Source organism: Diuraphis noxia, unplaced genomic scaffold (genome assembly GCF_037042655.1).
Source record: "Diuraphis noxia isolate RWA-SAM2 unplaced genomic scaffold, SU_Dnox_SAM2 contig0002, whole genome shotgun sequence".
Classification (NCBI taxonomy): domain Eukaryota; kingdom Metazoa; phylum Arthropoda; class Insecta; order Hemiptera; family Aphididae; genus Diuraphis; species Diuraphis noxia.
The window spans coordinates 63,745,240-63,817,328 of NW_028301712.1; the positions used below are offsets into that span (position 1 = coordinate 63,745,240).

General features: G+C 30.8%; 1 protein-coding gene across 2 annotated transcripts; it reads right to left on the reverse strand.

Moving 5' to 3' along the window:
• Window positions 1-4,341: 4,341 nt before the first annotated feature.
• On the reverse strand, window positions 4,342-29,130 carry LOC107170964 (LIM/homeobox protein Lhx2-like). 2 transcript variants are annotated; one of them, XM_015521194.2, is made up of 5 exons: window positions 28,569-29,130; window positions 19,768-20,020; window positions 15,767-16,155; window positions 6,411-6,685; window positions 4,342-6,321 (listed from the first exon to the last, which is right to left on the reverse strand). In XM_015521194.2, the coding sequence occupies exons 2-5, from the start codon at window positions 19,998-20,000 to the stop codon at window positions 6,148-6,150; spliced, it is 1,071 nt and encodes a 356-aa protein (XP_015376680.1). In that variant the 5' UTR covers window positions 20,001-20,020; window positions 28,569-29,130; the 3' UTR covers window positions 4,342-6,147. The 2 variants fall into 2 exon arrangements, with proteins under 2 accessions (XP_015376680.1, XP_015376674.1); XM_015521188.2 differs by having other exon boundaries at window positions 4,343-6,321; window positions 28,566-29,130.
• Window positions 29,131-72,089: the final 42,959 nt, after the last annotated feature.

Sequence of the window (72,089 nt, forward strand, 5' to 3'; positions counted from 1 at the left end):
TATTATGAACTGTGGGCATAAAATCTTATCACACCATTTGTATTTCGTTCAAATTGGGATTCAACAATAGCACGTATGCATTGTCCCATTCTCAACTGTGGTAGATCTTATTGCGGTTTTCAACATTTACTAATTAATTGTTCACCACTTCCCCCGCAAAGATATCGATCAAAGATCAATCCTTGGTATTAACTTTTCTCTTACAACCGATCATTCAGCCAACAATATAATAATAATAACATGACAAGAGGTATCCTTAAGTTTATATAAGAATCGAGTTTAAAAATGTGCTAGTGTGAGCTTTGTATTTGTTTTATACCGTGCCAAATTGTATATATTGTTATGCCAAGATAAGGGTTGATGTTAAAATCCCAATCGAGTAAAAAAATATTATTATTATTATTATTATTGCGTACATCGACCAAACCCGAAAACGAGAATAACAAAATGTGTTCACCCTTTAGTAATAACAGTGGTACCTATATATACATACTGTGATTTCAACATAATATTACGTGCCATTTATTTGGCACGCACACACATGATGTATATAATACGCAATCTAAGGTCATAGGTACCTATAGAATCGACATAATTGTAATAAGAATATAATACCATCACCGCCGCGCCGCCGCCAAGACCGTGTGACACGAAATATTATTACATTTTTATTGTTGTTGTTATAATAATATGCAAAATGAATGGCGTAGGTTCAGACGGAACGCGCGTAGATATAAGAGCGTGGAGATAACGGGTATTATTGTGCAATGGTCGTCTGATAACGATTATTTTATATATATGTTTTTTTTTTTAAATATAACACAAGATTGTCATAGATTCGTCAATGCAAAGGTGTTCACACGGAAAATCACGTAGGTACTATTATATACGGGGGCGCGACCCGAATGCTTGGGCACGCCGCGGCACTCGAGTTTTTAACACAATAAAGAATATTAATAAGAATAATAACGTTTACTGGAGTGCTATAACATTATAATATCTGCACACATGGCGTTACAGCCATGTAGGTTCTCGCTAGCGGTGGTGTAGGCACCTCGAATGCGTATGTTACAGTCCTACACGGGTACGAGCGGTACGACAAAGGGTGGGTGTAGGTACGGTAAGTGTCTCTACGGGTAGACGGTGGTAGAGGCCAGAGGAGCAGAGAGCGCGTTGGGAATCCATAATAATCGCCGTTAAAATTTTATATTTATTATAATATTGGCATAATGACACGGACTGCGTATATCATACAGGGTGGTTTTTTCATCGATAAATATCTTATCAAACATAATGTACCTTACTTATTACTATATAAATAAGATATATTATCATCTTATTTAATAAGTATATACCTAATATTGTTAAATCCCATGGTGTTATGATCAACAGCTGTATACAATGCAGACCGCGAGTATGTAGATGATCAAAGAAAAATGTAACAAACTTTTATGTAATTATGCGTGAGCATTGCAGTTCGAATTTTCTGAGATATTGAACTGTTTATTTTTATCATAATATCATATAATCAACCGACTATAACGATTTGATTTCGAAAAATTGGAACTTCGTGTGTGATAAAAAAAAAACATTACACGCAGTTTAATTATAGGTACCTAATAAGAAGTCCAAAAGATCGGTCGAATTTAATTGATTATAAAAAATATCAATAAATTAAAACATTATGCAAATAATAATTATACGGGTTAATTTATTTCTAATTAAATTAAAAATAGTGGATGTCTTCATGTATTTTAATGATAATATTGAATGTGAAAAAAAAATATAAATGTTTATTAGGCATACTTATTGTTTTAAAATATATATCCAAGACGCCAATTATTTATATACAACGTCAAGAGTAAAAAAATATGTCAGGTCATTATTAATTGTATTTAAAAATGTGATTTAAAATAATAATTGGACAACTTTTAAGAACATTAAATAATTTAGCGTTCGATGGCCACAGTTGCTGCGGACTATTTATTATTGAAATAAAAAAAAAAATGTATACATATGATTTAATAAGAACTAAAAAATCTTAAAAATACAAATTTATTAATATGGGTAGTGACTAGTGAGGATAAAAAATCAAAACATCTGCGTTAATCATTTTTAAACTCAAAATCCAGACGTTGCACCAAACAATAATCCGTATATTATGTACATTATACAATGATAATATTGCTATACTCAAACAAAAAATAATAATTTAATATTAAATAATTCAAGTTCCTTGAAATGGTTATGAATTTAGGATATTATTGTTATACCTACATAATATAATTACCAATAACGTCCGAGATCAATATTATATATATTAATAAACCGATCCTGGTATAATAATAATATATGCTTTGACGACTTGACGTAGAATCTTACCGACGAACAGAGAGTCGTCGTTTGTGTAGTATGGTAATATTATTATGTATAGGGTATTATAATATTATATACGTAGAGGAGAATAACTATACTACACGGTTCTCACGCCCGTTTTCGTTCGAAACAATACGTTATCGATAGTCGCGTAATGACGTTTTGAACTGTTCTCAGCTGAGTCCACAAGAATCATTGATTATAAAATATTATTATGCGTACAAAATAAGTATATCAATGGTGTTGTATATAAGGTGACGTTTTAAAGGTGATCATTCATTTTATCGAAGTGAAAAAAACGTTTTCGCCATTTTCGTTGTCATTTTTTTTTTTAGGACCTTATATTATTTGAATCGCTAAGCGTACATTTTTTATGTTTCTATGCAGAATATTTTTTTGATAAATTCAATACAAAAAAATGTAGGTCAGCATTTCGGTGGTGCATGTTTGTTCATCGTATCTTCGGTCCTCGAACAGGATGGTGTAATTTTACTGTATTCAATTTTTAATGCAATGATTGCATTCGATAAAAACGATTCTGAGCGGACTAGGGAATTTTTTTTATTTAATTTTATTCATTTCTATGCTGATAAACAAAACGTTATAAGAACAGCTTAAGAGCGATTTACAAAAATATGTAATTATAAAATTATAGTTAGGAAATATCATAAAAATGAAAAATAAATATAAAATAAAAGAAAAAGCTAAAAAGTAACTCAAATGTTTTGAACATTTTACCATGTCTAGGTAAGGATAATATAAGTAAACAACCCAAATTTCAAGTTTTTACGAATATTTTTAACCGAATTACAACAAAAAAAAACTCCCAAAATTTCTAAAATAGCTCCAACATTTTCCGTGCTTAACAATAAGGAACAAAATCCAAAATATAAAAGAACTCTTGTCATTTTTCATTAGAAGCAATATTTATGGTAGAAAACGTCGTCCGTAATTATTTAATATTATAAAATCGTCAAAAAGTACTTTTTTCTCCTTTAACCCCTTTTATTTCGAGTACCGTTTCGAAAATCGAAAAATGACCTCTTTAAAGTACCAGATTAAGAACATTACCTTTCAGAAAAAATGTTATACTTGATACTTTTGAGCAACTTTAGAGGGAGAAAAAGTGTTTACAGAATAAAAAATATAAAGAAAAAGAAATAAACATCATTGTAAAACCAATACATTCCTAGCTCTGCTCAGAATCTAAAATCAAATTTCAAACGAGCACTTAATTAATTATTTATAAGTACCTACCTGTTTAAAGTTTTGATGAGCTGGTGAAGTGGCTGGCTGTTTTCCTTTCAAACAAAATTTGACTTTCAAAGTCCTAATATACTTTTAATAATAATAATAATAATATTAATAATATACTTTTAATACTTTTAGTTACGAGTATCAGTGTTACAACTTATAACTTATTAACTGCTTGTTTGAATTTGAAAATATACTTTTTTTATGTATTTTAAATTTTAATACATGTTTAAATATATTGAGATAAATATTAATATTAATAAATATATAAATATTATAAGTATATTTATTTAATATATATTTTAGTATTTTAATATATTTTTCATTTTCATACTTAGGAAAATTATTCTACTTAAAAATATGAAATTAAAATGTATGCTGCCATATTATGATAAACTTAGTAAAAAATAACTTAACATTTTTTTTTTTTGTAATATTATTATTTTAAATTATCTGAAATAAATATTTGCAAAATCCTGAAATAGTTAATTTTGAGTAAATTAGTGCTTACCAAAGAATATGACGTATATGTATACACACTTAAGCTCTTAAAATAAAACACGTTAATAAGAATAATAGGTATGTTAAAAGGAATAAGTATATAGGTAATAAACATGATATGTATACACATATATATAAAAAACATTTTTGTTTAAGTTATTGGAATATTTTTTTATTTTTTTTTATATACATATATTTTTTTCAACAAAAAAGAACATTTTTTTTATCGCCATTGTAATATATAAATACACACGTATATAATAATATAATAGTATATTATTACAATAATGTAATTTTAATCAGATCTACATACTATTAAACGCTAAAATATTCGCTAGGTAATAATATATATATATATATATATATTTAATATTTTTGTTGTTTTTAAATTTGATATAATATATAGTTAATATGCTTAATAATAAATTGACTAGAATTTAATAAGATCAATTGCTTTGGAATAGCTTATTTGCATGTGTTGTAAGCAATAATAAAGATATTGTCCAGAACAATAACAGTAATTTACTTATAACAATCGTCTTGTTCTTATAATATACATAAATAGTTTATGTTACAGTACCTTTGGCTTTGAAGCTATATTTTTCACATAACTAAATATTTCCTTTTTACGTTGTCTACATGATTACACGAAAAAATTAAAATGTTCAATTATTTTTAATGTTTTACTTTATCATAGGCATTCCCATTATTACTCTTGGTCCATACTCATACAAACAAAAATTCATGAAAACGAGGTTAATAAAAAAAAATAAATAAATTAATGGTTCTCGTAGACTGATTACGATAGTATATTATTATTATTATTTAAAACCGGAAATAATTGTTTGATAATTGAACTAAGTAATAATAATAATAATATGATACTCTAAAAATTTTTTTTTATATTTTTAATTTATCATTTTATATAACTTTTGTTTGAATTTTTTTAATTTAATTTAATTTTTTTTTTTTATGTATAAACGTTTTTATATTTATATTGAATTTGTTTGTACACGATTATAATTACTGATTTATGTTGTGACCATTTGATACACAAAATTACGAATGTAAACATTATGTTTAAATTATTAGATTTATTAAAAAAAAAAAAAAATGGATTAAACGGTGGGGCGAGAGGGGTTTTTTTAAATAACTTCTCAGCCAAGGCGTGTACGCGTACGTATTATCGTTGCCAGTGTTTGCCGTGCGGTGTATACTTAATTTTTTACAAGCCGTACATACTAATTACTAATTAGGTCATCTATTCAATTTTTATTCAAACACAAAAGAAAACATATACAATTAGTTGCGAGTGTTTAGCGACCTTTGAGTATACGCCGCACGCGAATAGGTAGCTCAAATAACATACGAGTTTAACATAATATAATAATTTATAATATGTTTTAAACTTAATTAATTAGTAATAATATGTACGGATTACATATTATACATACACACTTATAATAAATATATATAAGAGTGTAATAATAATACATTAAGTTAAGGAACAATTGTTTTCTCTTTCTTATACGAATAAGCACTTAAACAGTTAAACGTATTATATTATACTAATTAAAATTTACACGTGGTTACGTATTATAGCAACATACGTATATTAACATACCACGTCACAAATAATTTGGTAAGAATATCGTAATATAATATAATATATTGTATTGATATCATTCTCCTACATAATATTTGAATTATGCGCGTAGAGACGATCAATAACTGTATAAGTTGTAACACGAGTCCGTATAACGTATAGTAGTAGGACACGGCCATGAATATCATTGTCACCAGGATTTTATCTATTGAATTTTAAAAGAAAATGGTAAATAGGGACAGGTCAAAGAGACGAATGTGTTGATGTTGGATACTTTGGATCTGCCAAATGGCCTAATACTTGGTCGAACTTACCGACGATGACATAGAGTATACCTATAACCTATATCCTGTAACGATGATGATTGTGGTTTAATAATAGATATATAGCTACGACTTATGTATGTTAAATCAAAAGAGATCGACAAAGTTTAAACCCTGCGAGGTCTGGGTGTGTCCCCTGATGAGATCGGGGTCGGACGGCGTAGTCTGGTTCTGGTTCGACATGGAACTGGTTACCATTTGGTTGTTCTCTTGCCTCATAATGTTTCTTCTCCACTTAGCTCGAGCGTTTTGAAACCAAACCTATATTATGTACGAGAGACGCGTCGTAATGCTCACGTTATAATTGTCTAAGTGTTACTGTGATATTAACATAATCCATCTTGTCTTACCTGTAACACTCGTTTGGACAGTCCAGTCTTTTGAGCCAGCTGTTTTAAGTCCTTGGCGTCTGGGTTTTGGTTGATGTTGAAGTACGACTTCATTGTACGCAGCTGGTGGTGTTTGAACGACGTTCGCATGCGTTTCGTCCGTGTTTGCTGATGTTGCTGCTGCGTCATGCCACCGGTGGTACCCATCGTCGAAGAGTTTGTGGGTGAGGACAAGCTGGACGTTTCGTAAGTCAGCGATTCCATCGATGAAGATAGATCTGTGGCTTGCATGACTTCTGCAAAGAAAAAGTAATCATGAATTTCAATTATATATAATAATGTACGATATGTAATTATTATAGTGTCCATAACTATTTCAGATTAAGTATATTTAATAAGCTAACAAATCCATAAATTATTATTTTCTTTTTCAGAATATTGATTATACCTTCGCAATCTATCTTTATATTATTTATAATATGTTATGTTATTGATAATAACTTTAAATCACTATTCGCATAATTGTTCTACTAATACAACGCATATACTTTTAGGTGATGATTGTTTAAAACTGAAGCTAAAACTACATAATCCTGTGTAAAAAAAATGTAAAATATAATTATTACCTATTTATACATTTTTTAATTTTTTTTATGTATATGAAATACGTAATGCGCCTTGTATTATACTATTATACTTAATTATTTAGGTGAGATAATTAAGTCTAGTCGAATTTATGATTATGAGCTTATAATGTATACGATCACCCGAGTATATTAAATAATTGAATCAAGCGATGTGTGTACATCGAGATCCAAAATCTACCGTTAAAATAAACGAATTGGCACGAATGGAGTACACACACACGCATGTCTTATAGATAATACTATAATACATTATATTTTATATGTAAAGGTACGCATGTGTCCGTATTATTTCCGCTATTACATCGGCTTAAAAATATATATATAAAGAAAAAACTGACTTACGGTCAGTAATTTATTCCTTATTAGGTGGACTAGTGCACTAGGAGCTGCAGGAAACGTCATTTAACCACCGCACATGGTCGTGCAGGACTTGCTACAGGAACTTATATATCCCCTTTCTCCACAAGTATCGACATCTGGATGGCACGGGGGCGTCCATTGTTTGCAGACGTATACGTCATAAATACTTTTTTCCTTATATCTTTCTCTCACTCAATTACGCCGTCTCTTTTTTATATTATACTAACCCTTCACCACTCTCTCGGTCTCACTTGCACGCTCTCTCTATACTCTCTTGTTCTCCTTTCGTTTACATATTACTTATATATTGTTATATAACATATCATAAATGTATGGCATACGGTTGTTTTTATTTTTTTTTTGAACTATCGCGACGGAAATAAAACGTGTGTTGTCCGCGCGTATGCGTGTGTGTACACTTTAGTGACGAATGACGGACAGGTGCCCCACATCGGCGAAATAATCCAAAATAAACAATGCACATAAGAAGTGTGCTTGGGAAAGAAAACATTTGTTCGACACAAACACTGGCCGAGGTTAATGGGCACAACTATTGACGATGCGTTCCGGTCGGGAAATATACGGAATAAAAAAAAAAGGAACAGAGAGGGAGAACGGAGAGCGTAGAGCGAAAGAAAAGATACAAGGGTGGTATAGTGACGGCGAAGGGGAAAAGTGAGGGGAGAGAAATGTTTAGAAATGTTTTTTTTTTCAATGACATCTCGTTATTTCCACCAACGACGAATGGAAATCGTTTGGAGGTGGTGTCTTTATGTCAACTCGCTCGTTGACAGCCCCACATCGTACTTTCTTCGTGTATATAATTTATACACATCACCTCCATTGTTATTGTTGTCGGACTTAGCCGAAGTGTGTATACATGTATGCAAAAGTTTACATTGCTGAATCGGATCTATTCGGTTGAAAAATGGTTCAAAGGTTTTTTTTATACAAATTTGTATAGTAAAGTGGGTACATATTTCTGGTTTGTTGTAATACCTATACAAGTTGTTTCCTATATAGGTATATATTATATATATATATATGTATTGAATATCCATATAATATTAATATATGTTATTAACTTAATTATACAGCTAGCGGTGACATATATGCTAGTACAATATTACAGTGTCCAATTTTTATAATGTTACATAAAATCTACAAATTATTACCACTGTCCACACATTAATATTATTATTCATACATATAAATAGCAAATCATGGGACTAGGTACTAATGTACTATATATATATGCAGATATTACAAAGTTAATATAACCCTACACCAAATAACGTGGTAATTAAATACATATTTTACAACTTTTAATTAGTTCTGTCATAATAATCGTTTAGTAATGTCATATAATATTCAGTATTTAAATTGTTGAGACTCAATGTTCTACATAGTACTAACAAAAATAATTAGGAAAATTAGTATAAAGTATAAATGTTTTGTATGAATTTGTAGTTTTGTTTTTTATTTAACTAAAAATTAATTTACATAATTATAAATAGTACAAGACTTTTCATGTATTTTCATATTTTTTATGGTTGATCTTATTGTTTGCCAAGTATAAGTAAAAAATACGATTGTCTGTGCCGTCTGGAACGTTATTCATGAAAATATGATATCGCCAAAATTATATACGGAATATATTTGCATATTTTGAGATTTGGTGGTTCTTAGAAGTTAGAGCATACTTTTGATATACCTATTAAGAACATTCGTCTACTCGTAAAGAACATTCGTCTACTCGTACTCGTATGTTTTGGCCAGATTTTGATAAGTATTTAAAAACTCCATACATTGGTAAGTATTTTTGTGATTAAAATAAAAAAAATAAATATTTGTGAGTCTGCGTATAGATCACATCTTTCTTTTCAATAAGTAATATTTATATTGAAGCAATCTATAAGTTAATAACTCTATAGTCTATACAAATATTTTTCAATTTATATATCTACAGGTGATTTAGGTATGTGTCGTAGATATGGGTTAACTTAATGTGCCACCATAAATAATTTTAAGTGTTTGTACCAAAATAGCTTATATTATATAATAGTAGTAGATCCTACAATAAATTTTATTTTTTGTGGATATATCTTATATAATATTTAGTATTATTTAATACTTTAGTTGAATTTGTAATGCAAATATGTGCATATTTTCATATAAATATTTGACTAGTATTTTAGTGCATAACCGAGGCGTTCTCTAGATATAATTATAAGTAGGTATAATGATTAATATGTAACTCATATTTAAAAAATATACGCCATCTGTTAAGTTTATAAAGAATTATCGTATTTTTTAAATTTCAGTTTATCATATCTATATATAATAAATAATTATATAGTAAATAATGAAATACAGCTGTGTAGAATATACAATACAATATATATGTATATACTTGCCTATATAAACGAACAAACGAAACTTAATATTCTGCAGAACAGAATAATTGATTACGGGCATTACAAAAAAAAAAAATTGACTTGATATTTTAATGTTATCCTGTTACCTTTATATACAATTATATACGAGTGCCAAAAACACATCAGACGTGGTCTGTGGCAATAATTTGGATCCCACACGAAAATGTTTGATTAATGTATTATCGTTTCGATGGACAACGTTACTACAATATAATATTTTAATGTGCGCATAATATTATAAATTATATATTGTCTAAAGGCAACTGTTATACAGGAGGGCTCAGGCCATCTTATTTCGCTGCATAGCAGACTGCACGGCAAAACAAGAATGCTCGTCAACCCATCACCCTGTAAGTCTACATAACTATTTAACATTTTTTATCCGGAATTACTTTTGTGGACGTTCACCTCGATTCGATTAAGTCACTGATACTGTAAATGTGTAATATATAATATAGTGTTGTGTACATATATAAACATATATATATATATATATATATATATATATCTACTATACTATACGGAAAATACACTAATCGTAGTTTTTTTTAGTAATAAAATATGTATGTGTGTATACCACTATAGTATAAGTACCTACCTACCTAAAATATAGTACGAGTATTACTATACATTCCTGCGGAAGCCCCCGCAGTAAGACTAAATTAAATTTTAATTGGGTCCCGTGGAAAGGGTTCGTTCTTCGTTGACACCGAACGCCGAACGGTTTCCATACAGATAACATAATAATATATTGGTGTATGATAATAAACCTTCCAAATAGGAAGCGGTAGCGGCAGGGGATGAAATATATTATTATTATTACGAGGACGTGCCGATAAGACCGTATAATAATATTATATAACATGAGCGCGCACGTGTGTGTGTGTGTGTGTGTGTGTGTGTGTGTGTGTGTGTGTGTGTGTGTGTGTGTGTGTGTGTGTGTGTGTGTGTGTGTGTGTGTGTGTGTGTGTGTGTGTGTGTGTGTGTGTGTGTGTGTGTGTGTGTGTGTGTGTGTGTGTGTGTGTGTGTGTGTGTGTGTGTGTGTGTGTGTGTGTGTGTGTGTGTGTGTGTGTGTGTGTGTGTGTGTGTGTGTGTGTGTGTGTGTGTGTGTGTGTGTGTGTGTGTTAAGAATACTCGCACGCGGGGTTGTGCGTTGCTACCGGGTGCTCGTGGCGGCGGCGATCGTCCTCTGGGTGGCCTCCGGCGGCGTCCAATTAGAGGTGCGACAACACGCACTCCGTGTAAAACCGTATATTATTATAATATCGTCGTCGTCGTCGTCATCGTCGTCTCGGGTCCCCGGGAGTGTAAAGAAGAAGTTTTTGCTGCTCCTACGCGCGACGACCGAGTAACATAAAATAAAAACCGACTATCGCGCGAGGATGTGTGCGTTCATGTGTGATTGTGTGTGTGTGCGCGCGCGCTTGCATATAAATCGTCTTGGGGACGACGACACGGTTTCTATCTTAAAGCCACTGAGTATGTATGTATATACAGTGAGAGGGAGAGAAGATGAAGAGATGAAAAAGAAATAAAAAACCGTACAATCTTCGCTTCCAGTCTCTCGTCGATAATATATTATTATTATACGACACACCATCCCTCCGGTACACCATATTATATATATATAATATACATCATGGTGGCACCATATCCAATAAAATAAGAATAATATATTGCATTGCAGTGCGTGTGCGCTGCGACTGTATACATATATTGTATAATACAGTATTTCGTTTTCGGTTATTTACTATATATGTTACGGTGAATGATGTAAACGTGGTAAAAGACGTCATTCCCCGGTAAATGACATCATTTACCTAAAAATTGGTAAACGTTGTAAATGCAGACATTCTCCGGTTATTGTCGTCAATCACCAGTTTAATTGGAGAATGATGTTTAAAAAAATTTTCAAAGCTTGATGTCGGTACAATAACTGTTCGTGTCCCAATATTAGATGTTGATAGAGCACGTGGTTCTCCGCGTAATTTACTTGCTGTTATTATTTCATGCGAAGATGACATGTATAAATTATGTAAGGTAATTTTAATTTGATAATGTTTATTTAATTTGAATTAAATAAATACCCGAATGTTTGAACCAGGTACAGAATATGGGGTGTTGAAACACAAATATGCACGAGCACAAATTTCTCCGTATAAAGAAAAATTTCTAGAGCTAGATGAAGCCATGAAAAAAATTAAAGACAGGGAAATAACATTAAGAGAAGCTGCAGCAGGACATGGAATGCTGGTCATCAAGGATTTAATCGATGCAACTGCAAAACTGGTTGTGGTACTAAAAAAATTGATTGCAATGCAGCAGAAATGTTATGCAATTCAAAATGTCATGTTAACCAAAATTGTACAAATAAAAATTGTTTTAATAATAAATCATTATTATAAATAGTACCTACCTATAGTAAAAAAATCAGTGTATTATTTGAGATTTATCATCATTTACCACTAGTTTTGGTAAATTACATCAATGACCGGTGAAAGATGTACATTTGAATTTAAAATTTGGTTTTTTACATCATTTACCTACATAATCGAATCAATTTGGTAAAAGACGTCATTCACCGGAGAATGACGACATTGACCAATATTCATCTTTTACCGTAACATATATATAATATACATATTTATCACCTCCGTCGATGCCACACACAAGCACGCACTATATTATATAAACAGTAAGATATCTATGATAATATTATAGTATTATGTAGGTGCACAAAAGTCACTTTTCGTTTACCAACGAACCATAACATACATATCTTAAGTCAGTGTGGCGTTTATTTTGTTCAGCAAGCACAATTGATAATATTATAATATTAATAACTTAGTTATCGTATATTCGGTTTTCGATTTTTAAATTTAAAAAATATTTAAATGTTTTTATCGTATTTAAAGAGTGTGGTGATGCAAAAATATACATTTTCAAATGTAAACTTTTAACTTTTAGGTGGATGATTATTTTTTTGTACATTTTTAATCTGATATAAAACTTAACGAGCTGAAAATAATCGTTTCATAATAATTTGTAAAAAATGTTTGAGCAATTTTATAGTGGTTATCCTAGTAAAACTAAATATTATATACATATATTTTTTCGTATAATGCCTGTATGACGTTTTCAAAAAAATCATAGATTTAACGATTTAATGTGAAAAAGGATGCCTGTTTTAAAAGAACAGATTTCTTATCAGGACATTTATAATTCAACATATATTATTCCATAAAAATGTATAGTTCTTTGAAAACTGTAATTTAAAAATTCAAAAAATCACAATTTGAATAAGCGGTATACAGGGTGATTCTTTTATCAAACAACACTCATTATTTCAAAAACTATTGATTTTTTTCAAATTTTTTTTTTTCAAAATTTTGGAACCATCTTGTTCTGGAACTATATATTTTTTAAATATTTTCACCCTTATATTTATCAGGTTAAAACATTATCAACTTTTGATTTTCAAATGACAACCTATACTTAAAATTTGATAAACTAAAAAGGCTATTTTTTCAATGAATTTTCACGTTTAAATTTTCATTTTTCGTCAATTCGTTTACAAGATAAAGCCTCCCAAAGTTGGGTGGTTTTGGGTGGTGTTTGTGTGTTATAGGTGTATGTTAGGTGGTATTTACACACAAACACCATATAAGTGTTGTTTGATAAAAGAATCACCCTGTATAATTAAATAAAAAAGTCAATACCGTGCTCAGTGAATCGATCTGTATAAATAGGCGGTAGGTAAGTACTGGTTCGAACAGAGGAGCGCAAACTATAGTGAGCTCGCAAGCGCTCTTCGCAGAAGGCCAATACGTCTTTGCCACCGGACGCGAGTTAAATTTATTTCCGAACGTTACGTGATTTATATCGCCGCACGTAGTTATATGTGTTTTATATTATGTATATGCACTCGCCGATGTAGGTAAAAAGTAAAAGAAAAAATTCTTCTTCCTTTCCCCGCCCCAGTCACCATTTTGTTCGTCACCTTGTCTGTAGCGTGTTTCACGAACTCTAATATTATACCGTGGTTATGTACTCCACGTCGCATCAATTTTCAATTAGCTACTAACAAATTATCCTTTTTTTCCCGTTCCATACTATTAATTTATTGCTGTTCAGAATGTTCAGATGTTTGATATTTTGTACAATGTACATTATACCTATAGTTTATAATATAAAATTAAATTGGCAATATAATACTAATCACGCAGAGTTAATTACTTAACGCTATCCAATTCCAATATAATATAATATATGTATAATAAACTACAATCTCACATCCTTATGGCGATTTCGATTTAATTATTTTGCCGCAACTTTCTCAACGGCTGTTATTTTTACGTAAGTTACAAATTAATTTTTTGAATATTAAAATGAACACTATTAACATACGAGGGTTATTTGAAACTAAAAACTGTTTTTTTTTTTTTTTTTAATCGAGTTTTTATATTTGTGTAGTACAAAATCTGTTATTTATTCTAAAATAATTCTAAAAATAATTGTTAAATTAATCATCTGATCATTTGATACAATTTTGATACCTAGGGAGATCAGCTTTTGTACACCCTTCTCGAACGCCTTTTCGTTCTAATATGTTACGGGGAAAAGTCGAAATCAGAATGACCTCTAAAATGCTCACGGCTAATTGGGAAAAATGTCGTATTTGGACAATTTATAATTAAAATAACATACGTGAAAATAACTTATGTGATGACTTACTTATATGTTATAATATATGAGGTATTGAATAAAAAAAAGTTAATATAGTGTACTCTGCAGGTGTTCAGACTTCAAATAGGTACTTACGTGCAATAATTTGAAATTTGTTTGTACCCATCTATTCACGTTATATTTTGTAACATCGCACAATAAATATAACGTTTTAAATTAATTAAATTAATATTTTTTTTTTTAAATTAAACGATTGCAGTAAAATATCATTAATCATAATTCATAACTATAATTTAAATAAATATAAAAATAACCTCAACACAAAAATGTGGGGTTTTCATTGTTTTTACTGTTTTATATTATATACCGAGATAGTAAAAAAAAGAATACTAATTGGACCGAAAAATTGAAAGTTGGAGACTCCATAATATTTAAATTATTTATGCTACGACTGTTCCGAGCCAGACAGAGATTAGTGATATAGATGGATTTACAGTAAACAAGATATAAAATCAGTAAATTCTATAAAAACGTGTTTGGCATTGAACATTTTACATATTAAATAAAACCTCTATTAAAATTATGTTTTTTTGCCTAATGTATGCTTCATCTGTTAGTCTGCCCACCAAAGTAGAATTTATTCAACGTGTTTAAAAAGTAATTTTTAAATTAATACGTTCAACACGGTCGTATTTAATAATTTGTCTCGTTTTATGTCATCAATATTTATATTCTAGTTGTATATTGAGTATATATTATTCGTAATGAACTTATAATTATGTGCTTGAATTTTGATATTTAATCTTAAACATATTTTTAATGTACAGTGTGATAAATGATGATTATAAATAGTTTTACCCACTGAGTAACGATATCTTTGTTTTGCTGTTCTACCTGCAATTTATATGAAGAAGGTAGTTTGTCAACAAATATTTTGTCTAAAAATAATGACATATCTAATTGATCTCAAATATTAAATCTGGTCCTAGAAATTTATTCACAACATAATAATATATAAAAACCATACCTAACTATAAGGCGGGTTCTATCACTCACCAACTGAGCCGTTAACGCGTTAAAAGAGGATTGCAAACGGTCTGGTTGTTTAGGAAACAAGGAAATAAGGAAAAATAAGCATTTTTCAAGTTGTATTCATCCGGACTTTGTATGGTAAAATGCGTGTGCGTCATATAAGCGATCGCGATGTGTAAATAAAATTGCGGATATAATAGAGGTATATACTCACCCAATGTCGATTGCGGTATCCTGAGCACGTTGAGCTCGGTGAGCCCGTTGCAGTCGGCCGTCGTCATGGGCGTCGACAGCAGTTGTACGTTCCTCTTCTTCCGGGGCCGGCCCTTGTGCGCCGACGGCCAGTGGTGGCCGGCCGCCCGGGGAGGGCTGCACATCGGCTCCAGATCGCACGCCATGTCTCTGTGCTTGAGTCGCTCGAAGTCCGGCCGGCAGAAAACGGCGCCGTCACGCACACCGTAATAATCTCCCTTGCACAGGACCGCGCCACAGGCGTAACACGCGAAACACTCGACGTGGTATACGAGGTCCTTGGCCCTCATCACCAGGTCGCAAGCGCCGATACCGCCCTGACACCGGGCGCACCGTTTTATCGAGAACAGCCTGTGGAAGAGAACACGTGACGTGGATGTTTAGAATGTCGTCGTACAATCTACTATCATATAATAATATATTATAATACTGCAGAGTTTCCTGAACTGCAGCTGTGGTCCTCATAATAATAATATATTATAAAATAATAATATTATTATTATATACCTGCAATCATTTTTACTATAGATATGCTCTTAGAGGTTCGGTGGAGCTAAAGTGTAGAAAACGATGATTTAATTTTATACTGCTTCGACATCCATATAGCAGCAGTTATAGTTACGAATTTTGGTATATTTTATTTTTATATAAAATTCTGATCTAAATCTAATTACAATTATATTATAATTTACAATAAGCCACAAACTATTTACAATCGATACAGATAAATATTACTCTATATATATAAACATACCTATAAATAAATGATCACTAAACATTTAACTTAAGACTATTTTTAAATATGTTAACTTACTGTTAACAAAAGTTTCTATCTTACATTTATTTTATCTTGTGGTGCGTATTCCAAAATAATATATCACGTGATGTGGATGGTCTGCAAGCACATCACCATCACAAAACATCATACCGATGTTCCGAGTTCGATTCTATGATATATTCATATTGGTTTAGGATAAATTGTCTTTATCATTATAATTTCTATAGAAGTTGAACTGTTTTTTAAAAATATATTGCATTCTCGTATTATACAGTTTTTTAGATATGTGATCCCCAAAAAATATATAAATTCGTGCTTTACTACAGAAGTTTAAACGCCAAAGAATAATAATATTATAAGGAATATATTAAAAATGAAAACACAACGAGACGAAACGTTTTTCTCGAATATCCGGAATATCCCGCTGTATGAGGAATGCGATCTTGGGGGGCTGTAGGTTTCTCCCCATCCCATTATAAAATGTCATAGTTGACCAATTCTCATATAACTATATGTATATATATATATATATATATACTGTATATCATTACATCGTTATATTTTGTTCCATACAGAGTACCTAGGGATACTTGGTTATTGGTCAGTTAATTTGGTTCACTAAGTACATAATTGGTGTGATATCACTATTATAATATAACAATAAGTGTATTTTGTCTTTAGTAGTAGAACTAAATTCCGGTCAAAAGTAAGGAAAATTTAATAATAATAAAAAATAATTTTTTTCTTTCATTAGTTATACGAGTAGGCTTATAGTTGATATTATCATATAATTAGATAATTATAATCTGAGATGTTAAAAAATAGTTGTGGGTATCATTCCAAATCAGCGTCAATGGGCGAATATCGATGGTTAAAGACATGTCCACACATATTAGGATATATCTATCGCTTAAAAATTTTATATTTTTTTATTTACATACAAAATAACTCAAATTCAAAGAAGTTTTGAACGGAGCAAAAAGTAAAACAAAATCCTAATGCATATTTTAGCAATAAACTTCATGACGTGGTAATACTCCGTCGTAATAGGTTCGCATTATTCATAATATGTACTAACGTATTCAGTAGGTTTACATGTTGTCAATTTTACACCGTATAACACGAATATTCCCGCACCACAGAGTCATAATCATAAATATTACAATATTAAGCTGGCGGCTGCATGCACCTAGTATACGTCATTATACCTAGGTATAATATAACCTTAAGATCTACCGCAAATGCGGCGAACAGCACACTCTGTTAAACACATTGTTGATCGGAGGCTGCAGGACACGTGTAAAAAAAAAATGGGGAATTTAACAGCATTCGCCTTGTGTCACGGTATCACAGGGAAGATTATCTAGCCAAAAATCAGCGATCGGATTTTGATTAGGAGACGCGTGGCCGACCATCGACGACCACGATAATATATAATTATATATTATACATAAAGGTACAGGAGGAGTACACGACACCACGGCGACAACGGGCACCTGGAAAACCGGCGGGGGATGACGTCCGAAAACACCAGCTACTGCAGATAACGTCCGATCATTATATTTAATTTAAAGCCGTAAAGAGTAGGTAGGCAATGTATTAAAATATAATATTAATTCGGGATCGTCGTCGCGGAAACAATGATTATAATATCAAAAACGACAAGAGACTTGCACGTGCACGTCTGTCCGGGTGCCCCGCGGTATAATAATATATTTGGTGCGTAACCTATATATAAAAGCGACTCTTCAAAGGGATTAAGCACGCGGCAGGTAGACTCGATCCACCGCCACCGCACACGTCCGCGTATACATCGCCACAATATTATCGTATCGGTACAGATGTTTAGTGTCCGCCCGAACGGCGGCGGCGTGCGGTTCACGAGTGAACAACCCTCAAGTCGGTCTCGTTATTACCACGTGCACACACATCATCATAATATTATATATTGTATTAAATCCTGCCTGCCAGTCGACCGTTATTGAGGGGCAGAACGTGACCAACAGTCGGCAGACGTAGCCGATCTCGAAACGCAGTTCAAACTCGACGTCATCAGTAGGTGCGCTTGCGTGTTAATATTGTAATATTATTAATATCGGTGGTGTATATTGTAACGATGATGATTATTGATTATAAATATTGATGTGTTTAAACATCTCAGAAACCGATTTTTCTAGTCCCACAATACGTACCTAAGTAGCATCTGTGCATCACTAGATTCGAATTTTATAAAATAAATAATTAATATTTATAAAATAAGGTATGATAAATATAAAATAAAATCCTGTAATATTTTATTGTAGCGGAGGCGCGACGCCTTCTATACACACATTCAAATCACTTCAAAAGGCTTTGCATTACCTACCTATTCTCTCTCCCTTCATCGTATTATTATTTAATCCTTGCACTTCATCAACTCAAAAGTGATACGCACGTGCGTACAGTCATTGAAAACATATTGACAGAAAATCCGATTCCATCATATTGGCTTAAAATAAATCCGTAGCGAATTAGTTTGGCCTGAAATAATGTTCATTTTATACTCGTACCAATACGATTAATATGGTGTTAAGTTTTATAATTCGAAAAATCTAGAAAACAAAATGCTTATTTCGAACACTGTTTTTGAGATTTCAAAAACGTATAATAAACGAGAAAATTAAATTTATTACTTTATAATATTAGGGTTTTGTTTTTGTCACTAAACTTTGGTGTATACGTCGCGATGTTTTTGTACCACTACGAAAAGCAACAACTATTCTTTTGTCTTAAATTAGATCTGTTTGGTTACTTTTGTTTACCATATTTTTATAAACAAATAATTACTAGGCTATTTGTTCCCCCTGCATGCAGTATAAGTCAGAATTCAACCGGAACCGGCCGCCGTCATCATGCAAGTAAATTAGGGTGTTCGCGTTTAACTATAAGTTTCCCTACACGTAATTATATTCAGAAGTAGTGTATAGTTATGAGTGAAAATCATTTTAATCATAATGACTACACTTTAGGCATTTATTTCCGGACTCTTATTCTGTCTCACTACAATGTATACTATATTGTTTCTAACAAATAAGTTTATTTTAAACTGGTAGGCAATTATGTTATTTTTTTTTCATAGTCTGCAAGTCTATAATCTATGTAGTTTGTTTAGGAAAAAAAAAATTATAAATAATTCAAAATAGTACCTGTAATAGTCTTGTTTGCAATAGATGTTTCCATGCCTAGAATAACACGTAAGTTCCGTGTCCAATGGCAGTTTACATTCGGCACATTGCAAACAACCAATGTGCCAACACATGTCCACCGCGGACAGGTAGAAACGGTCGTCTATCGATCTACCGCAACCGGCGCAACAAGATCCGTTGCTGCCGTCCTCCAGATCGGCTGCCAATCCTGGACTGTGAATATCCTTCAGCATATCCACCTACAGAACATGACCTGTGAAAATAACATACGTAACGGGTCAATAATAATTTACAATAATTTAAATCACCATACGCTTTTTAATATGAAATGACGTCTCGATTTTAGTTTGATATTTTTTATACCTCGGAACGGATTCCGAACGTACCGCCGGAACTAATTGTATCCGACCCACAGTACTCGACGTGTAAGCAACTATTTATCACTAGCGTTACTATCTATATAAATAATGATCATGAGAAAATAATTTATGTACCGAGTACCTATGTAGAACTAAAAACATCCCAAATTAAATTTATTGTGGGTACATATTACTATATTTACTATAGTCTACGTATAAGTATTGTAATTATAGTCTATGAACGAAATATGTTCTATTGAAAAACAATAATATTTTCTTGCTTTTTTCCGTATGTGCCATATATGATGGAAGATGCAGCTCATAACAACTTTTCTTTGCCTTGTGTGTCCCAGGAATCCCAAAAAGTTGAACACCCCTGGTTCAGACGATTTGGCTCAAAACACATGGTATAATTTTTTGACGGATAAAATGTTTTGTTCGAAATGTTAGGTGGACTAGTGACAATTAAAAGGGACAATCTTGTTGTGATTGCCAATTTTCGTAATGAGTACGAACACTTGTCACGACGTTGAAGTTGATTAAACATAAGTGTTTAATGCTTATATTTAAACTAGAAGAGTGCATTCTATAATCACGATTTACTCATCAATTTGTTTAAGTAGTTAGTACCTATTTAATCAAGTAAAACGGATTAGTTGGAATGGCTTGATTCCAACATTTTAATCGCTTAGTACAAAAAAAGCTATATCAAAAACAAAAATGTATTCAACTTTATACGGAAAGCGTTGGAAAATTATTGGTGTCGATTAAATTTGAGAAAACGACCATGTAAATTGTTAATTATATTCAAACATGGTTTCCATTTTTCGAAACCTACGTAAAAAATACTAAACAAAATGCGTATTATAGCATTATAAGTAGGTATTTATAATGATATGTAATACAAAAAATAATGAACAATAATAATATTATAATCGTGTGCAAACAATTGTCGAATTTTGTAGTTCATGATATATACATAATTTATTGACAGAATTCACTAATATTTAATAATGTTTTCTCTTTTTTCAGTTTGAATAAATTATTTTCTTTTTAGAGTACCTACACACATCACTTGCAGAGCAGTAAAAGTTATATGTATGAATAACAAAACATATTTTTTTACGTCTCTTTTAATTAGAGCTCTGACAGTGACGGGTTATTTAATCTAGATCTTCAAATGTTTTTTTTGTCCCTGCCATACTCCTCTTCTTCTCTCGACACCCACCAATTTTTGCTCTTTTCTGGCCACGATTCAAAAAAACTGTAACACCAATTGCTAGACCTTCCTCTAATTACACGTATCATTTCGTTAGAAGTGTTTAAAAAAATTATAACTGCAACTTATAAAAAAAATTAATTATCGTCCTTCCATCGTGTGTCGGGTGTTATAGTAATTTGACATTACGGTATAGTGTTGCTTGTCCCCCCTCCCCAATAAGCAAGAACCTGTTAGTTTTAAAAACCACTGAGACTGGCTATAAATAACACCGTTAATGGCCCCGCAAAAACACTATGAATGGAATAGAGATGATGATTTTTTTTATTTCTATATATGAGAATATATTTTCTATTTGATGATTCACTGATTTGCGGGGATTGAAATCAATTTCAAAAACGATGAAAATCTTTCAAGAAAAGATTTTTTTTTAAATTATATTATATTCATGACTTAGATTAAAATCGAAAATAATCAAAACCGATCATTTTTGTCACAAATACTCAAAATAGTAATAATATTATAATCTTTAAATAGATACACAAATCGATTTAAAATCGTAAACTAAAAGTAATTAAAATTTAACATTCAATAATAACTTACTATTTAACTGTTACATCTCATGATATTGTTCATCGCCGCATCGATAGACCCATATTTTATTTATGTATGAATAGCAGGTGACTATTTATTATTATTATTCATTTTGATACCCCATTTCACAGACGTGCATAATGAAGCACGTGGAACGCGGTAACGACGATAAGTATTAGTTTATCGTTAGATAGAAATCAAAATTAAAACCTTAAAAATTTAGTTGAGCGTGATATTTCAGATCGAAAATTAGTGAAACAATTTTTAAAATATTATATTATTAAAAATCGGAAAACAAGTAAATCGATGTTGTACAACAATAAACTATCATAAAATTGCAAAAACAATATACTTTTTAAATTAGTAAAACATCATTTCAAAAAGCGAAATTGAAAAATTTAATTTCGATATCTGAAAGCTTTGCAAGTTTATGCGACTTAAAAATAACTTTTAGTGATTCTTGCACATAATAAGGTTCATAATAATATGAATTTTGATTTAAAACTTAAATATATCATTATAATATAGTTAAAATACAATATAATTATATTTATATTGTTATATATTTATATTGTTGCAATTTGTCGCTTCTATTACGATTTATTTATTATTGTAGAGTACAGATTGTGCCTCTGACATAGACACGACGTTATAGGTACAAATAATACATAATCTATATTCGTAAACAGAATATAGAACGACAATCAATTTACATAAAAATATTGTCTAACGATGACCGTTAACGTAATATAGAATTATTATCCCGAGCTTTATAATTTAACTGTATATCGCCTGATCGATGAGGACTATCAAATTAGTGATGAAATAATATACTATATTTGCTTATACATTTATCACAATCGCAACTGTTTATTTGACAGGTAATAACTAATTAACAAATTAAACCTACTATTTTAGCCATATGCAATAAACAGAAAATAATTTTTAACAGAAGAATTTCGCGATTCTGTTCTTCAATACACAACATACACTACGCAAGATTATTCATATTATATTATAAGACGCGCGCGTGTTTGAGCACTCTTATTTGTATAGGTCCGTTCGTTATTTTGTATATCAAGTACCGTTGTCATCGTCGATGCAATCGCATCGTACGCGCATAATAATAATACTTTTGCGGTGGTAAATCGCCATAATTTATAATCGATTGCTGCTGCAGTTGTTTATTTTTCTCTCGGCAAGCGCTATTTATTTTTTTATTTTTATTTTTTTATGATTCCCATTTATACATATAAAAATATATCCGTCTTCGGCGAGGCGGCGGCGCGTTTTGTTGTAGCGGGGTATTATAAAAAAATAAAAACGCACGCGCGCTCACGCTCACACGCACACGCTCATAATATACACTCACACACATAATATAATAAAAATACTTCGCAAGTGAAATGACCGCTCGGTATATATACCAAGCACAGAGAGAACCTGTCTTAGCCAATAAAAGCCATTGTTGCAATACGGTCGGGATTCCATGCGGGACGACCGGTTTCGACTTATTTGGAAAATTCGTCGCACAGTAAAAATCTATCTGTAGCATGTACGTTTTATGTGGAAAAAATTCTACGAGGATGGTCGGAAGAGGCGGACAGACAAAAAAAAAGTAAATTCGATGACGCACGCTGCCTTCCCCTCTTCATCCATCATAACCGGATTTTTGGGTCACAAAATGACAAAGTCACCCGAAAAGCGGTGGCCATATTATTATTATTCAGACTACTCGGATAGGCACTCGCGACAAAAATCTCAAACAGAAGTCTGCGAAACGTTTTGCATTGGGATTAGTTCAGCACTGTTTAAATCATTGAAATCGAATTCCTTTTATTCGGACAATCGTCAAGTGCATAACCTAACCCAACCATCTAGGGTAATAATAACAAAATATACTTCCAATATAAATTATATAATAATTATGGAAATCGAATCGAAAATTCACAAACATAATAATATCATTGGATTTTTTAATTACTGCATTAACTTGCGGTTAATCGTTATATGAAAAACGTAATATATTTTTATAAGATTATTTATGAGCAAAATAATCTTTGGTTTCGATTCACAAATTATATATATATACTTTTGTATGAATAAGCTGATGGTTTATAAAGATAATTTATAATATTAATATATTTTTGATCATGACCATAAAACAATCAAAATAATTATAATTTATAATTTAAATACTTCACCAAAAATAAAACTAGTTTCATTCAACATTGTAACGTAAACAATTTTATTAGTATCTATATTATATATGTATATATAAATAAATAGCTTCACCGTACATCGAGATATTTTTTTATTATACTAGTTATATCAAAATGTTCTAACTACTATAGAGGTAATTGATATCCACCATTCGTATAGTAAGTATGTATATTTTTTTATGCAATCTTAAACGATTAGCCACACATTAACTTGTATAATTTGTACATCCTTTTTTTATACAATATTCCATAATACGACGACTAATTTACCAATTTAACCCTAATATGGGTTATTCTTATTTGAACCAAGTATTATAGCGGACATGTATCACTGGTATTGATGTACGTGATCTACTATGATCACATTGCAACACGTAGCCTTAATTGTATGGAAAAGTAATCAATACTTTCAACTTAATCAATAGATACCAATAGAGTATAGGTTGGGTTAAAATCAAATTAATATGTATTCAAAATTTTTCTAATTTAGCTCTATGTGTTAAATTCTTATACTCGTTTGTACAAATCATCACGCAACGCATAAATATAGTGAGCCAATGATCCCTTAATTAATATGATTTAGTTGCCTACTATCGGTCCATCAAATTTTTTAATGAACGACTACTAATCATAATTAATGCAGAATTTTAAATCGAATAGAAAGAAACATTATTAAACATTCTAAAAATTAATATTTACTTAATCGTTAATAAAAAAAATATTAATTTGTTGGAAATATAGATATTTAAAAACTATCTGTACAAAATTATTAATATGTTGTCATTATTTTAAAATAATATTTTTATATTTATAATGTTTATAATATATACACATATATAGGCGTTATAGACGTGTGCGTGTGTCTGTGGGTGTGTGTGTGTGTACAACATTATTTTCCAAAAAGAACTTGACATTTATCTAATAAAAAGATTTGTTTGGGTAAAATATTTCAAATGGTTTAATCTCAGCATCTGATGATTTATAATCTCGATAAAATAGTTATTTTTGTGTTTAAAATGTAGACTATAATAAACATAAACATCTGCATAGATATTTTTACATGTGGTTAAAATTAAGAAAATATAAAGAATTTTATTATAATCGTTTTAAATTCATTACAATATTTTTAAATCTTGTATGCTCTCACTAAAGTTTAATCAGTTTAAGTAGTTAATAATTATTTTAATATAACAGACCGTATATGTATATAGTTAACTTTGAAATCCAAATATATAATTAATTTAGATGTACCCACCTATTTTTATTTATAATAAATATATTATATTATATTATATATGTGTATAATTTCTTAAACATATCAGTATTACCACTTATTAGTATCACAAACAAAGTTTTTACCTACTACTTACATTTTATAATTGTTGTAATAAACTTAAATATAAATAAACCATAAATTAAAGATATTTTGTAATATTTTATGCAAATTTACAAATTAATCTACTAAACCATCATTATGTTTAATTATTTTAGTAAAAAATCATTGTATGTTTTTTATAAACTTATGCTAGTATAGGTTTTAATAAAAGTTACATCTCTTTTCCCATTTTTATTCTATTTAAATTTTAAACTTAATGATTTCAATAAATATTCTTCTTTTAAAACTCAGTTAGAAGAAATACATTTTTCTAAACGGATAAAGTGTAAAATATAGTATAAAAAGGGCGTGGTGAATCCGCCCTGTTAAAATCACGTCAAGTATTATATAGTATAGTATTTTTTCAAAAATAAAATGTATATAATCTGGTTAGGGTGAGGGACAATTATATTTACAGAGGGAATACTGTCGTAACTCTATATTATTCGTAATACAGATTTGTTCTTTGTACGCTGTCTAGTGTCTAATCATCCATAAATAATATAGCGTGCGGTAGGGATGAAAATTCAATATGTTTCAATTTATCTAATTTGATTCACAAAATATTATATCAATTACAAAGTAATTTACTTTTGTTTATTGACTGCAATGCATCAAGATTATCGACTTCAACACAAAGTACAGACTATATAAAATATTTACAATTGCTATTGAATGAATTCTTCAATCAAATGCAGTACAATATATAATATTATATTATACTGCTGTATAAAATCATTTATATTTTTAATAATTTAAAATGTACTTTAAATCTACTTGGAATAATATACTTGGATATTTTATAACCTATATTATAATATATAGAACTACAATACATTTCATGGCAATAATATATAAGTGTGTATAGACTGCTGTCAATAATAAAAAATCAAGTTAAAATAAAATGTTAATTTGATATCGACCTATAGTCTTAATAATTCTTCTAAACTTAGGTGAGATTTTAACTTTATATGACTGTTGCCCGTTTGATTCAAGTGTATACAGTGGCGTAACTAGCAGCAAATTTTTGGGGTAGCGAACACTTTTGTACATTTTTAACCTTTTTCCATTAGCACAAATAGGGGGCTATGTGGGCTAATAAAAAAAATTACATTATAATTTATTTATAAATTGTATTTATCATATCACATTTCAGTTTACAACAGTACTACAGTACAACAGTACTACAAATAATAATAACAAATCAAAATTCAAAATGATGAAACAATTTAAAATGTTAACAAGGATAAACCATTTTCTCGTTAGTCGTTATTGTAATGTTTTTGAATTATCATAGAATACAGATAATGAGATAACATAAAAATGTTCATGTTATCAATTGTTCTGTGCTACCAGTGCTACCACGACTGTCTGGGTTATATTTTGTAGTTATACTGTTATCACTTATCACTTATCAGTTACTCGGTGACATGCAAATTCACAACTAATTTTTTTTTTCATGATACGCTACGATCTATAATACGACGATTTTTTTTTATCAAATTATATAAATATTTTTGGGGTAGCAAAATGATACTCTTGCGACCCCATAATAATTTTGGGGGTCGCGACCGCTACCCCTCGCTACCCCATAGTTACGCCACTGAGTGTATAGATGAATGAAAAAATAATGAATTTTTATATATTATATATTACATACCCAAACCTATATATAATAATATAATACATCTGTTTTCAAATAAAGCTTTAAATTATTAAATTTGTACAATACTTTAAAAATTATTTATATATTAAATAATTATACTTATTGAATATAGTTTCTTATTTCTTTGAAAACAAATCAAGCCTGGTTTAAACTGGATACAACAATAATAATTTAAAATTTGCATTGTGTATATTTTTTATTTAACCCTTAGTTAAAATATTAAGAGTAAAACATAAGCATTTTAAGTAATTTTGTGTACATGTACCATGAACGATATGTGCATGATGGTTACATGAATATTATTATAGAATAAAATGTACTTAGAATCTTGGATATCCTGATTGAATAAAACCATGAATAATTAAATTTAACTATAGGTACCTAAAATTCTATGATAAGAATGTTATATTAAAACATATTGAAAAACGTATTCAAATATATTGCTGGGAAAATGTACTTGTAAAAACATAAATAATCATATTTTACAAAAATCCATACACCTATAGGTAGGTGTAACAGTTAAAGCAGATATAAGTACCTATAGAACTTGAAAACAACGGAAATTCCTACAATATACATATAATGCGTAACTTTATTAGAAACGGTATGCTTGCATATTGCATACACACCGTGACATGGAAATGCGCAAGGATTTGAGGAGGCCAATGCCACCTAGGATTCTGAATTTGCATATCTCGGGATATAGCAATACCACGTTGTTATCATAGCGATGGGTGATGAAGATCAAAATTAAAACACAAAAATGCGATATCTCTGAACAAGCACAACGTTCAACATTAGCCATACTCAAATAATGGTACAGACATACAGTGCAGATGATAATACATAGTTAGATGTTAATAATAATACATTAATACTATAATATGAGTAGTAGGTACCTTCCACGGTGTCATTGTGCAGTTGTTCGGCATAAAGTCTATAATATACTATAACGAAAACATCCATGTAAACCTAATACTACAAAAGTATATATTATACCTAATAGGTGGTAAGTGGTAACGCTGTAGATAGGTACTTACCTACGTACATTGTACACTTTACAGGTATAAGTTGAAAACATTACGATTTGAACAAAACCCTGGTACCTATAATATATTATAATTTATAACACGACACGACACGATATCGAAGACTTAAATAAAAGATTATAACATGTGCTATTAAGCAAGAATTCACCGAGACCCTGCCACCTAGTAGGTCTCCTAACTATCGGCGAGTAGCGAATAAAGTGCACATCGTTATTTATTATAAGCAGCGATAACCAACGATACCTACATCAAATATTATAATGGTACAATATAGTAAAGTTTGATGGTATTTTATGTTAATATAATAATATTACCACGGTATCCTTGTGTTTTTGTCAACGCGGCGGCGGCGGCGGGAGTACGCGCCGTCCGTGCGCGATCATCCACCTACGACGACGGACTGTGCGCGCGCGCGCGATTCGCACTGTACCGACGACTGAGCGACGGCTGCTGCGGCCGAGACGGCGACGGACGTCGAGTTCTAAGCGGATAATATTTCGTGGTCGGCCAACGCGCGCTCGGACGGGCCGCGAATACGATATTACAATAACGGTAATAACATAATATTTATAATTTCAGGTGCGCGTGGCGCCGGAGAGAGCGATGGCCGAGACGGTTGCAGAAACCGTCACAGCAGCGAAGCAGAAAAAGCGAATTCCGTCGGCGGCGGCACCCACACCACGAGGATATATCGGCGGCGGCGTCGGCGTCGGTGGTTCACAGAGAAAAACGCGAATCATCAGATAACGCTCGCGCGCGTACGCCGTATAATACGGGTATGACGCGGACGACGGGGAACCCGAAGGCGGCGGTGGCAGCGTCGGCCCAGGCGCAAGCCGCGACGGCGCGTCGCGATCGCCGTCGTCGTGTGTACAGTAGGGCGAGCGGGTACGAAAAACGGCGAAAAAAAAAACGCGGTCGGCGACGGATGTAATATAATAGTAATAATAATAATATCATGTGTATAGTGGGTGGACGCGAAAGCGGTAGGGGTGAGACGAGGGGAGGGAGCGTCGCCGATGGTAAACACGCGCGCGCATACACACACATACACACTAACGTACGCACACACGCGCACATGCACACGCATACACACATACATACACTCACGTACGCACGCGCATTCGTATATACTTGTGTGTGAGTGATGCTGCACGTGTAGAGTGGGAGGAGTGTACGGGAGAAATGGACCACGCCCTCTCCGCGTCCCCCCTCGCAGAGCCGGAGACCCCCCCACTCGCCGCCACCGCCCTCACTTCTGCCCGGAGACGACGTCACCGCTCGCTTATAGGTCGGTCGTTCGGTGCGAGCGCGGCCGGCTCGGCGCGCGTATCGATTGCGTGTAGCGCGCTTCCGCAAACAGCACCGCGCGAACCCGATGACAGCGACAATAATTTACCTATCATTAAAGCGTACATTCAACCACCTACTGCGCCGAAACGCTGTACGGAGAAGCCACGATTTCTCTCACAGAAAAAACTACGCTGTTTGATGCCGATGAAAGTTGCGGTGAAGAACTTGTAGGGTACATATTGTTATAGAAGCATTGCTGCCATTCATCCCCCGGAAACGACGACGATCACAATAATTGTAGTTTGGGCAATGTACGATCGTGCATAATATTATAGTTCTTATTATTATCAATTATGTGTAAACGTTGATGGTTGATAACGTTTTTATACCAGTATAAACTAAATGATAAAATATTATGAATAACAAACGACGGTCGAAAAAAAAAAAAAATTGAAAACCCTAAATTTATTGTTGTTAGACGATACTGATAAAATATTAACTACGATTTCCATAATATACTCGAGGTCTTATATAGTATTATATTTTTATAGTTAAGTATATATAATAAGTTACATTACGTATATAAATATATAATAGTGAACAGAGAATTTATTTTGGACAACCACTTATAGACTACAAGTAAATAAAAGAAAATCAATTAGATTTCATTAAAAAAAACATAGATATTAATACTTCCAACATAATATTAATTAGCAAAACACACATGTTGAATGTATACATATATTTAGCTTTTAAAGAATTGAATAATATTATTATATATTATATATATAATAATATAAATATATATATATTACTATTGTATGTGTAATAGGATTTTAATTTATAGTAATTATAATTTATGAGTTATGACCATAATTGATATAAACCTAATATATTATATTGTTTGAATACTTCAATTTATCGATAAATATTAGAATATTAATGATAGCTAGTTTAGTATACGAGAAAATCGTTACCTGGGGCATTGTTAAATGTCTATATATTACTGTAGGTATCAGCTAAACTGAAATTTTAAATTTAATAAACTTCTTGAACTCGTGCTATTCCCGTTCAAAATAATATCATTGAAATGAAACTGAGAACTAACAAATGATTTATACACAGCACTAGACATTATAGTAGTATATACTATACAAAACTAATTATTGTGTAATGAGTTGTAATATTGTTAAATGTTAATACATTTGAAGTTCGTTATGTCTGGTACAAATTATAATATAGTATTTCTTGATGACTATAATTTATGTTTATATTATATAGTACATGATATTATATTAATATTTTATCATCTAATATATTATGTAAAAAATAATAATTTTATTGAACAATATTGTCAATTGAGATATTTTAATTATTGTATTTAAAAATAGCAAGAGCGTTTCACTAAAAATACAATTATAATGGATAAGTAGTAGATTCATATGTCTATAGATACTTAATCGAACGTCGAAAAAGTTTGGAAATAAAAATCAAAAATCACAAAATACACATGGATTACAACAGTATCTTATTAGTTTAAAAACGTGAACAAAAAACATAAAAAATCTAACAAAATTTAAAACAAATATTAAGTAAAACATTGTGTAGCGTACTTTTTCGTTAGCAACATCTCATAACTATAGTACCTAATTAGTCATATTAAGTAATTTAATAAATTACAGCATGAAATATAATAAATCTGATTGTTGCATTTTCGTATTTTTGATCAATATTGAAAGAGTCAAACAAATCCTTATCAATTTATTCGATTTTCTGAACTTGACTTGTCATTAATAAAACGCATTTATACAAACACTGGATTCAATTTGTCTATTTTCATATCAGTTTCACCACATTTAATAAAAAGTATTATTAAATGCAAATCTAGTTAACCTTCACTCTTCAGTCTTCAGTAATACTAATGCACTCATATGCACACAAATGATATTTACAATGTAAAAAGTGCCATCACGAAGTACGACGAAATTTGATCATTTTTGATGGTTTATAAATTTGAATAATAAATTAAGAAACGTAATCAAGATAACAAATTGTAATAGATATATATGGTATAAAGTCGAAACATTATATTATTATGTCACCATAATATACATAGCTATACATAGCTATACATAGCTACGTCTATTATTTATAAATAGTATACATTATGATGAAATATCTATATTTTGTATGCATATAATTGTACATTTTTGTATTTATGAAGACATAATTTAAATTATTTAAGTTTGACATTCAATTATAAAACAACGGCCTTCGTGTATTTGCGTCTAAATGAAAGAATAATTTCGTAAAACATATTATAACCTTTTATACATACGCATGATGAGCCGTAGTAGTTTGTGTTTCAAATTCATTTCGACTCGTCACCCTATCCTGCACCCGGCTGCTGTGTGTATTATTAATTGTTTGTTTATTTTATTTTTTAGATCTTTGACAAATTGCAGTCACCGTCAACAGTGTCTCTATTTTATTTATTTTCTCTCTCTGTCTCTCTTTCTCTCCAACCCCCCCCCCCAATTTGACTCAGCAGTGACGGCGGCAGCGACCGCTCGTACAAGCGTTTAAGCTGATTAGTTGTTCGGAAAACCGTAAAACCCGTTTATACCTCTCTAAACAAACACAGGGTAAATATCCAGTAATTCGCATTTATTACATTAAAAACAAACACATATTTTGTTTAACATAATGGTTGGCGAACCGTTCGATGGAGAGGGTACACATAAAATATAATATATATAACCATCCAACTCCCTCGGGTTCAATAATATTATATGTATGATGTTGTAACGTTATTGTTTCGTCGTTGTAGTAGCGTTGCTTTTCCGAAGGGCGCAGTATTAAACAACCCTCTTAGTTTTTCACTGCAAGCTCTAAAACCGGGATAGGATTTATTTATTCTATTTTTTTAGCCGTTCGTTTTTCCTCTCTATATATATGTATTAATACATCTACTCTCTTCATTATACGCACGGTGCCGCTGAGTACAATATTTATTTGCCCCCAGACATACGCTCATTTTTACACTCGAAGTATGAGGGTAATAACGTTCCACATCATGTTTATCTATTATACAAACAATAATAATAATAATACCTGTGTAGCTACGCGCCGCCACCGCCGTTGTAGACATTCCGTATATTACATAAAATGTGTATATATACACAAACTGACAAACGTATAAATTCATTGAGTACGAGTACGTCGGATATATATATATATATATATTGTATTTAATTACAGTATTTACTGTTATATTATAGGGTTGGGTAGTGAAAATTTCTGAATCGAAATTAATACCGCATACCAATTACTGTGGAATATTTAACAATCAATTCCGCCGTGTTTATTGAAGGGCAGTGACCGTGGTAGCAGGTATAACATTATTACATGGGAGGAGTTGTAGGCATTTTGCGAGCGGTAGGGCTTTAAAGCTATAAACGCGATTATCGGTTGTTCCTAACCCTCGTCCTAATTATTAAACATCATAAATAGCAGGTGTTAATTATTCATTTTTTTTTTTTTTTTTATCGGACATTAAAAACACGCGTGCTCGACATATACCGAGTACCTAAATATACAATATAATATAATATATAGGCTCGTGCCGTCTACATAATACCATTTAGCGGTGGTCTGCTCGTCTTGAAGGCCTGCTAGATGATTCAATATAAGTGTAACGCTCACGGAGAAACATAATAATAATAATAATAATAATAATATAACGAATTATGTTACGTTTATACATCTATATAATGTAAGATATAATGTAGAAATAACAAAAATATACACCTGTCCTTATATTTTATACTCCTCCACCATACACTGCGTACGCTCGAATCGTAAACGTCGTTCATGAATATTAATAATAACCGACACGAGCGCGCACCATCGACACGTAAACGAAATTAAATATTATGATAATTCTAACGACAAAAACGTCTTTCACATCTATTATAGAAGCGTGTCGACCTGTGTATAATATAATGTATATGCACACCATGCAGACGTGTTGTTTTGAAACGATCACCTCATGTTTAATTTTTATTACGTATATATTGGATTACCTATATTAATATATATTATTAAAATGTTGACCTATTTGGTGACCAGCGGGTGGTTTACGTGATAGGAAATAGTAAATATATAGGTATTACGAGTGTAGACTACCTACCTATAGGTAATATTATAAGCATCACAGCCAACTTAATTAATATTTTGACACCTGCGTTTAAACGTTGTAATGTACTAGCGTGAATGAAAAAGAACAATAATAACGATTCTCAATATCGCTTAAATAGTTAAATAATATTTTGTATAACTTTAAAATAATTACTTATCAATAACAAAATATGTATTGTGTATCTAGCATTATTTCACTATTTATGTAGGTATTGATATTTTGAGTAATGATTTTTTTTTCCACTTAAATATCGTATATTCGTATATTATTATATTTACAGTCGTCTCGATAACCTAGATTTTTTCTCGCCCCTTGAAGTTTTTTTAAATTGTCTTCCAGGTATATAATAGCTCGAAAAATGCATAAGTTGGGTTTATTTTTATTCCTCTTGAGATACGTGTCATCAAGACTCAACTATATGTTTTTATAGTATAGCCTAGACTTCGATTAAACTGTAATAATATTATGTATTTATGCAGAAGTATAAAATATTTGTACCAGACTGATATTTGCTTACAACGAAAAAACTGGTTTTAAAATCTCACGTGTTCGAATTTATTTGCAAAACCAATTAAATTCAAAATCTAACAATCAATAAATCATTGAAAAATAACAAAATCTAATTCACTTCGGTGATCAGAGTTAAAAAAATGTATAAATGAACAAGAACAACACAGAATGCTTTCTTAAATTATTATCAAATAATTTTACCTATGGGTTACGATAGTTGCCTAACTTAACGCCTAACGATTTTTTACAACACTTTTATAATATTAAATTTATTATAATTTACGTCCTACACTCTTTATAACATAAACGTTTAAATACATAAAATATAAAAACCAAATTGAATACATAAATGTTTGTAAATTACGAACACGTTTAACAGCATAATGCATTACATTAAGCTTTACCTGTACTAAAAAAACAAGCGGATTGTTTATTATTTAGTATAACAGAAGTTTCAATATTTTTAAATTATATTTCAACAACAAACATTACATTATAAATTAGATACATAAGTTAAAATTATAACAATATTAAAAGTAACAAAATTATGATTTAATTTATAATAAAAAAAATCATACGCTCAACTATACTGAAACGCTCCATGCAGACGTATCGGCCGTTGTTGTTAGCTGCTGCAGGATGGGTGACCACCCGGATTTTTAGCGATAAATCTTTGCCATATATACAAAATGTGTTCCAACCAACTCTCCCCCTCCCCAACACAGTACCAGGCTAATGACCTTGAAAGTTGAAGATTTAATTCTAAAAACAAACAAAATTAAAAAAAAGAGTATCAATGAATATAATATCTCGAAAGTTGTTAAAAACAAAATATATATTAAATCAAGAAGTATTATAGATATAATCTTATCTAGGTATCTATATATTCTTGTTTTACATTGACAAATATGAAATATCTATAGGAGCGTATTATCTATAAACGAATAACACAGACATTTTACTATAATTAACTTAAAACTATTGATAAATTCATTTATTTCAATAGCTACCTAACTAAAACGTATTATATTAGTATTTATTTCCAATACAAAAACGATTAATAGTTACATTACCAACTAGATACTAATAAGTATAACATTTAGCGTTTTATGTATAGCCACTAAGCACATTTCAATAAATAAAAAAATAAGTAAATGATTAATGTATATTGCAATGTAGGTAGATTTGTGAGGAGATAAATGTAGTTACATATAAGTACGCCGTACACATTTGTAGCTACAGACCTATTAGCTCTGCTTTAGTTGATTCATTCGGCTGTAATAAAATTCAAAACATAACATATTTTATTGTGTATTTCAATATAGATTCACTATACTGTACATTTCAACTTATAACATACAGTATCATATTATACATATATGCCAGTGAAATATTACTATTCAAACGTAAATCAAGCCATATATATTAATATATATATAATATATATAAACATTATGTATGTATAATGTATATGTAATATGTGTAATATGTATGTATATGGTACTCACGCACTGATGCATATAGGTACCTACATGCATAATATAAAGTCACGGAATAAAATAAATCCAAACGGATATTTTGTGATGCAGAGATAGAAAACCGGTAGAAGTGACAGTCGGATTCTACCTACTATTGTATAAAACATAAAAAAAAATTCAGCTAGCAGTCGAGATACTTCAATATACTTCATCCTGTTATCAATAAATTTATTGGATTTCTACATATATAAACACAAATGCGCATGTTCGAATGACATATATATTATAAACAAATACAAAGCTTAACCACGTATATATTATTATTATTATTGTGTATTATTACTGATACTTTATACTGCACAGTTCAATTATTGCCATGTTAGCGGTTGCTGATATCTAAAGGCCACATATGACTGGAGTTCCCATTTACCTGCTTCCACAAAACGTTAGATTTTAATAATATATCAGTGCCATGTCTAGGGGGTGGGTTTTTGAGCTTAAATCCCTCCCCCCTCCCAAATCTCGGGTGAGATATTTTCTTAAGTAAAGCGTTCATATATCATAATAATAATGTTGATGGGTGAGCTTAGATTTAAAATTGTGACAATTTACATTAATATATTAAATGCATAATATTACATTAAATAGTATGTGTATATTATATACGTTTTTAAATTATTTCCTATTTTCCTATAGAGTTAAGTATGAATGTTCCAGCCCCCCCTCCCCCCCGAAAAAAAATCCTAGGTATGGCACTGATATGAATTATTCGAATCCTTTCGATTCGACGCGGTACAATATAATATTATTATTTATGCATTATAACAACATCGCTATATCGATTTTAATTGTTTTTTTTTTAAAGACAATAAAAAACAATGAAAAATATAAAGCATACTATTGTTTGTCATCGTTATATTATAATATTCCATCGAAAACGCCGTTCAAGCCATTACATTTTACATGCACTTATACAGTTATTCAGAACTGCATTATGTTATAACGTAATGTGATATTGTTGTTTTAAAATAACTGTTATAAATCCATCTGTTGGTTGTTATAAATCATTTGATGCGTTTTGATATTTTATTGATATTTTCCAGATATGGCGTGCGCACGCATATAACATTATAGCTGCACCGTTCGTTTTTCCCATAAGAAGATATCGCAGTGATGTGCTTGCACCATCCGTGTAATGGTAATATATTACATATTGTTTAATGTGTTCTCTCGATTTCTCGAAGATGACGGCGATAGAAAATTAATACGTTACACTGTAAATATTATAATAAATATTATTGTAATATATATGCCTGTACGGGGTGACGTAGCTTGAACAATTCGATGAACGACAATATTTTACCAATAAGTAAAACTCTCACGCACGCAAAATATTATACATATTATACAATTATAATAACCTAATATAATATATTATAATAAATTATACAATTTATAATTATATATTATATGATGATGATTAGATTCAAGACTGTCCTTGGATTTGCGTACGTGCTTTGTGATGGTTGTATAATGATCTAGTTAAGATGTATAAATTTGTTTTATGAAATCCTGAAATCATACTCAAAGTTTGACAATGTTTTCATCATATTTCATTACAATTACATAAAAATGGTATTTCGGAAAATCTAAGAATGCTTAACAGTTATTAATGAAAAAGGGGTAGATAGAACTTATATGCATGAATATAATTTTAGAAATTCTGTCATAAGTTAATTTTGGAATAGACAACCGTTATACGCTTAAATGATTTCATCAATTATATTATCGTGAGTAATAATAGTTATTATACATTTTTATAATATGAAAATATTTTCAACTATTATATATATATGTATATGTGTTATTGATATATTATACTATTACGTTATTACATATATTATACTACGTTTAAATGATGGGGTTAAAACGCTCGCACTATGTAGTTTAAGAACTTAAAACCGATTTAATCCCAAACCATTTTAACGCCATCATATAAACGTAGTAATAGAGTCATATTTATAGTATACCTATTTTGGTTTCTGACAGGAATGCGAGTTTTTTTAATGACCGAAGAAAGTCACGTATGGGTAAAAAAAGGTTAAGTACTTCAACAGAGTTTGCGCTAATGTGCAGTTGTGCACAAAGTGTGCATTTCTAAATTAAAAAGTGCAGTTCTTGTTTAAATGTTATGCAGTTCATAACCTTTTGTTTTCCGAAATTATTAGGTCGGGTGTACATTTTATTACCGACCATGATAGTTGGGCGCTCTTTATCTTACCAACCATGGAAGGGCGTATTTACACAGCATTACAACATTATAATAAATATTTATCTATGAATATTAAGAAATTAAAACATTTAAATGTGACTTGGTGAGGCCTTGGTCATACGCTCAATCTGCGGAAACGCACAGAGTGTACGTACCAGCCGTAGTTGCTAGTTCCCGGATGGGTAACCAGCTGGAATTTTTAGCAACATATCCTTGTCACACATACACAAACACGTGTTTAAACCCTACCAAGTCAAAAACCTACAAAAATAACCCCCACCGTACCACCCCACACTCAATGACCATGGGCCATGTTGCCGCGGGTTGCTCCTAAAAAAAATTTGAGTCAAACTTTTTCACTTCTATAAAACAAACAGGATGTGCAGCTCTAATAATATATCCTTAGCGCAAGCTCTGAGTAATACTTGATAAAATATTATTGCTAGTTTATATTATATTAGATATACAAAATTTTAATAATATCAAAACTATATCGTTATTATTATTATCAACTTTCGTAATTGCATGTTGTGTACCTCTAATAATGTACCAATACGTTATTTAGAACGACGACGTCGACAAGAGGGAATCGATAAAAGAAATAAACGGGAAAGGAGAAATAAACGCCGCCATATCTACGAAATCTCGTCGGCGGCGATGGGATAAGTAAAAAACAAATAATAATAAAAAAAAACATACGGCATCCGTCCGGGGCTCGACGAGGGAGCGTTCGCGCAATCGCGCCAGACCACTATCGCCACTCCTCGGCCGCCTCCGCACTCGTCGTGACCGCGGGACCGTTTTGCACGCATTTACATTATGTACCTACCTATTATATCATATTATTATTATTATTATTTTACATACAACGTCAACAACAATAATGCGCGCGTGTGTATATAATATTAATAATAATAATATTGTATACGGTGAACGTGCATAGTGTTCGCCCGACCGCGAAAATCGTACGGTTCGATAAATTGATATTTGCCATATGCCGTCGCGTGTGCTTAAACGAGCGAGTTTCGAGGCGTACGGAACGGGGAAAAAAAAATTCCCTCCCCCGTTTATTATATTAATAATGTACACTATAATGCCTCTGTGGTAGGCACTATACACAGGCACCCACGCTGATGTAAACTATACAGTGACCGAGTGTGTTTCCGTGGAGAAATGCGTTCAGAAAAATTCCGATGTGTAAAAAACGCACCGCCTCCCTTATACATGCCTACATGCCTCACGCCAATGAATTCGACGCGAAAAATTATTGAACCCAAGTCGTGCTATATAATACGTTTTTTATTTTGTGAATAATATTATACATGCACCTATATATATAGGTACCTTAATTGACGCGTTGCGATTCGTTGAGGCGCTCGAGTCTTTTTTCGCTTCCAAATTAGTAAAAATAAAAATGTTGAATTTTTTTTACCACGTTTAAACGCGTGACCCGCGTGCGTAAATTTGCACATTCCACCCTTCCACCCTAACACTTGATACTTGAAACTCCAGACTTTTACGATGTTTTTGAAATGGTTTGCTATATGCAGTTTTCAAGGTTAGCACACCTCTGTATAGTTTTCTTGGTAACAGTCGACCTAAGGTAATTTTACGTGGCCAAGCTATTATTAGTCAAATTATTGAAACTTCAGGGATAACGCTTCAACGCCTGGGATAATATTTACGTAGAATTCATCACTCGACGCACGATATGTGTGCATTTCTTATACCTACTACCTTAATATGGACGTGGTTTAGAAAAAATCTGTAAAAACAAGTACCACGAGTGTCATTATACTTACTTATTATAATTATTAACATTATCATAAAACGTTTCGGAGGTAGTACCTAGTAATTAGTAGGAATAAAAATATTCTATTCGATACAATCGTTGCGGTTAAAGTGACTACCTGAGTAAAACAAAATATCTGTTACATTGGTACGTAAAATAAAATTAGATATTTATTATTAAATATTAGATAGAACAGTTTTAAATTTATCTTCTTTTTCTTCTTCTTAAGTAAAACGCTTAAGTCGTAACTAGAAAATTAAAATATTATCGTGGTTGTTTGGTTAGGACTACTCATAGTTATTATTAATTATCATTACTTATTATACAGTATAATCACGTGTTATTAACACCACTATTTGTTCACTATCATTACAACCATTTATATTTATTTTCAAAAATAAAACTTTTCAGTTAATGAATTAATGATGAGTAATTAATATTTGGTGAGTGTGTATAAAATAATAATAATAAATATTATTTTAGTTTGCGTTTAAAAAAACGAAACATTTAATGACATGATTTAATTAAATTAATTCTAAGTTAAAGTAGGTATCCGTGTAATTTCAAAAAATTAACAACTACTTAATGAGTTGCTGATTTTTATGGCTATTATAAATATTCATAATTATTTTAAAAATTGTGTTATCAACTTTCTATAAGCTAGAAACTCATATTTCTATAATTATAAATTATAATAAAGGTTTAAATTTTAATTCGGAATGTGATTTTTGAATACTCTTGTGTATATATATATATATTTCATGTATAGGTTAGGTTAGGTTAGACGACGTACCTAAATAATATGAAATTATATTATTGTTTTATAAAATAAGTATGTATGAAAATATTTTATTTTTTCATTTACAAATTTTTAATTGTGTCAACATAATCTTTGTTTTTACAATTTTTTTTTTTATTTATTCTATTCAACATGAAAATATAATATACTGCATCCTTATAACTTACTAACAGAGCTGTGATTACTAATTTGTGTGAACTGTAAATCCTTAAAAAAAAAAAAAAATACAATTAAAATTTACTTAAAATTGTATTACTGCGATCATATATGTATTTACTTTTTTTTTTAATATAATAGATATCTCCTACTTAAAAATCAACTTTTTTTAATTTATAAGTATTTAGTGTTTGTACTATTGAAGCATTTGAAGCATAAGAACCATATTTTTCATTATAAATTTTATTTATTAATGTAGATACTATATTAATAATAAGAAAACAACTATAAAGCTTGCAGTGCAAAATTGAATAATAATTCATAAAATGTAGGCAAATAAAATGAAAATTTATGGAAATTGTTAAGAATACCATAAAATGAAATAAAAAAGAAAAAAATACCTTCAAATTCATAATTTTCAAAATTGAGTTATTTTTACGTAATTCAAGTTTTGTCTTAGGAAAGATATATATATATTAATATTTAAGCTAAAAAATTTATTTTTTCACAAACTCATAGCCTTGCTTTACTAATTAATATTGTCATTTTTGTTTAGGTAAAATTCATAATATGGTTTCTAAGAATAGAGACTCTCGACGTTCAATGGCAGTCTTTTTCTTTTTAGTCTGAATATTATGTTGTATGCGTTGTTTCTATGGTTTAAAAAATATAAATTCTTTGCCTCTAAATATAACTCAAGGATTTGTACATAAATATCTAATATAAATAATACAATAAAAATATAGTTTGTATATAGGAATGAAATAAAATTATTTATATAGTTGGGGACCATTAGACATTTTAAATTCTGAAATTTAATAATTGATGATGTTGTTTTACACGAGTCACGTAAATCAAAATAATCTTTGTGCATTTTAAGGTTTAAAGATTTTTACGAATTATGTTATATTACTGGCAGGCAAGAAACACATAGAAAAAATGTGAAACACAGTGTTACCCAACCATCAAGATGAAACGTGCTTCTTATAATATGATATTCACTGAAAACTTTATGGGTATTTATTATTTAATTTTTGTATTATTCTATTTTTGTTTATGTTATTTTGAGCTTGGTATTTGACTTAAAGGACCACTGCACATCCAAAAAACTAAAAAGTGCCAAAATTCAGACAAAGAACGCTATTATATAATCGACATTTTGCATTAATATAATAATATGTACTCATAAGCAGTTTAAAAAAGCATAATAACCTTTTTCGAAAAAATTTATTGAGTAATTCCAATGCTTTAAATAATTATTATATATGTATGAAATTGTACAATATTTTGATTGAAAGTTTATTTTCTGCAATAAAATGAACGTTTTAAAATAATAATAATGCGATACATAGAAATACGTACATCTATGGTAGGATTATGTGGTCTTCACGATTATAAAGCATATATTATATATATTGGAAATATAAAGAAAACTTTAACGAAATGGCCCTAAGGTCCACCAGGTGGGTGGGTAATGTTTTATTATGTTTAAATATATATGTGGGATGAACGCACGAACTGAAAAGTAAACATTTATTTCGTACTATTTATTGCTCTTGATGTATTAACATTATGATGTTTGCTAAACAAATTATTTGTTGTTCATTATATTATTATGTGCTGTAAAACATAATTTTTGCAAATTGTGACTTTAGACTACTTCATTACTTTTTAATAAAAATAGACGTAATGTTTTTTTTTTTTGCGTATCTATAATAATTAATTTTATCATAATATCATATTTTATCCCAACTATCGTCAATCATGTTTTATACTTATAATTTCTATATTATATATTATGTGGTCCGACCAGACTGACTGGCTCATAAACTCATAAAGGTATAAGTTATTAAATGTAAATAAAATAAGCATACCTTACCAATATGGCCAACATGACCAATATAGTATTATTATATGTATATATAATTTTTAAATATATTGGCATATTATTAATTATTATTATTAATGTATGTCTTAGTAAAAAAAGTTGTCTGTAATATATCCATGAACAATGTAGCCTTGTATTGATAAACATACAATTTTAAGATTAATGCAAATCATTTTTGCATCATACTACTACAGACACATTTTTAATTTCATGTTTATCTGAGTGTAAGAATATAATACATGATTCAGTTTGTGCATAAAAAGTAACTTCAGCTTTTTCATTCAATCTATTTTAAAACTAGAAGATGCCTCATTTCACTTATGATAATATGATAGGACAATTATTGATAAATCCTTTTTATTAAATTATTTTCATTGCTTGTTTTAAGGCATTATTTATTAATAACTATTGACACCTGTATTATATATAATTATATCTACGAAATCTTAAAGCGTGTAACAAATAATTTATTGTAGTAGGTATTTACTGTATTTTAATTAAAAATAAATCACAATAAATCGATGAAATTATTTTATTCTAATAGGTAGCATAAATAATATTCGATGAACTCTGATGTTTTTTTGTTTTTATATAGCTGTAGAAATAACTTATGGTTAATACCATGGTTCCAGATAATTATTAAAAAACATTGTAATATGTATAATGTGTATTTATAAATATACAAGCATATTTTTTTTAAATGTAAGTAATACTACGTACTTAAAAAAATCATAATTTTGTATATTACATGGTATTATTATGACTATATATATGATATATGATGATTTTTATTTATATAAAATGAGTGGAGCCTAAAATAGTAAAATATAAAACAAATAAATATATACATAGATACTGAAAAATAAAATATGGGTATAATATGACAAATTAAAAAATTGCCAGCACAATTTTGATCTTAACACAATTATATATAACAAGTGGTAATACAAGCAAAGCTATTATAGAGATACATATATAACAAATAAGCAATGAATTATTAATCAACTTGCCCTAATCTTCAATATACTTATCGACACGTATACTTATAATAATATGCTTTATGAAGTTATACTGGAACAACATGGAGTGTGTAATGTATTGATGACAGCTGATTTGCCAGATAACTACCAGGTGCTTCCTTTTGCGCAAGACATTATTTCGAAAACTATTAAGGTTTATAAAAATATTGTTTTAAATCATTTTTAGAAAGAAAATTTATATACAACATTTTTTCAATATTTTAAAATTTTAATAGCAACCAATTTTTTAGTTACATCTATAAAATGTATATAATATTATGTTGGTGAAATTATTTTTGGCGTACCTATTGTATAATATAATATAGTTAACCGGGCGGCGATTTCAGAAAGAATGCGACGATACTATATATGCTACGCCGACGTCTTCTCATCGTTACACGCGGCCATCACAGACCCTCACGACCTTTTTTTCTTTTTCGGATTTCCGCCGCCAACTATACATGCTGTCAGTTGATAGGTAATATTATATACACTAGGTACCTATTTTCCGTCGCATGTATATTTATTTTGTATAATTTTTTTACTTTTCGGTCGGGTTTGTTATTATTATTTTTCGCGTTATCTCGGGCAGGGGCGGCGAACATCTGCGGGTATCCGGTTACGACCGGCGCACGTCAAATTAGACGGATTTTTAAGGACGCCCCCGTTCGATCGCGTGTGCGTGTATACCTATATATATATATACAGCTACGCCCGCTCGTTATTATTATTATGATACTGCTCGATCACGACTTCATCACGAGACATCACGTCTGGGGAGCAGGAGATAATAGGACGAAGACGCAATGCCGCCGCCGAGTCAACACGCGCGGTGATTTTTTTTCACGAAACCGTGGCGGCGGGACCATATTGTTTTCTTAACAAACGTTTATTATTATTTATTTCCCTCCGTGAGAAGAGACGTCGCGATATTATATATTTGTGTAAAAAAGCCGACTTTGGCGGCGGCGGCGGTCCCAATTATAACAAGTCGAATAAAAAATAAAAATAAAAAACGCGACCATGCTGCAGTGTGTCGCATCGCCGCGCGCCGCTGTTAAAACTATCCGTTTCGGCACCTATATAACAAGCTCGCGTTTGATAAGCGTACTACACCAACTATATACACAATTATATATTATTATATTATCGCCGCGACGTCTTCTCCCATTAGGTAAAAATCACGTATATCAAATCTTAGCTGGCACGAGATCGTAATCCGCGGCCTCCTCTCGGGACCATATTATTATTATTGTCAAGCCGAAGCAGTCGTCCGTGCACGTATATTACATATTATAATATATTGTCGTATGCGCTTTCTTGTGCAGAGCGCCGCCGCTGCACCCTGTGGACACGACGTCCTTATCTATACGCGCGTGTATTGCGCATCTGTTGCACTATGCGGTGTAAAGTATACGTAACAATATATTATTATTATTATTATTATTATAACGCGTGTGTGATAACCGATGTGGCTGGCCCGAGGTAACTGCAGCGTACGACGAAAATAATAATATTATAATGGTTTTCACGACGTGAAGTTGATTCGATAGCGCCGCCGCCGTGGACCCGTGCCGGGCACGTCATCGTGGTGCGGCGGCAGTGTCATATGGTACATACGCGCGCGCGATAAAGCTTTTCTTTTTCCTCATTTCTCCGTCCATATTGTTAAAACAAAGTAGGTAGGTATTAGGTAGGTACCTATCTCCTAGATATGTTACGACGTTTTTAGTACCACGAATTAGTGTATGACATGCGTAAAAAAAGATATTTATTATTATATTATTATCATTACTATATATAGGATGTGCGCGTATGAATGCAGCGCGGTGAGAACTCACTCAGTTATAATAATAATAATTGCGGTCGGTATCGAATTACACGCTGCAGCGCACGTACCTACCGATAGTGATTATTTTTATTATATTTCTGTTCATGTAAACTGTAAACAGTAGTGTGTGTGTGTGCGTGCGTGCGTGGTTTTCTATGGTCGTTTTATTTTTTGGCATTTGTTGATTTTTAACCCAGACACGGTTGTCTGTACACGTTATATAGTCTTAAAATTTGAGTTATTTTTTTCGAAGGCGTGCACCTCCCGAGATCCCATTTAGAGAGCAGCTACGGAAAACAAACACGCGCTATACGAAATCGACTTGGCTCGCCGCGGGACCGATGATCGGAAATAAAATTCAAATAAGTCACGACACCGCTCGCGTTTTATACAGATTCATATATATATATATATATATATATATATATTTGTATATCGTTTTACCGTGTGATTAGTGTGTAGAAGATACCTACCTGTGTATAAACAACACTCGTGTTGATTATGGTGTATTACAAAACAATATAGAATAAATATTATAATATACTGCATAATCATATTACTTATTAGGAATTCATAATCGCCATCTTTTCACCGCACCTTTAAATTTTGCCGTGCGCTCACTCGTTATCGTCATTTTTATTTTTTATTCCTTCCACACATACAATACGGTGCGTTATAGATTATACATATTCAAAGTATAAAGAGCATGCATTACGGAAAAAAGAACAATAATAAATACATTTAATTAAAAAAAAAAAAAAAAACAGAAAACTATCATGATGATAAATCAAAAAAATAACAATAATTCGAGAAAAAACAAACAGATGAACTTAAATATTAAGTTATCGGTAATAATGTAATATGACAGCAAAGTGTCAAGATTGTAATATCTCTTATAGGTATATTAAAAATGAAAATGGAAATCTGAAAACAGTTTCTCTTACCGCGGAAAAATGTAACCCTCTTAACATGAAGTGTTTCAATAAGGATCGAAAAATTTATTGTATGGTGATGTGAATTAAGGAACATTTTAGAGTGTTAAACAAAATGTCAGAGTTTATAATAATTTATTTCCAATCACTTATTTTAATGCTCTAATGCTATATAAACCTCGGATAGTGTATTTTATCCATAGAAATTGATGGCCAAAAGTCTGTTAAGCGATATATAATATAACAAAAAAAAATCTCTGTAGAGTGAAATCATTGTGGTGGTTAACAAGCGAAGTGAGCAGGAACGGCGATCCTCTTAGTATTATTGTATAAAAATAAAAATATATAATCAATCATGAAATATATTGTTAAAAATGTCTTAATATTTATTTTATAAACATTTTAACTGTGAATAGCAATATAACTATATTATAAATTTTGTAACCGAAGGCGACGGGCTTTGATGGTCTTATTTATCTAAAATATAAACTATATTTCGATTCAAACAATTTTATTTTTTTTTTAAACTAAATTTTTACTCTTTTTTTTTTATTCTTGTCTGCGTTTGCTCTTATTTATTTTGTATTTTAATATTTACTGTATATAAGGCAATCGTTCTCAGAATAAAATAAATATTTTTATTTGCATATTGTTATATAAAAACTGAATAAATGCAAAACAATTATTTTCATTTTAAGTGACTGCTTTGTATTTTTATACTATTAATAATCTGTAAACAACATTTACGGGGTACCTGTAATTTCTTAATATATATATATATATATAAGTCAAGGAGTATAACATGTTATAAAATATACATATCTTAATAATAATATATAATATAATTTATAGTTATCAATGAAAACAATCACAGTCAATTTACGAAATTATTTAAATATTTTATCATCCTGGTGCAGTAATCTAAAAGCATCATTAAATCTTTAAAAAAATAGCGAGCATCTTGTTCAGTGAACTTCATAACCATTTAATACTCCATCTTCCCTCAATTTTAAAAATATACTCATTCCTTGGAAGCCAATCGTTAAGTAGCTCGATGAAATGTTTGGACATAAGATTTACTTGGCAGACACACTTTAACACTTTAATCTAAACTTTAAACAGCTTATCATCCAAACTTTAATGAGCTTATCAATGAATATAGCGATACTGTTCCCTATTCTAACAAGAAGTCTACATTACGAGGAAAATATTCTTTATTTTTAAGCAGTAGTATGCTGCACCCAAAAAATATATTATATAAAATATATAAAAAATATTAATGTATAATATAAAATATATTATATTATACGCTCTTGAAGAATGTTATACATAATGATCATAATTATTACACTATAAGGCCAAACTTATTTTCAGTTGTTATATAAGGTCGGAACTCGGTAATAATTTACCTCTTCTTTTTTATCATACTGTTTTTGAGTTTTCTTTTTAATTTATATATTATTTTCAGAACCAGAAGTCACATTACATACTTTTTAAAAATCAATGTAGGTACAAATACAAAGTATAACAAATATCGCATAAATATTTTTTTTAAATATAAATATTCATTTAAAGTTCAGGTCAGCGGTATCCACTCATTTATTTTTGAATTGTCACTAACGAAATGAATTAATCATTCAAAATTATTAATATTTTGATTATAAAATTAAAAATTAAGATCATCTAAAAAAAATCGCATTAGAAATAACTAAATGATCGGATCACTATGAATTAAAAATTCACTAAAAATAATGTAAATCATAGGGTAGGTAGGTGCCTAAACTTATTTATTTGCAAAAATTTTGTAGTACCTATACTTCAAAGTTTAAGCTTTAAAAAGGACAACAATTAGGGCTGTGACAGATAAAAGGATATTGAATAATGAATAGGTAGATAATATTTTATTATATTACACAATATAATACATATATAAGTACATACAATGCAATACCGTTGGACTGCGTTCTTACTGTAAACCTATTATATATGTATATGTATTTTATATACGTATCGTACGGCGTACGCATATACGTAATATGCATGTATTGCGTACACCATACACGTATATGGTACATTTGGTATGTATATAATATATATATAGTATATACTATATAGTGCATAAATGTTTACACTGAGGGATTGTGCCCATATAACAATATTCAAGTCGCATGATCGACACAGTTTCTAACCAAGGTTTTTTCGATATATTTGCGTGTATATATAGGTAGGTAGGTATTTTTTTTTCGGTTTCGCGTCTTGTTATAGCAGCACCGTGTCTCCTGCTTCGCGTAAAGTCACAACACACACACACATACAGGTGAGGTATGAGGTATATAATATATATATATATATGTTATCTTATATATGATATCAGATGTTATATATTGTGTGTAAATAAATATACAACTGCTGCGCGGACTGCTGTCGTCCGCCGCGACGATAAAACTGGTTCAAACAATAGACTACCGTTTTGCGAAAACGTGAAAAAAAATTTTATATACGCGGAGATGATGCGTCTCGACGCGGTAGTGGTGGTGTAAGGGGGAAGGACGGCGGATTAAAAATTCGAAAAAAAAAGAAGAAAAGAAATATGGTCACCGCGCGACAATCCGGATTTGCAGCGGTCTGCGCGGCGGCGGCGATGAAAACTCGTTCGGAAACAATGGGACGACGATGACGATGACAACACGCGGCTATCTTATCCGGTCGTTTGTGCATACTGTTGTAGGTTAATAATATAATATATCATGTGCATATATTATTATTAGAATAATAATATAATACAAAATATATGTTATACGCCTATATATATGCCAGCCTACGATGTATACATATGCACGTGCACATAATACTAGGTGTATTGGTGTATATAAATACATAAATAATAATACTATCGTATATACGCGCCGCGTGGTTTAATGCGATACAATATTATAATGGACCAATAGGCGTTTGGGGACGAATAAAAAATACAAAAAATATACGGGTTTTCGGGTGTCCCGCCGAAACGGTGGTTATAATAATATACAGCTAGTATACAATACTACATAACATAGTATAATACGTACATAATACGCGAGTAGGTACATATATATATATATGAAATTTATTGTTCGGAATTTCGTTAATATTCAGACTTGAATATTCTCCCTTTCTCTCCGTTCGTACATGTTTTTTTTTTTTTTTGTTTGGCATTTGTTGTCCGTGTATTGTGTAACACAATTTGTATTAAACGGAGGCGGCGGTGGTTGCTGCGGTGGTCAGTGGGTTGCAGCTTCTTCCTCGTTGGTCGATGTTTGCGTGAGGTAAAAACAATATAATATATACATTATACATATTATACCTACTCATGGACATATAGCTGTATATATAGCATAACATTAGCGTGCAGCGTATTATATACTTAGCAGAGAAGGCAATGGGAAATTACGAAGTCTGCAGCTCTTTTTTCAGTTATGAGTTATGACCAATATTATTGGTGCTGAAAAAAAAACACTTTAACCGTTAAAAATGGACACAATCAATCTGTTGGTAGTTGGTAATAATAATGAACCATCGGACTCAGTTCTCGTTTAAACGGTCGGTTGTTGGTATAATATCGAGTTTCGCAAATTCATAGTTTCTTGACGAATATTAAATTTATTTCATATTATTCTAATTATTTTGTTTCGATCATAATCTTCTAAATAATTATAAGTTTTGACTACTTTCCTTATTTAAAATGTATCTAATTAAAACTATTAGCTTTAATTACATATTTTTATTTATAATTATGCACCATGAGGTGTGGCATATAGGTGTTCATGTAAAAAAAAAATTATTTAAATTTACATAAATTACCAATATAGTAGGTAGTATAAATTATATTCAATTAATATTTTAAATTTTAGTAATTAATTGGGTATATCGTTGAAAATAGTTTAAATTTTGCTATGCACCTTTTTAAAATTGTTTTAAAAATAAACATTATAATTATTACTATTATTAAATTGCAAGGGAAAAAAATGTAATAAAAATTATTTAAATTTGCATAAATTACCTATAGTAATATAATATGCTACTATTAAATTTATATTTTCCATATTAGAAATTAATTGGCTATATACCAATGAAAATAGTATACATTTTGTTTTGTAGAAATAAATAAATATTATATAATTATTATTTATTAGAGTACTTTTAGATTCTGAGCGGAGCGAGGAATGTAGTGGTTTTACAATGATGTTTATATTTTTTTTTCTTTTTTATTCTGTAAACACTTTCTCTCCCTCTAAACTTGCTCAAAAGTATCAAGTATAACATTTTTTCTGAAAGATAATGTTCTTGATCTGGTACTTGAAAGAGGTCATTTTTCGATTTTCGAAACGGTACTCGAAATAAAAGCGGTTAAAAGAGAAAAACGTACGATTTCACGATTTTATAATATTAAATAATTACGGACGACGTTTTTTTTTTTTTTTAAATCATAAATATATAATTAATATAGTATAACACTATAACATATCCTAGACTGATAAACCATCTCCACTCAAAATCGTTTCGTATACAATGATATTACATCATTGAATTCAAATTTAATACCATCCATTACAGTAACCCACTTGTAACCTACTGTACTGCAGAGCGACATCCACTTACTTACCCGCTTTTTTTTATTGTTCTTAATTAACATCAATGACAATGGCCATAAGTTAAAAATTTTGTTTTTTGTTTAATTAGGTTATACAATTTGGTTTTTTGTAAGAACTTCAAAATTTGTTTGGCGATGTCCGCGTCAGGTCCGAGTGGTGCATCGGTCTAGGGTGTAAGGTGTTAGATATATTGAGGCTGCTGAGTTCGTCTATGTATTAGAATTTGGATGCATACTGTACTTATGTGCTTGACTGAGAGTTCAGTTTGCAAAAACCTAACCTAAAGATTACCTTATCTCTTATATTTAGAGGACGGAGGAAGGTAGGCCAGCCGAAGATAGTGTTTTTGATTTATTTTAGTTTATGTTTGAGCCAGCGTGTCTGCCATTTAACTTAGATCAGTTCTTTGATTTGGTTTTTTAAATCTGCATACGTTGTTATAAGTACCTATAGATGTATTTGCTTTCTTAGCTGTTGTTGTTTTTATTTTCAATATTATGTTGCTGTAAATCCAGATGAGATATATGTTAATTCTTCTACATCTTGATTGCCTTAATTAGAATACCTACTATTGTATAATAATTTGATAGGTATGTTTTATATCTACATATCTATGGTTTTAAATGTATTTAAATATCAATCTAGTGATCAACATATCCAAAACATTTTAACTAAAGATAAAAATTATATTTATAAGACGTGTTATAGTCTTGCAAATATCGAAAAATAATACAGCAATATGTGACGTTCCTGCAAAGCTTATTCCATGCTCATCGGTCATCTAACAATTGCGTAATACTGCGGACATACTGTATTACTCTACAGCGCAGACTAAAAACAGTGTTATTATACGATGGTAATTTGTAATAATTTACAAGTCTTTATTTTAGAAAAATGCAAATAACCCGTTTGCGCACAACAATATATAGACTATAGACAATTCGAGCGCGTAGCAATAATACATTCATGTTACATACACCGGTTTAATTGGGTATTAAACTTGATTAATTAACTAAGTTTTGGCGTGTGAACTACTTCAAATATCGGTTTTTCGTCAGTAATTCAATTAAAAATATTGACACTTGATATATAAGGTGATATCAAGCACGATTGCCTCCCTTTTTCTTCATTAATGCGGTTATTCAAAATTTGATTTGTGGAATTTTTTAACATATTATTAAAGAACATAATATTTGGAAATTCTCGGGATTTTTCGTACTGTATATGAAGTGTACAAACTTTTGTATTTTAATTGAGAACCTTACTTTTCTACTGTTGATTATTCAGCGAGTAGTTTTCGAGCCTTTATATGTATACCCACTAAGGATACTAAATCTATGATAAATATGCTTTATTAAAAATTCTTCAATATTGGCATATATAAGTACATTTCAGCAATACATAACAACTACAATTCCAATCGTCTTTTATAACACATATGATACATTGATACTATGATAGTTATTTACATTGTGCCGTAGTTTTTGTACCGTGAGTTGGCCGTCACGGAGAGCGCCGGCAACAGGAAAACAATATATATTATCACGGATCGTCTTCGGTCCGAGAACACATGTTCTTTGCGGTATGTTTATGGTCGAATATCGGCCATGCTCACGGCCAAAACACATTCCGGTATGGTTATCGTAATTATATTATATTGTGCCCAAGTGGCAGTGAGACTATAACATAATGTTATATAATATGCGCAGACGCGCAGTTATATTGTGTATAAAGGCATGCAGCGTAAACATTTTTTCAGTTTATTTTCCAAGACCTGGTTTATCAGACGAACAAAATCCTAGTATGCAGAACTCGCGTATAATATTATGTTTTAATGTTAACTTAAATAGCACTATCCTAAGTCCGTGTTTAATCACATACTGCATTAAATAATATATATATATATATATATATATATACTATTATAATGTATAGGTACCTACAGCTTATTACCAGGTTAAGTGGATAGAATTAGTGAAAACATTTCATCAAACAGAAACCTGCAGCTACAACCTACCAGCATAAGATTAGCGATACATGTAACATGTATGTATCGTATTATAATATTATTTATGAAATTTAAACCTAGATTAAAAAATATACTCGTAGTTCTGAATAAATAGTCACTATGTAGTTATCCTCTCGCACTGAAAGTTATGACATAATATGATACCATACTTACACAAATAAATCATCGATTGACCCCAAAAAGTGTTTTTCTGCAGATCGTGAGTACGACGTTATCATTGTTTTGATAAGGATATGTTTTTCATTCGTGTGTTTTGATTATTGCATGACTATACATAGGTACGTAATCAGCACATACATTTTTGGTAATTAACACTTCGGTCTTAAGTAATAGGCATATATTATATTATTCACGATAATTTTATACCATCAATTATTTGAACCAGTTATCGAAAAAAGTTGCCCTGATTTAAATAAATACCTGTTGACATACAAGACATGTGAAAAATATTGTGTAAAAAATATTTCAAAATATATATTACCATACGTATACATAATACATGGATATTTTCAATAATTTTAATATTCAACTAGGAGTAGCTTAACTTTATCTTCACTTTCGTTGTTACAAGTTTACTATAGGTCAAATGGCCCTAAATGAGAATTTTAAGTTGCGTCGGTTATTCTTTAATCATTATATTTCTACTACCAAAATCAGCAAAAAATATTTATACGTATATATATATACCTATCTATATTATATTATAAAAATTATAAAATGATCATCTGCAGTGGAATATGAAAATTATATTTTTCAAGAGAACATTGTTAACAAAAACCGAATATTTTGTTTCCAAACTCCAAAGTACATCAAAATATAACAAAATCCCTTGATAACCAGTTGATTATATTTTATACCTGTTTTAGCACTGTAAAAAGTCATACTTATAAGTGTTATAACTATATTAAAGTATGTTTGTGATTTTTGATTTCAAGTCGACTATTTTGATCTTGATCCCTCTATAATAAAACCCGAAATACTGTGAATAAATAAGAACGAATAAAAAAAAACACTAAAATCATTTTACACATCCGGTCTCCTGCTTCTACAATAATTTTTGGGCGTAACACGTTTCCACCAAAAGTAGACATTTCCCTTTTCCATCAATATCCGTTACCACCAAATGAGATCTACCTATAATTAAACCACGGTTAATTTACTAAATTAATTTGTATACTACTTACGCTTATATTAAAATCTTTAATACAGTAATATGTTTATTTAAAATACTATATAATGCTGGTTTGAAAAAATGATATATTAGTGTATTTAGTTATGTATACATTGTATATACTTATATACTTATATATAATATGATTGGTTGATATTTTTTTTTCAATCGTAGAAAATGTTTTTGTAAAAACATGGTAAATAATTTTATTTGGTGGAAACGCGCGGATATTGGTGGAAAAGGGAAAGATACACTTTTGGTGGAAAAGGGAAGGTACACTTTTGGTGGAAACCGGCATCGGCCTTATTTTTCCGTAAATTATAAATTTTTATTGGAAAATCAGAAGAAAAAATTGAAAAGCCGCCGTGACAATCGCTATATGTCACATAATATTATAGTGACGGACCGACGACTGCGTCACAGTTAAGCAAACAAAAAAAAAAAAACGTCGGAGGCCCATAAAAACGGCGTCGACGGGCGGTGCCGGTCGTTTGCGATTTTCGAATTCGCAAAAAAAAGGAATAACAAAAAAAAAAAAAATGAAAATACAGTCATCGCTTCGCTTAGAATCTAAAAAAAAAAAAAAAACAATAACAATAATAATAATGTAACGACAACTATAGCAGCAGTTATTGCCGTCATTATATTAAATACACGACCGCGATAATGTGCTTGTGAAGGAGAAAAAATAAAAAGTGAAATGGACAAGGAAAGAGAGAGAGAGAGAGTTGCGCCACGATAATATGTGCATATATAATATACATATACAACACTCCGCAGGGATCCGTTTACAAATACACATTATAGTATGCTGCAATAATAATAATGTGCAGTTTAGTAGTTGCGTTTCGTGTAGAATTGAATAGTAAAAAAAAAAAAAAAACATTTTTTCAAAACAAAAAAATACAACCTACGACTCGACGACGGCAGCTCGTTACGCACGCGGCACGCCGCGCCGGCGAAGCACTGGCGTATGCGCGGCGGCGCGTTTATTATTCCCATTGTCCTTGCGGCGGCGGCGTGCGTACTCGACGGCGGCGTTGGCCACCACCGCGTCGAGAGGGTATATAAAACGCGAACGCTCTCGCGACCGCGCGTGTTATGTACATAATATACATGTACGTACGTGCGCGTATGTATAGAGCCCCGTTCGTGACGTCGTCGGCACGTGACCTGTCAGCGTGTGTGTGTGTGTGTGTGTGCATGGGCTCGAGGGAGAGATCCAGGTCTATATTATGCGTACAAAACGACAGAGACGTATAGAGTATATTATATGTATTATAGTATGCGAAAAGGGGGCAGGCAGGGAAAAAAAATGTATAAACTCTGCAGTCGTCGGTAGCCATACGAGTATGTATATATATTTTACACGCGGGCGCACTGTGTGTGTGTGTGTGTGTGTGTAAACGAAGCGCGTATTATTATTGCGTATTATAAAGAAAAAGTCGGGATTTTCGGATTTATTAAAATCGTGTCGCGTGACGCGTGCGCCTCCGCTCTCATTATTATAACGACGACGACGAGTGGTTATGTATAAAGTATAATATAATATGTATGACTGGTATAGTTGTGCACAACCGCTATTGCGCGCCGCCACTCCTCTACGGTCACCCCGAGGCAGCCACCGGATCATTAGCGGCGGCGACTGATGTTGCGGACGAGGAGGAGGTTTTCTAGGGATCCCATTTCAAACGGTCACGAGGCCCGCGCGCGCAAAAAGCAGTTCTTCCGATGCGCGCGCGGCGAAAATGCGCGTGATTTTTTTCCCGTCTCGCCCACCCTCTCTTCTTCCTCGACCCGCGACAGCTCTTTTGTCGGAATCCGTTTGTTGCTCACGGCCTTGGGGTGGGGGGCAATCGGCAAAGGTTAGTCAATGGACTTTTTATTTATACTATTATTATTATTTTCACCCCGTATATGCTGCCACAGCTCGTACTATAATACTACGTGCACAATTATTTCGCGTACTATATATATATATATATATAAGTACACGTAATTCATATAATATAATAATAATATTATAAAGACTTACCCCTATCGGTTCTCATTTACTCCCACGAACGCACACACGCTCACTCGCGAACTCGAATATATACGTACCTATTATATTATACTGTGCTTACGACGATACGAGTGCATTATAATAATATAATATATTATATATATATATATATATATATATATATATATATATATATATATATATATATATATATATATATGTCGAGCGTGGGATAGAAAACCAAGTGCGGTGCACTCGATGGAATAAAACAAAATAAAACGCGAAGACAAAGGTAGGTATATATATTATCTCGAGTGTCGAACGCCCGCGTATATAATAATAAAATAAGTATACATAGAGTTCGCTATGTTTTCATAATATAATAATATATTAAATATATACACGTAAATGTGATGTATGTATATAATATATACAATATATATTATTAAATACACCGAAAGTGTATTATTTACAAAAAAAAGCGAATATCTTTTACATCGCCCGTTACGTCGTATACGTTTCTATTATAAGCTCTGATGGAGAATTGGTGCACGGTGTGTGTTACTTTTGCGCAAAAAATTATGAGTAGTAACGCACTTCATTATTACTCGAAACTAGAAATGAGTTCACGTAAACTATCATTCAGATTCTACAAATATTTTAATGTTTAAAAGTTCGAATAAAATTCGAGTTTGAGAAAAAATTAATTTTGAGTTTGTGAAAATGTAAGTTTGACTAGGATAGTCATTAATGAGGGTCGTTTACTCAAAATATTTTTCACTCTGTTGTTTAGTTAAACAATTGTATTTTAAGGGGAGAATCCTCTTAGATTATAGGTTAGAAAATTTAGAATTTTTGAATCAAATAACTTTCTACTATTTGGAAATGGTATAAGTACGAGCTAGCTCCAAAAATCGTTACACAGCTCATATCCAAGGAAGATATTATGTGTTGATAATTTTATATTATAAATTATAATATATATTGCAATAGGTAGATACTTATGACAATACATTATAATCATTAGTTCAAAAAACACATATTGATTTAATACATATACCTGTGAAAATGTGAAACTTGTATTAACGGAATTTATTGAAACCTTTCCATAAAAAGCGACACATGTATTTAATTTGCTGTGATTCTGTGCATTGGCATAACATTTTTTGTGCACCTAAACGATGTTTATGTTTTTGTTTTATTTTTTGCTATATATAGATTATAATCTTAAATTGTAATGAGCTGTAAAATATGGAGAGCTATGACAATTGTTTTCCTTATTTTACGTCAATATGTCTACATCAATAGTTTATTACACTGCATAATAGTATATGGTTATTTTGACATGTGAAAGGATTTCGGATGAATGTGTCTGTCAAAAAATACCTTGTTAACCAGTCATCGCGAGAAACAGCAGCGAATCCTATTTGTCAGTTCAAGTAGTCATTTATATAGTTTAACCATCTTTTACGATTTGAAAAATTCTGAAAAATGTTTAATTTTAAAAACATTTCTAATGGATGTATTTAATAAAATAAAAAATATAGTATATAAAATATGAAATAGTAGGGTCTACTTATAGAAACAGGTAAGTTGTACCTACTCATAAAGTGTAAAAATTTTAAGTTTATAATTTTGTTTATTGAAAATATTATATTAATTTGTTATCGAAATAGAACTAGATTTACCTGAAAACAAATTAGCGCATCAAAACAACTTTTTTATCGTCAGTTCAGTTATAATAATTATGATAAACTAAATACTAAATCATTATATGACATAATTCGTCATACATAAATTTCAATCAGATAATATGATAATTTAATTGGGCTATTCAGCAATGTAATTTATCAATAGCTATCCTTCTTTAAACAAAAAAAATCCTTATTATAGAACAAAAACTGCTTAAACTCATTAATTTGTTAAGGTAATGTTGATTTTCTGAAATTTAAATATTCAAACTTTTTAAAATATATTTTCGAATACACACCATAACAATTGTACCTACTATGATTGTATAGTATAATAATTAATAGGTATAGGTATATGTAAAATTATACGCAGTTAACCTATTTAGATTGAATTGTACTTTTATTTGTCTTAAACTTTATAATAAGTATGTAACATTATGTTATCAATTTATCATTTATCATAATATAAAACTTATTCGATGCAGCCAAAAAACACAAAAAAGGCGAAAACATTTTGGGAAAAAACTGATAAAACCAACATGGGTTGAGGAGCAACAGAAATAAACTAATAATAAAGTCTATAGATTGATTACAAGATGGGAGTTAGTTATTGTGTTGTATCCCTGCTGCACATGTCCGTTTTTATGACTGGCAAATCCACATTTACATTTATATGTTCTTATTTAACACTATACTATATAGAAATAGCATACGTATTTTACAGAAATAATACAAAAACCCAAATTCTCTGTGATAGAAGCAAATGTACACAGGGCCATATTTACAAAATATAGATATTTGTCCTGGGCCCACGGGCCACGTAGCCAAAGGGCCCACCGGTGACTAACACTGACTATGTTACATATTATATATATGGCCCAATTTATAAATTACATACGTATATATGACTTAATTTTGTATTTAGTCCTGGCCCATATGCAGGCCTGGCGGAAGGCACAGGCAACACAGTCAACATAGGCAACGCAGGTCTATATGCCTGGGGTGGCGTTTCTTCGGTGGTAGGCAGGGCTGTATTTAGGGTAATATGCTGATACTTATAGAGACTACAAAAACCAAAAGGGCGGTAAATTTCGATTTTGCCTATGTATACATTTTGTCTAAAGCCAGCCCTGCCCATATGTTTGGTAAATCAGTCTTTGAATGAACATAATATTATAATATCCGAAGCAATATTACTTTGTATAATGTATAAGTAAAATTATCAATTGCAAATATTTAAAGTTTTAAACAGTATATTGTAATAATGTATTTTTTCCACATGTGCAGCACACACATATTTTATAAAAATACATGTAAAATGTACTTCAACCATACATACATCACGACGGTTGTACGCACCATGAGTACTCGAGTACTCTCCCCCGCCCAAAATACAAATACATAATCAAATTACGCGACTGCTGCAGAGTAATAACGTAACGCGGCTCGCATTGTATCCTGGCCACAGCCACCGTCACCGTTGCCGTCAACGACTTTGAACGAAAAAACAACACGACTCCAAAGGCGGCGCGAGGGGGACACTTGCACGCGGCGGACGACGGTTTTCGCGATTACTTGTAATATTACGCTAGGGCATGCACGCCGCGGGATCGTTAGTGAGGATTAATATTAATAATGGTATACGTCGTCCACGCGCGGCCGCCAACAGTGGCCGCCGTTTGACCGGGAATATCCGACTACGTTATTAAGTGGACGTGCCGCCGAGCGGTGTCCGCGTCCCTGCGGGTGGGCTCAGTCCGGGGTCAACACGTGCCCAGGCTAGTCGTCGACTGGCACCACGCCCACTAACACGGCGGCGCGGTGGAATAACAAGGGACGGCGGCGGCGGCGGCGAAATATCGGCTTCAGCCTCAAACCCCCTCCCCCACGAACGTTCATAGTAATAATAATAATAATATAAGCGACAGTATACTATAATGTACGAATACGTATATTAGCGCCAGCGGTGTTCTGCGCTCTCGTTTGAGACATCCGACACCGCCGTCGTCGTTGTCGCGCCATTTTTACGCTCGTTCGCTTTATTCCATCGTCAAACCCCGAAAATGTGTTATTATTATTATTATTATTATTTAGCCGACAGGTTTTTTCGCTGTACATACATCTTCCCCAAGGGCCACTACGGGCGCAGCCTACACCACCAAAAATGTAAAACTGCCAAAATAGCGTTTCAATTAGCCGGTTAGATAGGTAGGTACATATGATAATAATAATAAAATATTTTGTCCGACACATGTATATAAAAAATATTAATACGATTTTTTACCTCCATCGAATCGATAACATATCGATGTGTTTTTTTCCGTGTTCACTTCGCACTTCGTCAAGTATTCGTTTTCTCCTTGTAAATATTTTTAATTAATTTTCCTCGCGTTCTATCGTATAACAGGTAGATTCTCGTATAACATTACATCCGTTATTCCATATGGTTTAACGTTTAATGGTGTTGTTAAAATTTATTTTACATTCAAGTTATATAAACATTCTATGTTGAAAATGTATATAAAGTAACTACTTATTCTATACGATTTCAGATTGTGAGTTGATTAAGTATTAAGGCACATAATTAATACATTAAATTAGGATGGGTAGGAATAGAGGTAGGTACTACCTATATTATTATTATTATAATCATCATTATTATTATTATTACTTGGAGTTTAAATTACAAACATCATGATTTTACAAAATTAATATTAGTTCTATGTATTAACGCAGTTAACCATTATTATAAAACACTAAATAATACACTAATTAGACAGTTAATCCATCCTTATTTATCATAACAGGCATATTAATAACTAATTATTAAATAATTCAATTTTTTTTTTTAATACTTTAAAATACAAAATACCATAAAAACAAGTTAATTTATCATGATGTTGGGGCAATATTTGTTTTCTCTTTCTGATCCACACATGATGCGATATAGCAAAATGTATTGGTTTAGATAGAACCAAATATTGTGTCTTTATAGTTATAACATATAAGTGTAAATTGAATTAAATTTACTTGTTTTATAACTTAAATTTAAAAAAAAAAACATCATCTATATACTTACTTTGGCTTTTAAACGATTATCCAATTTTTTCCGACGCAATTCCAATAATTCCATATCATATCTTTGATATCGACAATGAGGAATTTCTAAAATAACTTATTAAATTGTACTAAACCTTAAGTATATTATAATATCTTTTTTTCATCGGTTTTATTTGGTTAGTGTATGAAGTTTCACATAGGTATATTTAATTCATAAAATAAATTAAAGCAATAAATACTTTAATGGTAATAACGCATATCTATATAGTCCTATATTATATATGTACTTATTGGAGATTTTAATATCTACAATAGAACAAGTTAAGAAGTAGTCTACTTTATACTTAGTTAATTATCTTTTAGTTTATAAAACTTTATAATCACTAGTTTTATATATTATGGTAAACGCACATAAAATCGAATCATTTAAACATATTTATGATTTTCACTTTTGTACCTGTAAATTTAAAGTACAACTTACTTAGTAGTTAGTACTTGTACGATTTAAATGTAAATATAAAATTCTAAGGCGAGATGTATAACCTATAAGTATAAACTATAAATGTATAATTATCATTATTATCTATTGGGCTTGAAATTTATATATTTCCCGATTCATAGACGAATGTAATATATTTTTTTGATAGACCTACAGGAGGCTAGAATTAAAATTATGAAAATGTATTGTATAGCCAATATGTAATAAGAGATACCTACCCTGCATTATATTAAAATATTTGCAGGACTTTCTTTTAACGATGTATCGGTCAAATTTTTGTAAAACAGATGCATCACATGTGTGAGGTTTGCGAAAAATTACGGTTCATCAGATTGCGTTAATGATCTAAAAAGTATAAGACGTATGTCATTAGGATACTGCAGCGTTAAGTATGTATAATAATGTATAGTTCTTTAAAAATGATAAATTGCCAACCCTCTGAAAAATAATATTATATTATACAGCGCTTTAGTTCACCCAAAATTCTATATTTTTTTTTGTTAATATTCTGAAGTATGAGTATTAATTATAAAATTGATTTACCGAGTAGCTATGACAAACATTCAAACTTAAAATTATTTAATAGTTGCATAATACTATATTAATATAGTTTTCTTAATACTAATTTATATTAAATAAGAAATGAAATGAAAATCAAACGTAAGATAAAATTATTAATTCCAATTCATACCGTCTCTATAGTTTAGTTTCAGAAATGCTTAATATAAAATACATTTTTTTTTTATGTTTGCCCAGAAAGATTATATACCGAGTTTTAATTCTTAAACAAACAAGTTAATCATACCAACAATCCGACGTCCGCGAAGATTTAATATAATAATAATAAACAAATGTATAGTACCTATTTAAAATATCTTGTTTTTTTTTCTTTTTACTCTCCTTGAAATAATTGTTTTACGTGAAAGAATAATATTTACATTTGAAGCACGCACCCACAGTTTATCATATAAAAAAACGCCCGCCAGCGGCATCCTGATTTATGTGTAATTTATAAAATCCAATTACTTAGCCCTTTGCGTGGCATGTAATATAGTCACAGACTCTGTATGGTTTTTAACGTGACCGAAATTATTATTATTGTTTCGTGAGATCGTGTTGGTAATGTAAACTCAACCGCGCAGCGTGATTTATGTAATAAAAATAACAACTATTAACACCAAAGCGATGATACAGGTCTCTCCCTCGCGTGCTCATGTTCACTGCAGTGACAGCAGCTATAATATTATAATATAAACAAAAAAATTATGTAGGTGACGAAGGCAGAGGAAACGACCTATAAACTCCTCGCCTCTTCATGTTAGTAACAATTATTTTGGTAGATATTTTCGTGAACCGAAAATGAAAACGAATCTTAAATGAGAAAAACGATTGGGTACTCGATGCGGATATTTTTTTAATACGAACAAATTTTTAACAATTTCTAGAAAAATTTAAGACTACTGAATAAAAATACCTTTGGTACGGACCAAATTAAAAAAATTATGTGCAAAAATATATTCACGGCGGAGGAACAAAAATGGGCGTATGGATGTGTAGCGATCGTAGTTGTAATTCATACACATTTTACACGTCTTATACAATGGAGCTATTTAAATCACAGCGATATAATATTATTATATATGTTTATGATTATATGACCATTTGACATTGCTGTAGGTGCGTATAATATAATACCATTCAAATAATTCAATAGCCACTCATATATTATATAGGTACATAAGAAATAACCAAGTTAACCGATTTTATGACTAAAGTAATAAACTTTATTTACTCATGTATTCACTCGACGTCTCGACGATTGTGTACGTTCTGGTTTGTAATCATATACCATATAGTAACAATATACGTAGGCTTAGTACTCTTTTCACCTGTGTTCGCAAAGGGATAAATCTTTACCTCGGTTATTCAGTTATTCTATGTATACCTATTTAATAGTTGTATACAACGTTTTATGATGTATATACGTTTAGTCATCACATAACCGAAACAAACAGACGACCAATTTTTACGGAAGAGACTCTTCCTCTCCGTTGCGACAAGTTTACTTTGGAACATTTTGAGCGCGTAAGGATACACCTTTCGTATACCTGCCGTTCGATTGATATCACTCAAGAAAGGCCAATTAATAATTTACACTATTAGAATAGTAGAATATTATCTATTTATTATCTTAAACAAAAACACAATAATACGAGTCTCAATGAAACACCACAGTCATACGTAGGTATCGTATACAAGAAAACTCGCACTACCACCTAACCGTGGTGCTTATGATACTGTTAAATTTAATATATTTTTACAATCTACTGCCTCGGCTCATTTGTTTCGTTGGCCTACTATTATGAATGCGATATCATAAATATTTTTATAATTTAATTTAAATTGTGTGTGTGTGTGTAAACTGGTTGGCGCATATAACACACGGTTAAAATACTTACATAAATTGCGTATTACATATTATTTCTTAGATATATTTTATACAGAATTATACAACGCGATGCATATAAATTACGAGTATAATATTGAGATTTAAAAATTACAAATAAAACGTATCGAATTGTCTAATGCGATTATAGTTTTAATATTCTAAAAACAATATAAAATGTTGAACATACCTATAATGTAGTACCTATAGGCATCTTTAAGTCAGCCTTTAGCTATAAATGTCTTATTCTACAGCACTAGCTGTCTTTTCATATAAAGTTATCTATACGGACTATAATTTACTATAATGAATGTTTAAATTTAAAATAATTCAGTATTTCTGCAGTGGAAATAGTGTTTGAAAATATTTTGTTAAATATTACATTTAATATTATATAATATAGTATATATATTTGTGCAATGTAGTATTGGGATATTATTTCATAGATTATAATATACTTACATTACTATTGCAGCAGTCAGTTTCTACAAAATATGATTGTTCATTTTTAATTATACACAATAGTATAATCGTATAATAGGTACCAATATATCATGTAGTTATTAATTTCTATACCTAGCATATGGCAATACATTGTTTTTTTCCCTTGCTTATTCGTTTAACATTTAGGATATAATAATTATAGGTAATAAGTTATCTACTAGTTGCTATCATCTGTTACTTATAAATCAAGTAACATAAAATGTGCTTATAGTCTTAAATGTATGATTATTATTAAACACGTTTTTTGCATTAGCTTAATCATAATATGGTATTTAATATGCAACGGAAAATAAACTATTACCTAACTTCAACTACAAAAAACCAATGTTGAATTTATTTATTGATATGCATTGATTCATTTTAACATTATCTAACTACATTGATATTGTCTATAAAATCAACTAGAATAATTAATAGCATAAGTATTAGTGACTAAACAGTACAATGCATAGGTATTCAGACTGTGCGTCGCAGATCCCAGGGGCGTGGCGAGAGTTTGAAAAGGTAGCCGCGTCAATTCACCGGAAACTAACATCATACCAAATACTAGTATTTGTAATCAACGATCATAACTCGTATATAATTATTATAAATATTATTATTTGCAATCATTATGGATATAAAAACGACACACCTTACGACGCGACAATTTGAAGTTTTATTTCTAGTACTAAAGACACTGTTATTATCATCCATATAATATATTGGCCATATTGTATCCGTGTGTTGTTCCAATTTGTTATAATAACTTGGGAGCCGTCAAAAGATTGTGAACACCCAAAGGAGCAGCGGGATGAAAAAGTTTGATTACCTCTGGTACAATGTATATTAAATATTAAAATATATACAATGTGCATACAAGCAGTATAACAGTTTATTCGTTTATATTGACGTACACAGAAAAAAGTTTTGAGGTGATTTTTAAAATCAATTATTGTTAAGTAAGACTTTTTTAATAAACATACAATTGTCTCAATGAAAATTACCTATATTATATATTTTTTTAAATATAAACATTGTAACAACAAAAAAATTACTATAGTAAATCTAGTGTTTAGCAATTATGTTAAGAATATCTTCACAATCACAAATATAAGTTCTTTATTATAACAGTTATTTTAATTTGTTAGTCTTACATTTTAATTCTGCTTAAGCTAGTTTTTCACAAAGACAATAATATTATATCTGTCTATTAAAGTAAAATAAGACAATCAACATTAAAATAGAATAAGTTATTTCATGCGGGGTTTGAACACCTAAAACACCTTCCTGTGTACGTTACTGTTCGTTTATAATGTTTATATGAAATACCTACGTCATAATATAGCTAATGAGTAATGAATATTATAATGTGTAACCGAGTACGGGGCGCCTAATGAATACAGGCCAATAGAATACGATTTTTATACTTTTTAAGGCTTATAAATTGAAACAAATAGATTAGATCAATCATGGAGAAAAATAGTTTTTTTAAGTGAAGTGTTGTTGAGTCTTTTTTCATTTGGATAATATAAGGTAAGTAGCATTTTTTTTTTAATGTAAAATATTTTTTGTTTGAGGTGAATATTGTATTTTTCGCACTGTGTATTTATGAAATTCTCTTTAAAACATAAACGTGTTTTAAAATAATTTTTGATTAATCGTTAGACCATTAAAAATATTATAATTTGTTTTACTCATAAATTATTATGATTTTATTAATTTATTTTACTAATTCATTGGGTAAACATCCTATAAATAATAACTCTAGAGTTATAACTGGAATTATTTTTTTTTAGTTTTTAATAAAAATGAAATATTTACATAATATTATAGCCTTATAGGTACGTCAAAATATATTTTACCTATATTATGATATAAATTTTATTTTAATAAGTTTAACGTAAAAATATCTATGGTAAATTATTTATTATTTGTTTTTTTTTTAGAAATCTACAATCTACCATACATTTTGTATAATAAGTATACATATGTGAGTAATTAATCATCTGAAACAAGAAAGTATAGAGAATATACATCAGTTGACAGAACTTCTAATAATTTATTTCATTTTTATATTACAATTTAAAATTTTTAAGTATTATTGACGTTGAGATTGGTTCCGACGGTTTAAATGTCTACTACACATATATAGGTGATATAATATATAATATGACTATATGAGACATCAAGAAGACTTCTGACTTTAGGTATTGCAGTACACTAGTAAAGGCAGTACCTACAGTAGGTTATAGTGTAACTAAAATTATTATTACACATCTGCTGGACAGATTATATAATATTATAATATTAAATATATTATGTATACGACCAACAGTAACCACCTATATAATAAATGTAATGCTTATTATTAAAGTGATAACTCACGAGGTTGAATAGTAATCACTAATCACATATGATCATACATTTTGTTCATTTAGATTGTTAGTATTACGATTATCTCTAATATAATATTGGCGATTACCGATATATGTAAACGGATTTTTTTCGGCGTCATTCGTCGGGCTAGCAACGAGCGAATAATAATAATATATTATGTTCCCACACTATATACGGTGTCTGCGGGTTTTTTATGACGCGTTCAGGGGCAAAGGGGGCAAAAGCGGAGCAACGATATAATATATATATGTATATAAATATGTATATAGGTATAATCGTTTTGTAGCGGCTATATAATAATAATAATAATGTACATATATATATAGGTATATTTACGAAGAAGTATATAGTTAGGTATCGCAAGTGTTATACAACCGTCGAATAAAAATAAAAAAAAAATTATATGTAAAAACCTATAAATACTGGGAAAAGGAGGAACTCGTCGCGTCATCGCAATAAAACAATTATTATAAATTGTATAAATGATAATATAATGCAGTAGGACATGACGTGGTGCGGTGTTGTGCGATCCATGCGCGCGCTCCCGAGTGTTGTAAAACACTAAAAACCGAATCACCGGCGGTCATCGCGCGGGTCGTCCACCGACTGCAAGCCCGACACCTGTGGACAATAACCGCGGCTTTTTTTTTCCTTTTCTTTTTCACTCGTGTATAATGTGTGTATCTCTACAACAGAATCTTCGCCTCTCGTCTATATACCATATAATATAATAATATAATCATACATGACCACGTGGTCTCGACCACGTACTCGTAACGTGTGTGTACGGTTTTTTTTTTTTATTGGGGCCACGCCGCGGAATATAAACATTTTTCAAAAATAATAAAAAAAAAAACCATCTAACAGGTGTACGAACGGTCTGCTATTTTATTATATTAGTATATCGTTGCAAGTAAGCCAGTAAGCGAATTATATTATACGTTGTGAGCGTGTCGGTGTTGATGTTGTATATCATCGCATTGTTATAAAGTATTATGATTCGCTCTGCAGTGCCCGTGGTCGCGGTCGCGGTATAACGTGGTACAGGTAACGCCGAGCGGAGAAGAAGACGACAACGAGACGGAAACGCGTATAATATAATATTGGTATTATACTTCTCGAGATATTTATTGCTTTTAACGGGTGTTTACAGTTCAATTTAAATGCAAAACCCGCAACGTCCCTTCTTTTGTTTCTGTATATCCAATATCCATACACACACACACATATACCTCTAATAATGCTCGTGTGTATAATATACTTAGATATATATATATATATATATATATATATATGATAACGTCATAATGATATTATATTATTACATGCACGTAGGAAAACCAATTATACCCGCTCGAGCCGAGTGCGGTTTGAATTCAATCGAATACGAACCTTATGCTATGCGCACGCCTGCGAGTGTGTGTTTAAATAAATAGTTTCGGGCGATTGGTTTCTTTGAATAACGTTCGAATCCGTTTTGTGTTATTATTTATGATGTCGTTTTAGAGAAAAAAAGACCGAGAGACTGAGACGGAGCGAGAAAAATATATAAACATGCATTATAAACGATACTATTATACTATTCAATATTGTATATGATGTATACTTCAACGCGTTAAACAAATCGCTCGAATACCCCCCCCCCCTTACCCTCCTCTCCATCTTTGATTCCCATAGCAGCCCGTCAGTGGTTTATCCATTTTCCAACGTCCGACTTGCGTGTGTATAATATATAATATAATGGGTTCGTGTGGCACCGATAATGCGTTATTATTATTACCAATCGAAGACAGAAAATCGCCGGTGGTGATAATATTATGACGTCCGATTTCACTGCTCGGACCTCGCCGAGAAACACACTTATGATATTATTATATATACTTATACATAACGTATTGGTTTTTTACCAACGCGTTCACATTACACGGCTTGAATGATATTATTATGCACATAAATATATACGTATTTTAAACAAACGTTGTAGGTATGTATAGTAAAAGTAATAGACTTATAGACAGATGCCCGGTAAATCGATTTAAAAACGTTTCACACTGCATAGTATGCATGTATTGTTCACACTGAATAAAGTAATATATTATTATTACCTACTAACTAAATAATTATTTAATATATTACCTTTCCAGCGCACGATACTGAAAATACATTTATTTTATAACAGTTTTTTACCGAAAAAAATAAATAATCACTGTAATTATTGAAAGAGCAGTAAACATTATTCATTTTTGTAGATTATTAGCACTAAAACTTGTATCTGCGGTTAAATCATTTATATATAGGTATAGAATAATTTTAAGCTGTTTGTTCACAATTGTTAAAAATCAACAAAAAATCATCGTAATTCATAATAAATTGACTGCTTCATTTATGATACATAACACTATCAAGAATAAATGTCTAATAGACAAACCCACTTTACATTCATAATACTATGTTTTCAAAACATTGCGCTTAGAAAATTAATAAATGCTCCTCACTACATATCTATAACCATACTCTCCATACAGACCTAAAATTAAAAACTATCTACGAGGAAGCTCGTACACTTACAAAAGATTCCACAATCGTCTTTCCTCCCACTCAAATCTTTTAATTAAAAACCTTTCCTCCCTCTCAATCCTTGGCAGTCCTCCTAGACGACTAAAACGTAAATGGTGCAGAGACCTGTTACAAATTCCAATATAGAAAAGAAAAAAAAAATTAAAATTAAATATACAATAATTCATTTACTTTTTCATATATAACATCAAAATTAAAGTGTCATCATTGGGTGGCTTCTTTACTCACTTTTGTATTTGTATACTCATGTTATCAGTACCTATCGTTATCATATGTGCTTATTATGTCATCTGATATAGATTGTATATTACGACTTAAAATAAAAATAAAAAAACATTCATAATAGGGGCAGTTAAGTGTATATAAAATTACATTACCATCGGGTACTCTAAAACCAAATATTTAGTCCAATTAGAATTCTGACTTGATGAGAATAATATCAAGCTCTGGACGATTGATATATATTATAAAAGAAAAAGATGAACATACGGGAGTGAATAAACGTATATTATATTATACTCTAACTCGTTTGTCTATGCTCATATATAATAATATGTCATAATAGATATCAAGTGTACGACGATGACGTCGATAGTATTTTAAGATAGGCAATATGGTACACATTTTGGGTTACGATTCAACGGTAAAAACAATAATGAATACGTCATGAGGTGTACTTTAAATACTGTATTATGTAATATACGAAACTGAAAAGTTATAGTTTGATGCTGAGTTGTATGTATATATTATCTTGCGATGGAGGTCGTAGCTGACGGTTTGAAATGACATGGTCCCTATATAGGTATATATAACCTTATAATATATAAAGTAGCCATACCTAGTACACGTCAAATAGTTTTAAAAAACAAACGAAAAAAAAACACGACCGATAATGAAGCCATCAAAAACCTGTCAGGCCAAAACTCGAAACAAATTACCCGAACAATAATTTTTACTGCATCTTTCGTGGGGTTGGTATAGGGAGGGAAGGGAAATAGACCAAATACACATAATATTGACTGACACGGTTCATTACTCAAATGTTTACGTATTTATATTATAAGTGTGCGGAAGATATGCTGGTTGTATGCACTCGCATATTATTATTATATATAGCCATATATAGGAAGGTATACTACTGATTGTCTCATTTCAGCAGCGGCTGGTCCTTCCGTCGCCGGCTATATATATATATAAATACATACATTACATACAGGTATATAATATTATGAGCGCCGCTGATTCATTCCACACAACGGTCGCACTCGTCGCTCGAGGCCAACGAACGGGTTAAATGAAAAATAACAATAATAAAATGTTTAGAGAAAACGTATTATAGCGGTGGATGAGGGTGAAATGGTGAGGGGAATCAAAAACAATAATAATAATAATATTAAAATATATTGTTTAACCCACATATTATTTAGGTACACACACATTTTACACATTGCAGAGAAACCCCGAATATGTTTAAGACCACTTCATAATATTATAATGTATTCAATATAGGAACGCGCGTGTGTTGGACTTGTGACTTCGGGGGAGTATATTTATTCTATAATTAAATCACACCAACAGACTGGCAACAGTATATGATTATTATTGTTAGGAGTGTATCTAAATAATAACATGTCGGGGACCGGGATTTTAAGTGCAGCCGCGCAGGGATACTTATATTTTGTTAATAATCGAAAATCGGTGTTGGGGATGAGAAGTTAATATGGTATTTATTATATCGAAAAAAAATTACTTCACACTTTACAGCAATAATTATCAGGCCTTATGATATCCTCGGGTTTCGATAACTATCTTTTATCTTAAAAAAGAAGAATTCCTATAAGGCTATAACACGTTGAATTGAACTCAGATATTTTAATTTATAATAATATAATCTGTAAAAAAGTTTAAAATTGTATTATTTTTAAAGACATATATTATTATGTTTGAGATTAAAATATTGAAAAACAGAGTTCAACACGGTATGTAGAATTATATTACCCTCTATTAATTAAAAAAAAAAATTTTCAAATTTGTTATTACACACAACATGTATTGTCTGTATTATTATTCCCGGGCGTAGAGCGTATTTTTGTAGAAAAAATTACATTGACACTTTGCACCTTAATAATTAAATCGAAACACATCACATGGTTGTGAAACGGGATTTACTATACTTTATTCTAGCGTTTCCCAAACTTTTCCTCTGCCATACCACTTAAGAGTATCTATAATAAAAATAATTACTAACTTCGTGATAAAAATTACGTAATACCTAGTAATAAATAATAATAATTCACGGCCCTTTCGGAATACACGCAGACCCCTAGGAGTCCAAGGACCACAGGTTTGTTCTATTCCAAATAGTTTTGAAAAACCGCGCTGCCTCGGACCACACTGTGATTGGCCAGTATAGTAGGCAACGCACCCACAGCAGCCAACGAGACTGAACATGCGCGAACCGCAACACGTTTTCGTCACGATTTTTTCAAACTTATTTGGAATTGAGTATAGTTACTATAATAGTTATTTTTACTATTACTTATACTATTTATTATCAGAGTGGGCCGCGATAGAGTACGAAATCACCAAAAAATGTGTCGAAAATTCATTTGTATTTCCAAACATTTTTCAAACTAGTATAGGCACTATTTTATATTTGCTATTACTTTTACCTA

Bases quoted from the DNA above. Each gene is read 5' to 3' on its own strand.
- LOC107170964 (XM_015521194.2), bottom strand. From the start codon at position 20,000: ATGCTGAAGGATATTCACAGTCCAGGATTGGCAGCCGATCTGGAGGAC. The intron at 6,686-15,766 runs GTGAGTATATAC...TTTTCTTTGCAG, and splicing joins GATACCGCAATCGACATTGG to AAGTCATGCAAGCCACAGAT. The intron at 6,322-6,410 runs GTAAGACAAGAT...TACATAATATAG, and splicing joins TGTCCAAACGAGTGTTACAG to GTTTGGTTTCAAAACGCTCG.